The sequence below is a fragment of the Paracoccidioides lutzii genome, assembly GCF_000150705.2.
Source record: "Paracoccidioides lutzii Pb01 unplaced genomic scaffold supercont2.35, whole genome shotgun sequence".
NCBI classification, from domain to species: Eukaryota; Fungi; Ascomycota; class Eurotiomycetes; order Onygenales; family Ajellomycetaceae; genus Paracoccidioides; species Paracoccidioides lutzii.
Window position 1 is genome coordinate 94,037 of NW_015440981.1, and position 67,435 is coordinate 161,471.

Genomic DNA, 67,435 nt, shown 5'->3' on the forward strand with positions numbered 1-67,435 from the left:
CTCCCAGCGTTTGACTGATGAATTGCGGTCTCCTGTCATATCGAACTGCAGTCTGTGAGCATTCGTCCTATTCCATCAGTTACCTGGAAACTGTACCCGAATCACCTAAACTCCTCAATCCCGTTCGTCCATTGTTGATCCTCAAGAGGTCTCTCCACCCTCCCGCGGATACATTTCCGATATCACAATACTCCTTGTTGACCTCGTATTCAAGTATTTCCCATTGGCCCTAGTCGTAATCCATTGATATTTCTCCTCCCTTCCGTAAAACCCAGCTGCCTTCAGAGAATCATAAAGTCTTTCCTTTTTTATGTTGGCCATGACGTCGCCAGGTGTCTCTCGTAAGAGACCCGCACCCGGCACATCTCCCATTATCCGCCAGCAGATAGCCCCAGCTGCAGACACTCAACTTTCCAATGATCAATTCCTGCAATGGGGTCTGTCTGTCCCCGCTCATCCAGACTCCTCCTCCGCTCCCCTTGACGGCTCGCCGCAATACCCCGTAGCGCCGCATCCCGTCGATGTCGACCCCATGCAACATTCGAATCAACTCACGCGGAGGACCGGTCACCAACTCATCAGCAGAACCCGATTACAGGATCAAAACATGACCCCACTGATTGACCAGGGTAGATTAATATCGGACGACAGGGGTGACCCCACATTGGCGGAAACAGAGGCTGAGCTGGAGCAACGAGCTCTTATGGCAAAGAAGGACGCCCAAGCGAAGAGAAAACAGATTCCACCGTTTGTGCAAAAATTGAGCAGGTATGATTTCCCTCATTTGCCCTGTTGATTTACATACCTACCGAGATATATATTTCCGTACGTGTTTGAGTGAACTCAACATAAATTAACTCGTTTAATGTCCTAATATATCTAATGATACCTCCCCTTAAAATAGTTTTCTTGATGAGTCAAAGAATACCGATTTGATACGATGGTCTGATGACGGAAATTCATTCATCGTCTTGGACGAAGACGAATTTGCCAAAACTTTAATTCCAGAGCTTTTCAAGCATAACAACTATGCCTCGTTTGTCCGACAACTGAACATGTATGGTTTCCATAAGAAAGTTGGCCTATCCGATAACTCGATGCGGGCTAGCGAACGCAAGAATAAGAGTCCCAGTGAATATTCAAATCCTTACTTCAAACGCGGTCATCCAGACCTTCTCTGGCTCATTCAGAAACCCAAGAACGTGACCGGGCAAGGCCGAGGAGCCGCCAAAGGTGGATCACGTACAAAGATAGAAGTTGATGGAGAGGATGGAGAAAATGAGGATTTTGGAGATGAAGGAGGTGGCACCCTACATGAGAAATCAAAATTCCGTGGCCAACTCTCTATCGGAGCTGCAGAGGGAACGCTGGGAGGTGATCAGCTGGCGAATGTGTACCGCGAACTTCAGAACATTCGTCAACAGCAGCAAATAATTTCTTCAACTATTAGCAAATTGCGGCGAGAGCATGAACAGCTCTATGGACAAGCAGCGACCTTCCAGGAGCAACATACTCGTCACGAAAATTCTATCAATGCCATCCTCACATTCCTAGCCACGGTATACAACCGAAGCTTACAAGGCCACGAAGGGGCTCAGGGGATTGTCAATTCGTTTGCTGGAGCTATACCCCAAGATAATAGTCAGGGGAATATTGTCAACATGGACAATTATATCGGAAATATCAATTCAGATCATTCTGCTCAGCGTCCTTTCAAGAAGCAACCTTTGCTGCTGAAGGCTCCTCCTGTTATTGGTCCAGACGGACAGCCAATACAGCCAAACAAGTTGAGCCTATCTCCAGCGGGCAGCCACTATGATTTGTCCCAAGATCATAGACGGCTATCTGATCAAACTAGTGTAACATCCACGAATATTGAAGAACTCTATGAGAGCCCGCATAACTCTGTTTCCCAGCCACAAGTCTCACACCAACAACAGCAACATGCAGTGCAAAACCAACGGACACGGTCGCCTCAAGCTGTAGAGGACCAATCTACTTCCAATTTCCCCCAGAAAGACATCATGTCCGTTATACAGAATTCCAACGCGAGGAATAATCTACCCGCCAATCTTTCTGATTTCCCAAGAATTCTCTCCTCGTTTGAGACGTCGGATGGTAATTCTCCTCTTACGGCGTCCCAGCGAGCCGATATGCTACGCCTCATTGCGAACCAGAACCATGTGTCGGATCCGACCAGCTCGGCTTCAAACAGTGCTCTAATCTCCCCGACTCCGCCTCCCATGCCCGCTAGCTACCCCAACCGCCTTGCCAATACGCGAGCGGAGATCGACAATCTTGTAAAAATGCAAGCTGAACAAGACCGCTCCGTCCAGAACCTCACAAACCTACTACAGCCTTTAAGCCCCACCGGGTCAATCCCTGGGCTTGGCCCTAACAGCCTGACCTCTAGCGTCCCACCTCCTCTGGATCTGGACCAAATTTTCAACAGCGGGGACTATTTTTCAGACTTTACAGATATGGAGAAAGGCGGGGGGGATATTTCTGGATTCAATCATGATCTTCAAACCGGACCGGGAAAAGAACTTGACTTTAAAAGCGACAGCAGCAATCACAACGGCAACAGCACAGCAGCAAATGATATCCACGCCAGTGATCTCTTTGATTTCGATGGTCTCCCTTCCACTACGACTAGCGATCCATTTCGTTCTTTGAATGCTCCCGTTGACGCACACTCAGTTCCCGGTTATTTTGAGGGACATACAGGGTTAAACCGCGACAGCAGCAATCTTGAAAATACAAGGCCGGATGATAGATTAAGCTCTATCAATTTCGGGAGTGGAAGAAGAGAATCAGACGGAGCTCGCATCACAGAGGCGTTTTCGAGTAGTGAATGTCCTAGCCCAGCAACCACAAGTGTTGATGAGAATTTACAAGGGATTGATGATGGGAATTGTGCTAGTGCTGGAGCAAAGCCTTCGAACAAGAGGCGCAGAAGAAACAGGTAGACGTGTTGCAATATTGACGGTGCGAGCCGCAGATGTATTATCTACGAGAAATCATATTGACTTTCTTTTGACTTTTTGCATGTGGTGGCTTTCTTTTTGTTTACTCTTTCTTTTTTTAGAATTATCGTTTTCCTTTTCCCTTCCCGGACTTTGGGGAGGCTATGGCGTTGGCTGAAAGTGTACCAGCGGTTTGCTTTCGCGATCGTGTTCTTTACTTAAGCTCTGAACGAAAGCAAGAGCTTCTTCTGTATCATACTGGTTTGGGGTAAGAGATCGTGTGAAGCTGGATTTTTAGGAGATCAACTAATTGGCATTTCATGGACTCTGATCATGTACTGACAGAAAGTTTTCCTTGTCTGTCCGTGTGTATTTACCTTCTCGATTTCAATCCATACATCTATCTACAACTACGGTTCTTGGACTATCTGTCATCTGCTATTGCGCCTTTTTCTTACTTCGTTTTTGCGGTTCGTTTTGGGTATCTTGAATCCCTAAACCACTCAGCCCCCTTATTCTGTGTGGCTTTCATTCACCCGACTCCTTACGTGGTCTTTTCTTGCAATTAACACCATCACAACTTCAACCAACAACTCTCTGATCGTTATACAAAAACATCTTAATCAATCCTGATCACATCCCTATAAGCTCTCTCCCATCCCCTCAGGCAGCAAGCCTGATGGCGTGCCGACGCAGCGCCGCCAGCGCGCCCAGCCCCCCAACACCACCGAACGCGTCCCGAGCCTTGACGCGCATCTGCTCCCCCATACGCCGTCCACCCAAGAGACCCCATCTCCTCACCCCAATCGCCCGCCGCACATGTGAACTGAATGACATGGAGTCTCCAAGCTCCCCTACACCAGCAGGCAGCTCAAAGAGCAGAAATGTCGCACCAATTCACCTCAACCTACGTGGCCCGATGGCTAGCGATCTCCTAGCCGCCCACGAGGCTGAGGCACAGAAATCCCATGCAGAAGCACTAGCGGCTGCAAATATGCTTGATCGGATTGAAGAAGACCTAGATGTCATGAAGGCAAAAGGCCTATCAAGGGCACTGGCCCTTGGAGCCGCTGTGAAGGCGTTAGTCAAGGACTGGTACAATGGAAGTCTAGAAACAGCTAAGCAGTCCACCACAATCAAGCCTGCTGGCTCCACTGGTGCAAATGATGCAAGAGCTCCTACCTACGCAAAGACAGCTGCAGACAGCACCAATGTAACAAAAACACCAGCAACCATACTGCAGAAACCCCTGCTTAGGAATAACCCCAGAGAAGGAAAAACACCACAAATCCTCGCGCGCCTGCCTTCAGATCATCTAGCTCGCAAAGCAAGCCCAATTGCTACTCTTAGAAAGCTGAAGGCTGAACTCCCAGGGCCTTTGGCAGCAGCCATCACAGCAGTTCAAGCCATCCCCACAGGCATTGCCATCATTCCTAGAAGCTTGCAAGACATGGAGGCCCTGCTAGCCCAAAAGAATGTTTTAGCAGCCACCCTCACCAATACTCAGATAGAGAAGGAAGAACATTGGATCACCTGCCTGATTCCTGGGCTGCCCATGGAGATTAGTGACTATGGTGGTGGAACTCTGCGTCTCTCAGCAGAATCCATGACAGAAGAATTCACACTCCAAACCAGAATCAAGCCTGTCCAGAGTCGCTGGGCAAAAATACACCCTGGAAACCCAACAGCCACTCTTATATTACACTTTTCGCAAGAGACAGCAGTAAACCTGCCATCAAAAGTGGAACTATATGGATATCAAAGACCAGTGATCAGAAAGGCACCTAAGGTCAAAATACAACAATGCAGCAAATGCTGGGGATTTCATCAAGAGAGATACTGCCTCCGCGTCCCTCGCTGCAAAAAATGCAGTTCTAAGAATCATGTGAAAGGAAATCCATCCTGTCATAAGGAGAATGAAGCATGTGGATGCCCCAATCGCTGCACTAACTGTCTTGGACCACATGCCGCGGATGATCCATCCTGCCCCGCCAGACCAGGGATAAAGAATGGGACTGTTCAAAGACACTCAAGAAACCAGCTGAGGGATATCCGCAATGCACAGAGTAAGGCATACTTGGCCAAGGCAAGTAACAGCAAATGCGGTGGTTGAGAGCCATCAGCAGACCTGAGGTTGAATGATTCTACTGAGCGTAGATCTAACCTCACACCGACATCAAACACAGCACCAAGCACAGCATTGAGCACAGCATCAGGCACAGCATTAGGCATGGTGCCCAACCCAACATCTAATGCAACACCCAACACGTCATCTCACGCAACAACACCCTCCTTTCAGCTACTCAATGAAGAAGAACTCTAGATCTCCGCAATTCCTGCAGATTATGCAAGTCAACGTAGGAAAAGGGGGCCCAGCACACGAGACAGCCCTCAATCTAGCGTTTGAAAGAAAGACTGACATCCTTCTCATACAGGAACCCTGGATTCACAGGAACTTAAGCCAATGCATCTCCAAAAAGCATCCAGCATTCAACTGCTTTGCCCCAATTGAAAAGTGGGACAGGAAGCCACGGGTCCTCACCTATGTGCGTAAACACCCACAAATCCATGCTCATGCAGTCCCAGGCCCCTGGGCAGAAAACCAGGACATCCACATGCTGCACATACAGGCCTGGGGTCTACAGCTTCAGACAGTCAACATATACAATGCACCCCCAGGCGCAGAGGATCCTGGACAAGGTGTGGGCTGTCTTCTCTCCTGGTCTGTCCCAGCACTCCCATTGCTCCTTGCTGGCGACCTCAATATCAAGCACCCCGTGTGGCAACCAGGAGTGCCTCCAAGCATGTGGGCGGAACCATTCCTGCAATGGACCATGAATTTCAACTTTACTCTCACCATGGACCCAGACACTCCCACACGTGGGCATAACATGATAGACCTGGCCTGGGCCACCCCGGAATTAGTTATCAAAGGAGTGGACACACAGGTGGACAGATCCCTTTACACTTCCTCTGACCACCAGACTCTTCTCACCAAAATCAGCCTTCCACAGGGCGCAAGGCCTGACAGGCCAACCCATTTTTTCTGTCTTGACACCATGAATGAGAAGGTCTTTAACCAGACGCTGGAGGCCTATAAGCCAAAACTAGACAAACTATGTGATTTCCCAGAGTACCCCAATACAGATCAGCTGGATGCCCTGGCTAAAGGTATCACAGATGCACTAATAGCTTCCCTGGAAAGTTCCACCAAGAAGAGCACCGGGCAAGGCACAGGTCAGCCATGGTGGAATGAGGACTGCCAGAAAGCAGTGACAACACTACATTGTGCACAGCACCTAGGCTCTAGTTTTTTACAAGAAGCAAAAAGCAACGTAGCCAGGACCACCAGGAAAGCCAAGAGAGAATACTGGCGAGGCAAGATAGCAGAGGCCTCAGTGGGGAAAGATATCTTTAAGATGATCAAATGGGCCCATTCAACTGGCTCCTTTCATTCCCCCCCTCTTGTAGATGAAGAGACTGGGCGAACGCGAACAACCCCTAGAGAGAAAAGAGACCTTCTGCAACGGGTGCTCTTACAGAAGGCTGCAAGCAGAGAGGATATCCCAATTAGCTGGTCCAACCCACCATCTGTCAAATTACCTTTTCCTGTTGCCTCAGCACATGAGATACAAAGTTCTCTGCTGAACACGGGTAATACCACTCCAGGAACTGATGGAGTGCCAACAGAGGTGCTACAAAAGGCATGGCCACATATTAAGGTATCAGTGGAAAGGCTGTTCAGAGCCTGCCTTAGGGTTGGCTGGCACCCAACCTCCTTTCAAGATGCCACACTGGTTGTGCTGTCTAAGGTCAACAGAGATCCAACACTCCCGCGATCCTACAGGCTTATAGCCCTTCTCTCAACGTTGGGGAAGGGACTGGAACGCCTGTTAGCCCGTAGGCTGGCCTGGACAGCTATACAAGAGAAGATTGTCCACCCCCAGCATTTTGGAGCCCTCCCTGGGCAGGCTGCCTCAGACCTAGTGGCAGCGATGGTTCATGATATAGAGGAAGCCTGGGCCCATGGAAAAGTAGTCTCTCTTCTTACTCTGGACATCAAGGGTGCTTTTGATGCTGTACTCAGAGGAAGGATGCTGCGGAGATTGCAAGAACAAGGCTGGCCACCAAATTTAATTAGATGGGTGGAAAGCTTCATGACAGGACGCACAGGCAGGATCAGATTGGATGGACTCCTGGGAGAGCTCTTTGATATCCCAGCAGGGCTTCCACAAGGCTCGCCAGTCTCACCTATTCTATTCATGCTGTTTATTCAGCCTCTGTTCTTTCTAGGAACTATACAAAGAAGACGTGCACGCTTAGGCTACGCAGATGATCTAGGACTGCTTAGTGCTGGAACCACTCTTGAAGGGAATGTTGTTACTCTCCAGGAGGATTTCAAGTTGCTAAATGATTGGGCCAGCAAAGAAGGGCTGACATTTGATTTTGCCAAAACTGAGATAGCACACTTCACACGGCGCAGAACCCTTTCAAACCCCTCAATTGACCTTGAAACAACATCTGGCACTCACTCTATTACAGCAAAGGCAGTGAAAAGCTCCATAAGATATCTAGGAATCTGGCTAGATAGAAAACTGAGCTTCAAGAAACACATGGAGACCATGGCGGCTAAGGCACGACAGGTGTCTAATGGCATATGAGCACTAAGCAACACAGCAAGAGGCGCCCCAGTACAACTGCTTAGACAATCCATTCAGGCCTGTGTGCTCTCTGTGCTCTGCTATGGAGCAGAGGCCTGGTGGCCTGGAGCCACACAAATGGTGAAGGGAAAGGAAATCTCCAATCGAATGGATTGCCTAGTCAGAAAGCTAGATCTAGCCCTTAGAGATGCTTTGCGAGGGGCACTACCAGTCTACAAGACCACACCCATTTCAGCTCTACACCGTGAGCTAGGAATCATGCCAATGAAAGAGACACTAGACAACCGGCGTGCTGTATTTGCAGTAAGAATCAAAAAGCTTGACAAGAGGCACCCGCTAGTGAGACGCTCTAATAAAGTAGCTACCACCAAACCCTATACCACACGTCTGTCTAGAGCGTCCAGTCATGCTGGTGGGATAGAAGCATATGACCCTCTACTCACGCCCCCTTGGATGAGATTTCCCAGGAAAGAAGATCTGCAGATTGGGTATGAGGCAGGCCACACAAAGAAACAGGCAGCACAAGACTTTAAGAGCTGGCTACAACAACGCAATCCCCTGGATCTGGTGGTCTTTACTGATGGTTCACAGATAGAGCACCCTCAGCGTGTGACTGGTGCAGGATGGGCTATATGCTGGGGTAGCAAACACCGTCTAATCTCCACAGGAAACCTGCCAATGGATAAAGCAGAGGTCTTTGACGCAGAGGCAATGGCAGCCCTGCAGGGCCTAAAGGAAGCCACCACCTTGCCTCAGGCGAAGTTTGCCAGCAACGTCTACATTTGCCTAGACAATTTGGAGGTAGCATGAGCCCTTGGATCCGTGCCAAACACCTCTAGCCAGCAGGTCTTCGCGCAGTTTCTGAAAGCCATAAAGGCCTGGCAGAGCAGGGATAGGCTCCCATTGGCCACCCAGAGCAGGGTGGTCATTAGATGGGTCCCAGGCCACGCAGGCGTGGCTGGTAATGAAAAGGCAGATCTTGAAGTCAAAGCAGCCGCAGCGCAGGCAGCAAGTGCAAGCATGGTACCTCAACCTGACAGCATAGGCACTCTAGCTTATATAAAGTGACACACTATGGAACAAACCACACGGGCCTTTGAGAACTACTGGGCCAAAAATCAGCCCAAACACTATATGGAGCTGGAGATCCCACTAAAGAGAGCCTCAACAGAGGTAAAACTTTCACGCTTCACATTAGGAAAGCTCTATGCCGCCCGATCAGGTCATGGAGACTTTGCAGCCTACCACAGCCACCTTAAGCATGAAGATGCAGAGTGCTACTGCCGGTGCGGACATAGCAAAACTCCAGAACATTTCTACTATTGCACTCTTGCAAGAAAAGCAGCAAAGTGGCGCCGGCCTATCTACAATCTCCGCGAGACACTGGCAACCTCGCGTGGGGCCCTAGAATTCAATAACTGACTAAGAGAAACAGCCTTCTATCAGAATATCTGTCCAATGCGCTGTTGCGCACCTTCAGATCAGATCCCACAGACCATTCTCTCCTCTGTCTTGCCCCCATCTTCCTCACCACCTCCTCCTCCTTCCTCTCTTTCCTCTCCTTTCTCTCCTTCCTTGCCTTCCTTCCTATCCGCCTCCCCTACCTCCCTCCCACAAACCTAAAACCTCTCAAAACCTCTGCTCTATGGCAACCGACCCATGGGCTCTGCCGGTGCAGCAATACGCAACCCATTTTTGCCTCATTTGTAAGATAGCTACTAGATAGGTAGTCGCCTACGGGCGTAGCTCTACCCGCCCTATAGTTCGACGCGGACTCTACTAGATCACGTGCCCTTAAGGCACGTGGACTAACCGGGCGTTAAATAAAAACACACACACACACACCATCACAACTTTGCAACAGCATTCCGTTACCACCCCAACCACCTCATCACCTTACACCGTGCAAGCCAGCCTGACACTCCACCGCGGCACTTAGCCTTTCGTCCATTCACTCGTCTCGTTCATCTTGTTGAGGTTGCACTCTCGCTTAGTCAGTGTTAGGGATAAAAATTCCCCCTTTTCACCTTTTTTCCCCTTCGTCTCTCTTACAACCTTCTCACACATTTCACCAAGTTTGGATAGAATGAATACCTTGGATACTCCTTTCTCTGCCCACTCCTAAATCATCTTCTTTGGATCCCTCTTTCTCATCTCTATTTACCCTCATTTTGGTTTGCCACCTTGCTGGTATATCTCGTTTAATCTTTATATTAGCCAGCCCCTTTTCACCTCCTACAACAAAAACCTTTCGCATCAACAACACAGCAACCACAGCAACAGAAATCCAGCCAACAAAGATACCCCTTCAAGGTATAGTTTCTTTTTTACTCCAACTTCCCCCCGTTTTTCTCTTCTTGGGTGCCAGGCAACATTTCTCGTTTTATCCATCTTTTGCTCTAATTTTCCTTTCTCCAAATAACACCGCCCGCCGCCGCTTATATCTTGGAACTTCATCGTTTCGATCTTCTATATTCCCGAGCCACCTTTCCCCTATCGCACATACCAATCTATACACTCCTTCCGGAGGGAAAAAAAAAACTCTATCCTCCTGCGTAACCGCGGTAAGGATCAACCCAAATAGCAAAATGATGACGCCGCAGAAAACGGCTACCTGCTGATATCTAAGATACCCGGGGGTTCGCCTGTCCTGGCAAACTTCCTGCCATTACATAGGTAATGGGCAGTTGCGTCTAGATAAACCGTCTGAGGCTATATCCCATTGTTCCCCGTTTTCCTCGAGACAAAACAGACGTGCAGAATTTACTTTACCTGCTGTTCGTGCAGCTCATCTCCCTCAGCCAGCCAGACACGAAATGCCTCTTCCTCCCTTCCCTTCCCTTCCCTTATCCTTTTGGTCGAGGCAGTACATAGGGTATGCTTCTCAAGCACACATGCATCGGTTTTTGGCTTTATACTTTACTTCATTGCCAGTGCCCAAAAACACCCTCTCACTTCATCCTCTTCTACCGTTGAAGTCCGGAAGTCTGAGTGTGTTCTTACGACGAAACCATCAACCTCAGCAAAACTCGTAAGATTCGAATTCGTTAAACCGAGTTTCGATCTCTCGATGCATTGGACTGGTTACCTGCACTCAAGAATAGGCTTTCAGACTTCTAAGCGGAGTAATTGCTTTTGGCCTACTGTAATTTTTCAGAACCATCCTCTTCAGTTCTCCAGCATCCTACCCAGACACCCGCGGCAATTTTGGATTTAGTTTTATCGTTGGGAACCGAATAAGTTAATAAAAGCCCATTGACTCCAAAATAAATAAATAAATAAATAAAATAAAATAATTATAATTATAATAATAATAATAATAATAATAATAATAATAATAATAATAATAATAATAATAATAATAATAATAAAGAACTAAACACCCTCTTCCTGCGCTGAATCAATGTTTTTAATTTAATGTAATTTAATGCAATATATTATCTATCGTTTTATTTCGTAGATGGTCTCTTAACCCATCTGTTTCCGTCCAACTATCACACATCGTTGCATCAAATCAACCCCCGCCTAGATGACCTATATGGAGCATCATTAATATACTCACTTGCATCCCACGCCCATATTCTCCACAGCCAGTCCCACTCGTTCAATTTAAAATTGGAAACGAAAATCTTAGAAAAAAATTCACTCCTCAACACCTGCTCCTTCCACTCTATCCACTATGAACTTAAACACTTGCTCCTTATGCGCATTAAGCATCTCATTGAGCCCCCGGTTAGGTGAGCGGATCAGACGGCCATGCCGTTTCGAGAACTTGCGACTGTTTTCTGGCCCGGACCAGACACTGTGCAGGTGCGAGACGAAGACCATGGAGTTCTATTTATGTGTGAAATAAGTGGGTGGTTAGTGAGGTTGACAAAAGAAGTACCCGAGAAGTGGAAGGTCTAGGCGTAGATATAAAAGGTAGATGCAGACATACATCTTTATACCATTTCGACAACCAGGTGGTGGTGTTGCTCGAGACAGCGCGGACGGGGTTTTCAGCCACGAATGAGATGACACCATTAACGCGTTCGTGAACTCGTTCTGATCACGGTGAAAAGCTGCTGTTAGTACCTTTACGCTTGGTATGGCCCAGGGGTCCGTCCGACCCTGCCCTCTGGATGTAAGTGCATACCTGTATTCACTAAGAGGTTTGTTAGACCGTAATATGCATCACCTACCCCAAGGAAAAAAATGCTTGTTGCGTCGTTGGGTCTGTTTGATTGATTATAGATGGTCAATTTCCGTAAGAAGAGAGGCGCAATGAGAGGAGGGGGAAATAAATACGCACTCGATATAATTCTCCCAAAGATACGTGGCAAGTTGGTCACTCATCTGCATTCGTGTGCGGGTCTCATCTTGGTACGTGTTCGATTTCTATTGGGTCACAAAAACAAATGGAGTCAGAAAATGCCGTTTATTTGAACACGTTCAAAAAAAAAATAAGGGGGGGGGGGGGGGGGGGGGGGGGGGGGGTTTTTCTGTTCACCTTAGATAAAGTAATGTGTTTGGGAATGTTGACATCAATGACGCCAAAATTGTTCTGAATGGCCCATGAGACATAGTCCTTGATGACATCAGCCTTTCGTCCATGTTAGCCATTCCCATGACGTGGGGTAGGGTGTTGTTTAGTTAAAGGACGTACAATCCAGCAGTTATGTGGTTCCAATATGTTGGTGACAGGGTGTGGAATGCCCATGAGTTCAGGACTGAAGGAATAGAGGAAGATGCATGTTAGTTTGGATGGGAATTATATGGAAAGTTTAAGGAATAATAATAAACAATTGACGCACGGGTCGTGGAAGATCACTAGAAGTGGATTTTCTTTGTCGTAATTTTGGCTACAATAATAACTTCTCGTTAGTTGGAGGACGGAATGGTGCCTTTTACAGACGTAAACGTTATAGTTACCTCGCGAGCACTTGATTCTCAAATGATTTCGAGATTGTGTCTCGATATATGTAAAGATTTGTAAGTTTGCAATCATCGTAAAGCTGTTTCGCTTGGTATTGCCGTATGATATCTGCAGGAACGATAAGCACATGTTTCCTCTGAGCCAAGTTAGAATCCAAAAGTTGCCTTACCGTGCATCCGATTACCCTGGAATATCTCCGGAGGGCCTGCACAACAGCGGATGTAAGTAGCAGCTTCATATGGGAAATATAGTTGCCTCGGTAAATACCTTTCGGATACATGCTTTTCCAATACGCTGACTGAATCATTGCGACTCTCTTTACGGTGTGCACTGCAGGTCTCGATGCAGATGCCGAATAAAGACGGTCGGGCGGTTCACCCATCAATGTCCTCGTTACAGCAAGCGCAGACTTGGATATTGATCTAAAATTATACCCTCCCTGAAGTACGTATGGTTAACTAGGCGTCATTGGTATTTTCCAGTTATTCAAGTATAGAACCTACCTCTAGACAAACAGCCACTTTACCACCAGCCAAATTCATAAGCATACGGGTCATATGGGCATAGCAAGGAGGGGTTACAAAGCATCCTCCTAATTCGTCACCGGCAGCCGCATCGAAACCAGCAGATACTAGCATTATAGATTAGTGTGTAAGAATACAAACGCCCGTCGGGGAGGCAAAACGCACTGATAACTAGATCTGGATCGAATTCATAAGCTATGGGCATTATCACTTCCTGGAAGGCATACATGTAATCGCCATCACCCATCCCTTGTGTTGGCCAGGGAATATTGATATTCCTGGAAGATGTGAGCTAACAAAGACAAGAGCAGTGAAGTGTTGATTACCAAAATGGGGCAACTTACTTTCCAAATCCGTTCCCTTCACCACAGCGGTCCCAGTTACCTTCGTCACCACCGGGATAAAAGGAGCCATCCCTATACACATGAAGAGATATATAAAGGATGTTCGGATCATCATAGAAAGCTTTTTGGATGCCGTTTCCTGCATATATGTGAGATGGAGAAGACGGTAAAACTCTCGAAATACGGATTACTAATTACCATGATGTACGTCCCTGTTATCAATTGTCAGTCTGCATAAACTTCCACCACTTTTGCTTTTAGCCAACATGAAACAGATTGATACCAGAACAAGACAAACATAACATACCAATCCAGAATCAATATCTTCCGACACTTTTCTCCGAACTCTCTCTGGCATACCCTGGCCGCAACGCAAACATTATTAAACAAACAAAACCCCATAGTTTTGTTATGTTCAGCGTGATGGCCCGGCGGCCTGATTACCGCAATGGCATTCTTCACCTGGCGATCCACGACGGCCTTACACGTCTCAATGGCGCCACCACACGAGAGTATGGCAGATGTGAATGTGAGGGAATTGAAATAAATCGAATCCCGCGTGTGTTCAAGCGCGATCAAATCATCCTCGGACATATCTGTGGAAATTTCAAACATAGTTAGGGTTAGCCATTCGTTTTCAACGGTATCACATCTATACACTCGTTTTTGTTTCATGTGGCAAGAAAAGCTATATATATTAAAAAAAAATAAACATGCAGAAATAAAAATAGCAATAATAACTTCACCTTTCGTGCTTTTAACAAAAGCATAATGTTCCGGATCATGCACCAACGCTATCTCTTCCTCAGTAGCATCTCTTGCCAGTATTCGGTGTAGCGGCAGAGAGACGAGCGGCTTTGAAGACTCGGGATCCTCAACCAGCCCTGCCTTGCAAAGCTCCTTGTAAATGTAATAAATTCGCCGTGGATCTTCCGGATGGACGTCCAAAGTCGGCTTGACTTCGCAGTGATAACGCATGCGAATATCATAGCATAGACCTGTGGGAAGAGACGCAAGGGGCAAACCCTTGTTCTCTTCGGCCATGTCATTGGGCCAATCGGAATCTTCTTCGACCAGGCTGTCCTCGTCTGTGTTAGATTTGGATTCCTCTGGCGATATCCTTTCAGGGGTGGAAACTGTAGCATGGTCCTGTGGGGAGTCGGCGTCTTTGGCAATATTTATAGAAATAGGGAGCTTCTCTCGGAATGACTGGATTAATGGTGTTTCATCGGGAACTGGGGCTGTTGTTACTCCATTTAATTCCAGAGGGCTGGGAGGTTTCTCCGGAGTAGTACTCGAAGGACGACCGGGGCCAATGGGAATCATGGTAGGCGGAGCCATGCCGGCCATGACGACATCCTCATCTTCTTCCATGGTTGACATGGTATGTATAATATGAAAAGTAAAGCTTTCCGAATCCTGATTCCCGCGTTAAATGGTATGGCAGGATAGCAGAGACAGGGCTCAACAGAGCATAATTCAAATCTCGATTTGAAGCCCGCGGAATTAAACCATCAAAACACCGCAGATGATACTGAAGAACAGAAGGGATATCAATACAAGAAAGAAAACGAAACCCGCTAATGACGACCCCAAAAAATAAAACAGCAATTTAACAAAGGGGCAATAAAATTAAAAAGACAAAAAATTTAAAAATTTAAAAAATAACAAAAAAAAACCCCTTTCCCTCCTGATGTTGATGCTGTGTTAGATCCTAAACACAGGGCAATAGGCCTCAAACAAATCAGAAGAATAATTAGCAAATACAAAGATATTTTCTCAAAGAAAAGTACAAGGAAGGAATTGTGTCAAGCGTTACAAATCAGGGATATAAATCAATCACGTCTGCAGAGGCGCGGGTGGGATATACACCTGGGAAGGAGGTAAATAACTACCTAAAGTAAGTTACGCTGAGGGAGATGAGATGTTGATGAATGCAATGCAAGGAGGCAGCCGACTCTGTGGTTTTTCAATTGAATATGAATGGCCTTATTTCTCCAAAGGCAATTCTCAGCTGGTTGAATGAGTTGGCGGTTGAGAATATTGAAGACTTGGGGGTTTGTTGTCTGTAATCTGTTGTTCGCTGTGGCTGAGTTGCGAACCCACAAAAGTCGGAGAGGGAAAGACGAAGTGCTCCGGTGCTGGGAAAATATTGTTCCGTGAATGTACCACGTGACATGGAGTTGGCGGTTGGGGGAACTGGTAACGGTAAGAGTAGTTAATGGTAAGTTAATATAAGTTACCTAACTAACTAGAGGGAATAATAATATGATGATATCGGTTCAGGGCATGTACGGAATGGCTAATAAAAGAAATCATCTGATAAATGGAACATAGAGGGGTTTTTTAGTCGAGTCCCCGGTAACTTTCCACTCCTACACCCGGTCAAGAACAAGATCCGTGTTCATTCGCCGATAGTTATCTCGGCATCTAAACTATACTTCGAGAGTAGTAGCTAGTTTAGTTAATCTACGGCAACGGCAATGCAACTTACCATTGTTCAGGGGCACCAATGCATTCTAAAAACCAAGAGCATATAAGGTCAGATCAGATGAAGGGAATCTAGGGAACTTTTCTCCATACACTGGCACATTTTTAGCTCTTATCCGTGGGATCATCCCTTAACTAGTCCTACCTCCTCATTCCTTGTTATCTCCCGCGCTTTTATTTTTTAACCACTACTAATAATTGTTATGCTAATAACAAGTAAACAATCGAAAATAAGAAAGATGAAGCGTTCTTTTTCCCATTTCACACGAACCACCTTTTCTCTTTCTACTGCACAGACTTCCAGATGGAGAAGCGGATCTGAGGGAAGGAACGAATATTTGATTCTTTTTAAAAAAAATTTTTAATTTTTTTTTTTGGGGAGGGGGTGAACTGTGAGGCAGGCGATTACATATTTTATATAAAAGAGGCGCGGGAAGATATTAAGGAGAATTCAAAGAGTTCAAATGTTGATCTGTGTCTGAATCTGTTTTGAGAGTGATTTGATCCATTATCGTTCCTGGATCAAAGGGATGGCTTAGAGAACGCTTCTCTCCCCGCTGCTTGCTGCTGATTGCTATTTGCCAGCGTCGACCTTGGCGATGTAGGCTTGAATAGGAAAGGAGTTAGATTTCCCTTGTTAACCCTTTTGAAAGGGGTAGTTTGGAGTAGATTCTTTTTTTTTTAAAAAAAAAAAAAAAAAGAAAGAAAAGAAAAGAAAAGAAAAGAAAAGAAAGATCTTACCGATAAGGTCAAGAACACGGCGGGAGTAGCCCCATTCGTTGTCATACCACGAGATAAGCTTGACAAAACGGTCATTCAGGGCAATACCGGCAGAGGCATCGAAGATGGAAGAGCGAGGGTCACCGTTCAAGTCGGTGGAGACGAGAGCATCTTCAGAATAGCCGAGAATGCCTGGGAGATGGATTAGCTAGGTACACTTACACACAATTTACCGTGAAAAGATTATAATTTTGTGTCGACATACCCTTAAGCTCGCCTTCGGAGGCAGCTTTGACGGCAGCCTTGATTTGGTCGTATGTAACGGGCTTCTCAGTGCGGCAAGTGAGATCAACAACGGACACGTTGGCAGTGGGCACCCGCATGGCCATGCCAGTGAGCTTGCCGTTGAGAGCTGGGATGACCTTTCCTACAGCCTTGGCGGCGCCAGTGCTGCTGGGGATGATGTTCTGAGCCGCAGTGCGGCCACCACGCCAGTCCTTGTGGGAAGGGCCATCGACGGTCTTCTGGGTGGCAGTATAGGAATGGATGGTGGTCATGAGTCCTTCAGCAATACCGAAGTTGTCGTGGATGACCTTGGCGAGTGGAGCGAGGCAGTTGGTGGTGCAAGAGGCGTTGGAGAGGACGGAGATGTCGGGCCTGTAACTCTTCTCGTTGACGCCCATGACGAACATGGGGGCATCAGCGGATGGGGCGGAGATGATGACCTTTTTGGCGCCACCAGATAAATGGGCCTTGGCCTTTTCAGTGGTGGTGAAGACGCCTGTGGACTCGACGACATAGTCGACGCCGTGCTTGCCCCAGGGGATGTTGGCGGGGTCCCTTTCCTGATAGAAGTGGATGGTCTTATTGTTGACGGTCAGGTTGTTGCTGCTGCTGTGCTGGATATCGCCTTTGAATTGGCCGTGTGTGGAGTCATACTTGAGCATATACGCCTATGATTGATTTAATTTGAATCAGTTTCTGATCATAGAGATTGTGGCCATTTCTACTTTATCAATCGCCTGAAGGATTAGGTGTCACGTACAGCATATTTGGTTTCAATGAAGGGGTCGTTCACGGCAACGATCTCGACATCATCGTGCTCAACACTTGCGGATTTCATCAGCGAAAACAGAAACAACGTAATCTAGCAAGACCACGAATTGATAGAACTCACGCATTTCGAAAGACCTTGAATATACAGTTAGCAAACCAGGAAGATTGATCGAAGCTGGGTTGAGTTGAGGTGAGAGGTTAACACATACGATGCGACCGATGCGACCGAAGCCGTTGATTCCAACCTAGAGACAGAAGAATTAGATTTCAACTTCAGCACTGCAGGTGGACAGGTGCGCAGAAATAGCACATATACATACCTTGACGACCATTATAGCTGTTGCTTGTTTGGTTATATGGTTGGTTGTTGTTTATTTTGGGGTTGGATTGGCTACAAAAAAGATGAGGGGGGGGAGAAAATGTCAGTCAGCGAAACTGTTGGAAGAAACGACTAGCGGAATCGGCGGGGTGGTTTAGGTAGTTAGCTAGCTCAGGCAATGAGACGGATGCCCTGGGGGCAGCTCAAGAAGTAGCAAGTAGTAGCAACGGGTCAACAAAAGGAGAACGAGGATGGACTCACAAATACGAAAGGTGACAATGGTAAGAGATGTTGAGAGATTTTGGGAGAGAGGTTGAAGTGGATAAGAAAAAAGAGAAGAAAATCAAAGGGAAGGGGAAGGAAGGGAAAGAAAACAAGGTGGGATGGGCCCGAGTTTAATTATATATATACCACGGACTTGACTAGCAAATTGCTGCTAAGAACTGTTGAGGAGGCAAAGAGCAACCCGGGGGTGGACTTCGTCATAGGGAGGGGCCCCCTGGCTGTGCTTGACGCAATGACTCGGGAAGCAATGGGGAAATATGTGTGTAACTAAAACATTGCATGATGGCATACATATAACTTATTATCCTGGTATCTATCCCCTAATTCTGTCTCTATATGTAATGTCTCATCCATGTATCTATCTCATACTATGGGTCTATATCTTTTTACTTACGTATCTCAGTTAAAAATAGTTGTCATATATTTCAGACTCTCCCCTAACCAAACAGTGTCCATGTTCTTCTATCCCATTCCAGGGATTCCACAATATCCTTTCCCACCAACCCCCAGCCAATGAGAAGTGACAGAGCCGGAGATCATCTGGAGGTTGGCCCAGTTTCCCCGATCTTGCCGAGTCGCCGGCTTTGTCCCCCATTCTCCCCTACGACTTGGCTTGCCTTTGAAGTTCCCGCGCAACACCCGCCTTGCAGTATTTATTGGGACTTTGGTGTTATGTTATGTCCCTAAGATGAACAGCAGTGATATTTTAGTATATTCTTGGTGAGCTATGAGCTAGAATTAGGAGTGGGCTGGAGGATGTGAGGGGGAAATAGTTAGCTAACAACGGGAGCCACTAACTAATCAATTGACTGAATAATTGAAATTTATAATCTAGCATTTCCTATGCAATTATTTATTTACAATTACTCTTATTTAACGATCGGCCTAGTTGCTCGCCAGTTACCGCATCCCGTAGCTACACAGCAGACCCGGTGTGCTGTGTTGTCGAGAATGGATGTTGTGGGTTGTTAGGTGGATACTGCGGCCAGTTGCCCTAATCACGTGCCTCGCCATATAGATTTCGGCTCCTCTGTCCTCCCGTAGAGCTAGATCATAATCATGAAGTGGTAGCTTAACTAAATTAGCTTTATTAACTAGTTAACTAGTTAACTAACCTAACTAGTTAGTTACTGGATGACTTACGTAACCCTCACAAGAAGGGTCCCAAAGGTTCCCACTGCTCACGGTTGGCCTTCCCAACCTTACCCGTCCGGATAGTTCACCAGGGCTCGCAGAAACCATTTCTCCGTCTCCTGTGCCGTACCTTCCACTTAATCTTCTCGCCGAACATCTCAAAGAAGGGATTGATTGAGGCTGCAGGGCGCCTCATGTGAGATGGATCCAGTTTCTTGTAATTAGATATCTTGCCCCAACAAACTTCTCCTGCTGAGCAACCTTCTGGGAGAAAGGGAACAAAAAAAAAAAAAAGCTGGAAAATTCGACTGCGGGTCCAAGCTCTGGTTGCAGTCCGGAATGTTCTGTTTCAGTCTCGCATCTTTATTCCTATTGGACAGACGGAATGAAATATCGGGGTAATAATTTCATGAACCCCTCTATCTGATTTTCTGAAGTAATAATGTGGTGAACTAAGACATCCCATGAATAAAAAGAGGTTTAAAAAAAAAAAGAAGAAGAAAACGCATGCTGCCCGGTATACATGTCGCATCAGGGAGAAAGAGATATATACCCATGAATTGCCTTTTGGAAGAGGGGTTGCGGTCTGTGATCACTCCGGTCGGTAAGATTGTAAGTCCATCGTTTTAAGAACTTCAGTCGCCATGAAACACCCATCCCAACAAGACGACAAGACGGAAGAGAAAACGAGGCTACACTTTCTTATCCGTAAAGTATTCCGCACCCCCACGTTAGCGCGTTCACTTCATATTGGATTCTAATGGACACTTCTCCCCCTCCCTCCCAACCTTTTTTGTCCTCCACCAAGCAGTTCCTCCTACTCCTCCTTCGCGCCCCCTCTCCAGGACTTCTCCGCAGACTCTACACTGGCCTTGTCCTTCTTAACCTCGCCCTGAGCCATCCCCATAAACCCACCCCCAACCTTCCACGGCCTCTCCAGGTCGCCCTTAGCCTGTTGGCCAAACACATGTACCTTGACCAGGTTGCCCTCCAGCGCAGACTTGACGGGGATAATCGACTGGATCAGGAGCGGGTTTGTGTATTTGAAGTACAGGTGCATGACACACATCATGCCGACGCCCATCAGCTGGGACTTGAGTAGGCTGCGGAGTTGCTGCTTGTCATAGTCCTGGACCGTTGTGATGACCGGCCGCGGTTCTTCTTGCGATCCCATCGGAGCGGGCTCAACGTATTTGAGGGTTTTTAGGTCTGGAGGAAATAATTCGGTTAGATATTGAATTTATGACAGGACAGACGATGGGGGTGGGTGGCGCGGGAGATTAGGAACCTTTCTTCTTGTTTATTTGTGATCGCACGTATATGTACAGGCACAGGATGAAGATGTTGGACGCGATGTACATGGTGCGCACACTCAAGAGTACGTTGGGATCGTCAAAGGGAATTTTCTTCGACACCTGCATCATTACAAGGATGATCACCAGGTTTGTTCTATATGGAACGGAAACGTATTAGCCATGACATGTTGCTTGCATTTCTTTTCGTTTTCTTTTCCTTCTTCTTCTTCTTCTTCTTCTCCTCCTCCTCCTTCTTATCTCTCTTCTCCTTCTCCTCTCTTCCGTCTGCTTTCTCGTCTCCATGGGAGCAATAACGTTATCACCAAGCTGAAAGACTGGCTTACATTTGCGGACTGAGAGCCATGCTGACTGGACAGAGAGCAGCAAGTGTAGTTGATCCCGGAAGGGGATAAAGGAGAGATGTTGGGGATCTTGATAATCGCTGTTCGTCGTCGTTATCGTCGCGATATTCGAATATTTTTCTTTTCTCTTTGGCAGCTAGCTGCCTTCGGACTTTGAGGAAGCGACAGCTGGCCCCAAGAGAAAAACAGATCACGTGATATGACCCGAGGCTGCAGCTTTGGCCCGAGCTTTTCCGACAGCTTTTCCAACTACCAAAGAGTAATTGCACATGGAGTTATTCATTAAGGTGATGCGTGTGCAGTGTTGACGAGCAACAACAGGCCTGGTTGTGCATGCCTCAAGCTTCTCTCTGCCCAGATTAAACTACGTATCGATGCAGAGGTTATACTCCATGCCATATCCAGTTCCTGGCAAAATGTTAGCCATCACCAGATGTGCTTTCTTTGAATAGCAGCACAAATCTCCGAAGACGCAGGCATCCATTCCAAAACCCCAAAATCCCAAGAGTCTTTCGAAGATATAGCTGCCTAGATACCTCCCTTTCTGGAGATTGATTGGTAGCTCCTAGTTTTGGCGTCGGAAAACTGCGGATTACAAGGCCTGGATTCATCGGATGGTTGTTATTAGGATACATCGGGCAAGATACATCCGATCATTTAGCTTTATCTTACATTGGCATGGTATGTACGTCCTTCCTGGCGTGCAGAGATATCCAATGAATTACAATACACTCAGACCCTTGCAAAAGCTAGATTACATAGCAGCATCCGGAGACGTGGGCGTCGAAAAACTTCCAAGGATTAGGACCCTTCCACTGGGAGTGCCGCTGCATCTGAAAGACAAACCTAAGCATTTTAATGGGTTTCATAGCGGCAACAGTATGGGAACACCGTTCCCGGAAGCACTTACCTGCATGATCCCCTCATCAGTCCAAGACCCGCCCCAGGACGAATTGCTAGATACCCAGCAAGCTCATGCTGGAACGGATTTCTTTCTGCTAAGTGGCTCCCATCAATGACAGGTCTTCAATGCAAACTCCTTGATACCCCAAGCAAAATGATTTGATTCCAGACTCCAACGCCTTACTCTGTCTGCATATAATCAATTCAAATACCTAGCCGATAACAAATATCATAATTATTTCAAGGTATGTAACATGTAATGCAGTATTGGACTCTACCAGCATGCCGTATTTCCGAGAGTGCCCTTCCGTTTCCTTCCCAGTTCTCGCACCACACGATCGTTCTCTCACGGTCCATCTAACGATCATCTAACTATCACCTCTCTGACTTCAGCCCATCCACATTATTTCAGCAGCCATGGCCAGTGTCAACCCCAACATCGATATTACCAGTACGCCATCAAGAAACCCCATATTTGTGTCCCCGTGCAATCTCCACCACCTTCCTCATTTTGGTCATTGTCGACTGCCATTCCAAAACAACACGGGCAAAACGACATGATGATCACGTCCATCGAACTGAGTTCTTCGCAATCCACGCCATTTAAACATGGTCGGACATAGGATTCGCCCCGGTGTCTGCAGAAGTCGTAGATCTCAGTGATGTCTTCGCACATTTTGGTCTATTTTTGGTTGGTTCTCGTGTTTTCAGGATTGGCAGTTCTGCTTTCCTTGCGGACGGGCTGTTTAGGTGGGAATTGTGTAATATGGAATGGTATTGGTATATTTTAGTGTCGCTGGTTGATGTTGATGATATTGTCTCTGTTGAAAGGGAAATGCGGAGGAGGTTTCAGGCATGTGAGAGAGGTTATTTTGTGTATATAATTCCCCGCATCCAAAACGTAAAGGAGATATATATTATATTTATGTAGTCAATATCGCTACACTACATGGGTTGGTATGAGAGTGATAGAAGAGAATCTAGAAAGGATTTTGTCATTCTAAGTCGACAACGATAGTATACATAGTTCACTTGACACTGTCAGTGGTTGGTTATTGGCTTTGTCTCCTGACAATGTGTTATAAACCATGGAAAATTCCGTTTCGAGGGGAATGTGAGAGGTATAGGAATAAGAATTCCATTCACCTTCCATTCACCATGATTCAGTGTTATAATGAACAAGGTATAACTATGCCTTAAGGTATGTTCCCAGGGCACACTCTATTTCCTCCTAAGTTCAAGTTCATTGTTCCCCAGGCTGGGATGTGGTGTTCTTTTACGGTTGAATTTTGTCTTGCAGGTAAACTCACTAGACTTGAAATAAATAAGTTAATTATCATGTGGAGTAACTAGTGATGACATAATCACATATCTCAATTTCTTCAGCCAACTGCTTCAACTTCACCCTTGATATCCCCTGTGGATGAGAATGGAGCATTAAGCCATGACTTGTCAGTGGACTCGGGTATATGCCGGGTTGAAACCACTATATTGGCCCTTTCCTGAAGGCTACATCACTTTTGGCATTTTGTTTTGTGTTTCACTAACCACCAATATAGGTATTTAACAGGCACACTCCGCCTGTCATGTTTGGGCAGATATGCCCCAGTGAACCTGGCGCTGCCGCCGAGGAGATGTCTGGAAATTAACTAGATACGAAGACTAGGTTCTCATTTATATTTCACAGGCAGGGGAATTCCCCTCTGCCGCTGCATTGTGCTGTTATTCCCCACAGCATTTTGCCGCCTTACTTACTGCGCTGTTTGCTGTTTGAAGGGTTGAGGCTTTCCTCAATTAGGACTAGCGCAGTACAGCAACGCTATTTCTACCTTTCCTTTAAGCGACCCTCTTCTAGGTTCGCTGTTGGTTTCTCATCTCCATCTCATCAACAACGCGAACTTTGCCACCCATCCACTACGTCTCCTCGTCCACACTTACCGGCCATCGATTCTGCTCATCTCCCGACGCGACATACCCATTTCTGCGACTCGATATTCCCCATCTCTTCGATATGCCTGGCGGTAAGGGAAAGTCTGTTGGTGGCAAGGGTGCTCCAAAGGATGCTGCGGGGAAAACTCAGAAATCTCACAGCGCAAAGGCTGGCTTGCAGGTTCGTATTTTCATCCATTTAGGCTGCCCAATCTTTGCATCCCCCTCCGGTTGTTGGCTCCCCAGCGATCTTCATTCGCCTATCCAACTTCTTCCGCGATGACTCCATCACTTACGCGTGTCGAGCGACAAGAAACTGTGATGGAACTGTCTGTTGGACTTCATATCGCCATTTCCCCTCTTAGGGATCGTGGATTATCAATGTTTTGTTCCTTATATGTTTGCGAGATGGACATGTTTCAATATCTTTATTTCTGAGTTACACGCTGCCTACTGCAAACTTTAAAACTAACAGAAAATTCATGTATTTAGTTCCCATGCGGCCGTGTCAAGCGTTTTCTGAAGAACAACACCCAGAATAAGATGCGCGTTGGTGCCAAAGGTATACAGTCATTTGTTGACGCTTCGCCCACTGTTGCCTATTTGTTCCTCTCTATTTATCTCCCTGATCATCAACCTCATACCCGCACTCGATAAATGCGATTAAAACCCCTAGTTTGATTTGTCAAATTGTTCCTAACCTGTATTATAGCTGCCGTTTACGTTACTGCTGTTCTCGAATACCTTACCGCTGAAGTTCTCGAGCTGGCAGGTAACGCCGCCAAAGACCTCAAGGTCAAGCGTATCACACCTCGCCATCTTCAGCTGGCGATTCGAGGCGATGAAGAATTGGACACTCTCATCCGCGCTACCATCGCGTTTGGAGGTGTGTTACCACGTATTAACCGGGCGCTACTTCTCAAGGTGGAACAGAAGAAGAAGAACAAGAGTGAAGCATAAACAAAACATATGAACGACCAAATGGCAAACAGAAAAAGGCACCTCTACATGTTAAGTGAACACATTTTTAATCAATAGCACAAAAATTTGTTCCAAGGGTGTTCTTTGAAGTCGATACATTTTATCCTTCTCAGTCTTGTTTGTCATGGCTTGACTTTTATGATCTATGCGCTTGCCTTCTTTTTGGGATTTGCGTGTGCGGCTTGCACTGAACCACAACTGATTTACATGAGGCAACTGCATTTGAATGTGGGAAGTGATGGTGGCACAATTATTATATCTTCACTTTTTGAAGATATATAATGCCTGGAAGACTAGTACCTCTTTACCTTCATTCTCATTCATGTTAGGTGGTATATCGCAATGCCTACACATGCCCTTGTTTTTCATACCTTTACTTGTTCTCTTTGTTAATTTTCTTCCTCCTTGCTTCTTGTTACTTCTCTTTCATTCTAGGGCGCTATAATGGTAAAGGTGGCTGGGTTGGCGGGATGAAAATTCACGCAGGGTACGGGAAACGGGGAAAAGGCCGATTTTTCATCCCCACAAATTTTCTCTTTTCTTTCATTTCCCCCGGTTATTGTTTTTACCCTCTTAGCGGCTTATATTTCTGCTTCTATTTCTGTTCTCTTTCTTGTTATCCCCATCATTACGTTGTCTGTCCACACAGTGCTGTATAACTAGGTTGCTCTTAGGTGAATTATATTATACAAAACATGGAATTTGTGGTTTCTCTATCTCATTCACGATGATCTATGGGATGGATTTTTTTCTTGTACATGATAGATGGCCAGGGGTATTCCAGACTCTAATCCATGTTGTCGATAGGTCAACACCTTAGTAAAATTGTAAAAATTCCGAACGTCCAAACAGAACAGGGATAGATGTATTCCGTACAGTGACTGCAAGGAGTACATGTTGAGTCCAAACATTCTGGCCTTGGGGATTCAATTTGGTACTGGGTTAAGGTGATGAAATTGATACAATGTGGACCTGACCCGCAGAACCACACAACACAAACTCCACTCCAATCGTCCGCAACAATGTTTTCTCATAAAGGACTTGGGTTTCAATAACATGTTTCATTCAAGACATGCATGATTTTTATAGTTTCATCATAGAACACTCGGGAGTTTAGGTGTTGGATTGATGGCTCGGAAAGGAAAGAAAATGGAGATGATAACCAGTTACATGCAGCTAGGTATATCTACGTGCTTCGTGGATACATAATCAGTCTTTATCCTTCCAAGCTTCGAAACATTGTTGTTCAAATGATAACGAGAAGAATACTACGTCCACCTTCATTTGCAGTGAGAGACGATTTATGCTGTCGAATTTACGCTTGAGATACAACCAAGTCATGGAGGTCTGGGCATGATGCAGCCGCAGTTGAACTTGTTCGAGTTTGGGCTTGAAATTGATTTCATGACGGACTGCATGGAACTATGAGTGTGGAAAAATGCACAATAATAATAACACCAACAAAAAGTGTAGCACGAACTAGATTGCTGTTGCTCAGATCTGCATCTAGATCTACATGACACTCTCCATCCTGCCTCACTGACTTTCCATCTTCAACGTCTCAACAGCCAAATACAGGCATGTTAGTTATTACATGCGGAATAGAGAACCTCTCTTGACTCTCAACGGGCCACTCAATCAGGGGTATGTGTTACGCCTTGGCCAGCACATGTCCCTTTAACCCAGATTTTTTGTGAAAAAAAAAAAAAAAAAAAAAAACGCATATCCAGCATCAAAGTTGGTCGCGCGACCAATCGACCGGAAGGGGGAGGTAAAAATTGGGTTGCTGTTGGCGTTTAACAAGGAACACATGTGTCTTGAGCTATTTGATCAAGTGATAAGTTATTTCTTATAGCTAATTACCCCTCTTGTCATATGTCTAGAAATCCTTGGAGAAAGGCTGGAATCCTGGGGATTTAATCCTTGTGCTGTTCCACGATTTTGCTCAGTTCATGCTTGCTTAGCCAAGCACATCGATAAGGTGAGCTATGTATGCACGGATGATGCTGGCTCAATATAAGAAGGTCAGGCAGCGCCGTTCGATAAATTAGTTACAAGTGACCACTAATTCCTTCAAAGATAAATTACACGGGCCTGAGCAGGGATACATGGGAGAACCTTGGAGAGTGCTCAGACAAAGCTAAGCTCTTCGAGGCAGCGAATACCGAAAAATCTGTCTCTTTGAAGAATTTGCACTTAAGACCGGGGACTCTAGGAGCTGTCCACCCAGCCGTTGTGGCGTGCGTCAGCATGAGTTTAACTGGGAGTCAGCCAGAACTTTTTAGTGCTCGGCTGTTTTGACCTTGGTATGGCAGCAACTGATGGGGTAGAGGAGAACTAGAGCAAATAGAACTCTCGTACATACATCGATGCATCTGATGCCTGCATTATCGTATCGTTGGCTTATAGCGCGTTCACTAACAGCTTTCGCAGCACTGGTATCAAAAGCTCACCAAGAAACCAGAGGACACCAGATGAAAATATATACAAGCTTTGTAGCAATGAAAAAGTCTCAAAACATAGAGAGTAGGGATATGAACAAAACTAAGGACATCCAAGAGAAGAAAAGAAGGGAATTTCAGTGAGTTAATTAGAGCGGCAAACATGATGGAGTTAAAAGTAGCTGAGAAGTGTCATCGTCCCGCCTTTATAGCCAGCCATCCACTACACCTTCGCCTTGTCGAGGGTAAGATTAAGTTCCTGCACCACAGTGTCCTTCTCCGTGAAGCCCATATCAGCCGCGAAGGTAGAGTGAGGAACCCATTTAGAAGAGGTACGTGGGGTAGTCTCTTCCAGCATGCGGTCGACTTGTTCGAGAGTAAGTCCCTTGGTCTCAGGGATAAGTATGTAGGCGTAGACGAAGCAAGCGACGCAGAGGCCACCCCAAAGCCAGAAGACATGGGTGCCAAGGTTACCCTTATCGGTTCCAACGAGGTAGGGAGTAATGACGGCGATGATCTGGAAGATTATTTCGACTTAGGTTAGTAAAACGTACTGAGAAAGGGAAGCGTACGTAAAATACCCGGGTAAAGAGTTGGACATACGCAATTCCACAGCCAGTTGGATGCTGTCGAAAGACCAACACCACGGGAACGAATGGGGAGAGGGAATATTTCTCCAATGACGACCCATGCACCAGGACCCCAGGTACTGGCAAAGAAGAAAATATAAAGGCAGATAAAAGCAATCATTGCCTTAACCACCTGGGGATCTTTTCCAGCTGTAGCTCCCATAATTGCAACGATAAACTCGCATGTGAACATGCCAACTGCACCCCAGATGAGCAAGGGCCGTCGGCCGAACTTTTCAATGGCCCAGAAGGAGATTGGAGTGGAGCAAACGTTGACCAGGGTTGTAATAAGACCTATCAAGAATGGGTTGTCAATGGTACGGAGATCTTGGAAGAATGTCGTGCCAAAATAGAATATAAAGTTGATACCGGTCCACTGTTGCATCATTTGCAGTGAAGTCCCCAAGATGGTTCGGCGCAGGTTACTGGATGGGTTGGACAGCTCGCCACGGAAGCAGTTGATCCATGAGTTAAAGTAGCTACCCTGGGGAACCATCTGTAGTTCGTATTGATGATTTGCTATGATTTCAGCAAGCTCCTCCTGAATGAAATCCGAGTTGGTGGGATATCCTCGTAACTTAGAGAGCACCTCAAGGGCCCGCTTGTTGTTCCCTCTCTTCACAAAGTAACGTGGCGACTCGGGAAGCATAATGAGACCAGAAGCCAGAATTATGGCCCAGAGCATTTGAAGAGCAACCGGTATGCGATAGGAACCAGTATCTCGCCGGTTCTGGGTACCGTAGTTGACACAAGAAGCAAGCAGCAGACCGAGGGTGATACAGAACTGATATCCGGAAACTATTGCGCCGCGAACTTTCTTTGGGGCAATTTCAGACATGTAGAGAATGAGAATGGCAGAGACGAAACCAACACCAAATCCAGCAATCAGGCGACCAGCAACAAGCAAACCCAAGGCGCTTGAGGCTGTTTGAAGTACGACTCCGACGATGAAGACACCGCAGCCTGCAACAATGGTGGTGCGACGGCCGATGAAATCTGCGAGGTCACCAGCGATGATCGCACCAAAGAATGTTCCGGCAGATAGAATAGAGGTGATTAGAGATTTCTTCCATGAAGGGAGGGAGAATTTATTGGAGTTTGACAGGAAATCTGATTGCTTGAGGCCAGTAAACAACTCGATAAAGTACGGCATGCCCATCACTCCGCTGATGTACCCTGAGTCATAACCGAAGAAGATACCACCAAAGGCGGCAAAAGCACACATCAGGTACGCCCTCACGGTGACGGGCGCCTCCACGCGGGAGACGTCTGCAGTGCCCGTCATGGTGAAGATCCAAACAGTTCCCAACCTTCAAGCCCCCCTCGCGGTGTGTAGTCGTGTAGGAGAAGGAGAAAGAAAAGAATGGGGAAATTGGCGGGAGATTAAAAGAAAAAAATAAAAATAAAATAAAATCACCCAAAGAGAGAGCGGCACAATGCTCGATGGGGAAATGGAGGCGATCAAAAAACGAAGAAGAAATGGGGAAACAGGGCCTTTTTAAAAGCAATGTAACTACTCCGTACTCCTCTGGCAACAAGCATACAGCTCATACAATCCCGGAGCAGCCACCTCAGGCCCAGGCGTTAGATAGTTTGAAGTCAGACGATCGTCCATCCGGCTTGATGTTGCATTCAGTGCAGAATGTTTTCGAGCCATTGGATCCTCTCGATTGACCGCATACCCGATACCCAAGTGCATATGCCCAGTTATTTACCTTCCGGGGTGTCTAACAAGGGCCCCCAATTGTTATGAGCTGCAACATACATGTAATTTTCAACCCCATTGACTCCCAGACATGGCCCATCACGACGCGCTTGTCATGAAAACTTCGGAAAAGGGGAAGCGGGCTTTTAACGGGTTTGTAGGAGACTCTCCTTTTGTGCAGGCTGGCAGAAAAGCCCAAGGGGCCTTTGCTCAAAAACGGCTGAGCAGGGATGATGCCTTTTTGGGGGACTTCAGCCGACGATCCCCATCAAAGCGAACTGCCGAATGAAAGGTGGTTAGGTTTAGCGTAACTAGGTGAGTGACGGCAGCTCTACCCAAAGTTCTGTCGGATTCAATGTATACACCTTATTTCTTTCTTTTGTTTGTTTCTGGATATTTGCAAGAGCTGAAGTCGATGCAACCTTCATGTACGACTTGACTAACGTAAAACCCCACACCAGGCCGAAATTCTCTACATAGGAATAATGAGCTGGAATAGTTCCAAAAACAGCTATCCAGTCAGGGCAAAAGACCCCAATCTGACGAGCTGCGATTTGCTCCTAGCGCTGTCAACTCTAAGACAGGGCCCGATGCCGAAGTGGTCGGAGCTGGATTAATATATCGATGTCAACTGCTATAATTATCTCGCTGGTTCTGCTGCTGGTGTGTTTTTGCGCTGAGATGGATATATTTTACTATTATTAAAAAACCAGAAAGCTTGTTGATTGATAACTACTCCAAACTCCCCTGCCGCAAGAGATTGGTGGCGTATTAGGACTCAGGAAATGCTCTCCCGGTTTCGCGGTCTGAATCAGATATACAACAGAAGTAGTGAGATTAATATGGCGTTCCGAGTGTGGACCGTGGGGTACACGATGAGCGAAACCCTTGGTGAATGCCGATTGGTGAGCGCCATGAATATACAGGCGGACTTCGACTCAAACTCGGCTCCAACTTGTAACATGATTTTGGCTTGGGATGCTCGGGAGTTGGCAAGACAGCCAACCACAGACACGGCAATTTCAGCCGGTGAATCCCAGGGTAGCATCATCGCGCAGGATAGCGCTTGTGCACCAGGGACTTGACTCATTGTTCAGTCAATGTGGCATTGCGAGATACTTGGGGACCGGGGATCCACGACTCCACGGGGATGTCCGCGCTGCCTGACAGGGTAGTGAACTACTTCAACTACGTTAGCTACCGAGTAGTTAGTTATTGGTTAGCTATGTAATTAGTGGGGTTGAGCTTGGGGAGATAATTCCGAGGTCTGTCAGAACCGGACGGAGTCGTTATGCTGGCTTGTGACATCAATAGATGCTTCTGCACATACTTTTGCGCATACTTTTGCGCATAACTACCTGGAGACGTAACTACACTCCGCAACTAAATGACGCACGCCACTCCAGTCAACCTGATGTTGTCAGCATAAGTCCGAGGACGGGGGCAGAAGGACGGGACGCGTTCAATATGTATAGCTGGAGTGCTAGTTAACTCGTTATTGTTGAAGGAAAAGAGAGGGCTCTCCAAGTGTACAACAGGGTCTTTGATTTAGTTAACTAAAAGGGGGAGGCAGTTAACTACACTGACAAGGCAAAATATGTTGATTGAGATTTTAAATCTTCAATATATATATATATGCTTCAGTTTACTAACTACCCCTCGAAGAAATGAGTTATCAGATAAGTAAACTAACTGACCTTGAAGTGCGCTGAGATCACAGCTGTCTGGAAGTTAACTTAATTAATTAGTTGAGAAACCCAGCCTCATTCAGGATGAAACTGGCTATGGCTGGCTATTGCTCTGCTGTGTCTGGCATTCTATCAATCCATCAGATTTGCCTGCACAACATGACTACACCACATCGTACCTGGTAAGTTACATAGTTCATCAATTCACTCACCCCATAAGGACTGGTTTTTGTGCATCAACATTGATTGGTCCTTCATTCTTTACTAACTATTGGCTCATGCTGTCTGCCAGGTCTCCGCTGTCCCTGATGCAACTCTCCAATCGAACCGGTCTCACTCCAGTGTCATGGGCTTCCGTCTGCACCACACTCATTGTCAGTGCAAAGCCCAGATGATGATCCGACCTTGGGCCACGGGATGCTCGAAATATAAACATAAGAACTGGGCTCTATCGAACGTCCCCTGTTCTCTCCTTGCTGAAAGGGAGATTAAAATGAAATTGACATATTCTTCGGATGAACTCCTACTCTACGTGTCTCCCTAAAGTATTAGTTACTATTGCACTGGGGATCAGAAGACACATTGACCTACTTGCAGACCCGTCAGGGGCGTCCCTGCTCTCTGACCCCGAGATTCTTTAAATAATCTCGGGTCAACTCTATTCTCTTACCTCGTTGCGGTTATTGGATCTGCTGGCAGCGTACTCCGAATCGATGTAGAATATGGCTATGTGATCTCGAGCCATTCATAAATATTTAACTAAATTTGCCGGGTTAGCAAGGATCGGGTTTCGGATATTTCTGTGTGGATTTAGCTGTGCTATTAAATGAGCCCTTTGCGACAGAGTCACCAAGCCAGTTAAGCGATCCTCTAAACACTCGTTCGGTCTTTTTAAGGGTCTTTTTCGTTGCTAGATGTCGTGAGAATGTCTGTAATACGTACAGTCTAGAGGGCCGAAATTTGCTTGTTCATATCTCCGCTTTATTCACGCTTTCCACATGGTTGCCATCGATGTACTGGCTGAAATACTGGCTTTTATTTTGGCCTCATTGTTAATGTCGCTTGTTCCCTCTCTAGAACTACCTCACCCTCCCCTGAACCACCCTGAACCACTGAATTTTCATGTGCTCAGTTAGAATAAAGTTAAGATAACTTGTTGATAAAGGGGATATTAAAGTCATATTTCGACACCGGTTCATTCTAGCAACAACAATATTGTTTGTTTACTCCCTCCCAAATTTCACCGAAGAAATCCTTTCGAATCTCAATGGGATCTCTGGGACCTATAGATACGTTTCCTTTCTACCTTTTGAAAAAGTAAACGGCAAGAGTTCAACAACGAAAGATACAATATTGGTGCTGTAATCTCCGGAGACGAAGCGCGGGATGCGAAAACAAATCCAGAGTTGCTGTTCTAGATGAAGTCCACTGCTCGAGTGAAATGTACAGCCTAAATTAAAAATATGTAACAAAAGTGCAGGGTAAGAGGTTGATACTCGCTACCAGTAACGCGCATTATCGTTATTGGATGATCTATATTGTATAGCGGAAAGAAGGAGATCCCTCGATGACAAGTTCCCCGCGGTCCGCCTTTCTGTTGCACCGCCAGAAATAAAGGCTTAACATGCCAACGATGATCAGGAGGAGGACCTGACAACTAGGGTTTGCGGAAACACTAGTGTTAGCAAGCCAAGTTTCCACTCAAGGGCCTGTGGCGTTCTTAGTTGAAGCTTGTACGGGAATAGAAACTCACGTGATGGAAGCGTAAATTCCTGGGATATAAGCCGGCGCATCCTGCGACCTAAAAACCAGACTTCCTGCAATGCCCCCAATGCCTCCCATTGCTACGAGCGTGGTACTAGCCAATGCTCTTGTCCACTGACCGCGAATATTGTTGGCTTGGTAAGCAAGGGTGCATGGAATATTGGCATTCACGCCCGCAGTCGCCAGGAACACCCCGAAGTACCGAACAGCATTGATCCTTCCAAAGCCCATGATCGGCAGGCCAATTATAGAGATAAGGCTGTTGAAGACGAGGACAGGCGCGCGTGTCTGGTGCTTATCACCTAGGTAGGAGGTGACGAACATGAGAATTCCTGCCAGGACGAACGGTGGCGCGACGAGGCATTGTGAGGCACCGATGCTAAAGCCCAAATTGTTGTGGAGGATGATGGGTAGGAAATAGGCGATCGAGTAAGTTACGGTGGTCAAGCAGCTGTCGTAGAAATATGGTTAATGACGTGGGGAATTTTCAGAAATACCAGAGGAGAAAAAGGGAAGAAAAACGGAGCAAAGGAGAGGCAACATACAAAAATATCATTCCAAAGGCCCAGATCTTCAAGTCTAGAGCGGGGCGGAGGAATTTCCTTATGCTAAATGGTTCAGCATCGGCATCGCCTCGATCCTTGTTCAATCGTCGTATGACGAAGGCACATTCTTCTTTGGTGAGGAATCGCCAGGCTTTGTGAGCCTTGTCGGGAAAATCTACGAGAAATATGTAGATGATGATGCCAACGATGACGGTTAGCTGACGGACACTGTCAGCTTTTGTGGTCCATACTTTTAGAGACAGAACCAGTTGCCGCCACTCACCACGCCTTGCATAATAAAAATCCACCTCCAGCCTCTGTAACCGCGTAAGCCGGCCATTTGGCTGAAGCCGAACGCAAGGATGCCAGAAAGTGCGCTGGCCACACAACCGATCAGGTAGAAGATGGAATAGCGCTTTTGAACCTCATATCTAGAATACCATGTTGATAGAAGGTACACTGTTCCTGGGAAAAAACCTGCCTCCAAGAGTCCCAACAGAGCTCTGAGAATAGTAAGTTGATGCCAATTCCTACTTAGGCCAAACCCCTAATACAGATTGGATTAGTGCAGCCAAAAGGAGCAAATTTTTTAAAAGCAGGGGCGACAGTAATACTTACGATCAAACAGATTCCCCATGTTATCACGATGACGCCAAGGAAAATCCTTGGCCCAACCTTGCGGATGACTGCCGTCATAGGAGGTTGACAGACAATATATGTGATGAAGAAGACCAGAGCAACAAGCGACTGCAGAGAAACAAGCGCGGTTAGAAAACAACGAACTGGCTCAAAATAATGAATTCTTCCAGAGCGAATCACGAACATATCGATAGCCAATATCCAATCTTAACTCCTGGATCATGCCAGCGATTGCAGCCACTGACAAGTTCGTTCGGTCCATCAAGCTAATACAATAGCCCAGGCCGCACATAGACACGAGCCGCCGGTCGATACGATGGATGATTTTCCTCTGTTCTGCATAGCTGTAAACGCTGTCAACGTCAATGTCCTGGGAGACATTGTTGTTGACGTAGGTAGCGGAAGGGTCATAGGACGGTTTCTCGATGTCGGAACCCATCTTGTTGGGCCAATTGCGTAGGGATGAGCTGGAGATAGGGCCGTGCTTCAATAAGGATATAGTAGATCGAGATGATCAGCTTATGTCCAGGAACGTGCCTTCACGTGCCTTCATAAATATGTGTCTGGCTGGGGTATCTGAGGACTTTTATATACGAATGGAAGTTCATTTCGCCCCCCAATGAACATCTCTGTATCCAGAACCATTACTCGTAAATTTACCATATCCAAGTCTTATGGGGACTTGAGGAATTTTAACGCCAATTCGAGCCATAGCTACTTAATGTCGTCAGAATAGTTGAAATTGTGTTGAAAGAAGCTTACAAGAAAGTACCGGCCACAACTCTATTCCTGCAAGAGGAGAGACAAATGTGGAGCGGAATGGAGACGGGTCCACAGTCAATCACGAATGCTGATTCGCGTCCCAATTTTTGTCCTATGGGGTATGGGTTGGAGATCCGTACAGAGTCATTGGACAGTGGCATGGCAAAGCTGACACCGCATCATGTGAAAGACGTGTTAACTTTGCCACTATTTTTCAAACGCCGGGTGGAACCTCGGATTTAGGTTCTAGCGCTGTGGCGTTGGAAAAGATGTAGAGAGTTGTACTGGCCTGTGGATACATAGGAGTTGGATCTCGAACAAGATTCCTTCCAACACTACACTGGACGTGCATAGACAAAACCCCACGCTACCTTATTTTTGGAAATACGCTGCGAAGCCCTCTCTTCACTCCACTCCTCTTAGTTGGCAATCGTCGGGCAATTACTTCTATAATGTCCATATTCAGCTGTGTCAACCTCAGCGCTATCGAGATGCTGCATAGTGTAGAGCGTCTGGCACCTAGGTAATTACCCAAGGATAGAATTATCTCTAAAACAATAAACATTAAACCGTTATGCAAGTCAAGGCTCAGGTAACTCGTTACTGAAGATGATATTGGAAGAATTCATCAATGCACGGCGCCCGGTTAAGTCCGGCCGCCCCAGACTAACCACCCAAACGAACGAGTAAGTGGACATTTTCACCCCGCAAACGAGTCGGGGGGAATTGACTCTCTCCAAAATGCGGAGAGGTTGCAAAGAATAATGGGATCCGGGGGTCTCCCTTGGCCCCATTATCTATTGCTGTGGCAGCAGAATGACAGTTTGCGCCGTTTGTCCAGTATCAGACTATCAGAAGTAGTCTTTCTCAGTCCTCACCAGATGCCAGATAATAACCGGGGTATTTCCATAAACAAGATCCACTTTGGGTTTGTTTGCAGCAGCAATATCAACTGTCCTTAAAAGGAGTCATTTGCTACCCAACCTCCAGACCATGCACATCTTCTGGTTCAGTGTCTGGCCCCGTGGGGTTGTAGTGACGTTCAAAAGCAATACCAGAGCTAGAGCGGGGGTAAATATGTCTACATAACGTAGGCAACTTACCTACCAGGCGAAAGCGGCAAAATCCTCATCAATTGTGCGAAAATAAGATTGAAGAATTAGTCTGCCGACGGTGTCTATCTTATATGTTGCGGGTGCAAGGAATTGCCCCAGCTCTTGAAACTGACGTTCCCGCTCCGGATTAGTGCGAGAGGCTCGCCACTCCGTCCTTAACCCTTTCTTATCATCATCAACAATCTGCTTCACCAACCCCAATCACCCTGCCTCCCCACCAGTCGCCCGCCTATTTGAAAAACATCGTCAATTCAGTCAAGTTCACATCATGGTCCAGTTATTTCTGCCTTTGCCTCGCATATGTGGCCTGATGCTCAAATACATGGAGGGTTCCCCCTTCCCCTTCAGCCCACTTTTCCTCTTTGTCTTTTTGATGTTATTAGATATGTCGCTATATCTGTGCAGTTGCTGATATAATTTCATTCTCTATCTCTCATTTATCAAGTAGAGTTCTTGTGACTCTCTTTTCTTCTTCCTGAATTTCGCAGAATCAGTACCAATGCTTGAGAACATAAGCATTGAGGAAATGTAAGAGGCGTTGTATTCGTGCGCGTCAAAGACTTAGCAGATCAGCGTGGCAAGATTCGTAAGAGGAAGAATTCGATGAAAATCACTTTGATTGAACACTATTCGTGTACTCTTATGCTCCTGTTTGGAGGCGGATTCACGCCGCTAGCCAATTCTAATTTAGCGGCGAAGTCACTCAAGTGTGTTTGGGGGTGGGGGTTTGGAGGGTATTTACATACAAAAATCGCAGAAAGGAGTATTCTCCATACGATGAGCCAGCCCAAACCCATTTTTTGGTCGCAGAAGAACCACAAATGGGAGAATGCTAGGGAATACGTGGGCTGGGTGTTGGCGGCCATCGCAGGTTGTTGCCTGAGAACAAGGAGAAGAGCCGAATGCCTTGCACCTACAATTGCCCTTACCTGGAATCCCTCTCCATAGTCCCAAGCAATCATGTGCAATTCATGATGGGGCTGAAGTCATCAAGAGTGTGGTCTGGAATCTTTGGAGCCTGTTGAGCTTTCAGGCGATCTGTGATGAATCAAGAGTGAAGGCCTGGGAATGGCAGTGTGCATTTGGTACAGGAATATCAAGGATGGAGAAAATTATCACCTGGCTATCCGTTATGGATGTCAGGTGACCCCTAATGGGATTGTACTCGTCCTTAGTCCAGTATAGTGGACTACTGGCTATTGGGGGCCTTTTTGCCAGGTAACTATATAATAGTTTAGCAATGTTAGCCTGTGTGGGTTCCGGCACGTGACACTAGGCAGGCGGGACCTCGAAATTCTATGGGCTGCTCTGCAACCCGTATAATCCCTCCTTTGCATCATTGCATCTTCTCCGTATGCAACCACCAAGAATGGCGTGTGGTCCATCTGAAGAAAAGGTGGAGGAAGTGATCTAATGCTGGAAAACATACATGCCCAGCTGCTCCTTGATAGAGTCCTTCTGGGCCTCGTTAATTGTTTTCCAGACTCGTTCAAGCGGCTCGCCTTCAATTCTGGTCATTGAACATAAAAGCTACAGGGCCGAGCTTGACGGACTCCGTGTATATCTGGAGAATGAAGTTGGGGAAGTCGCTGCCTGATGGAGTTCATCGTCGGGATATGGTCGATGTTGATACCGTGCGCAGCTTTCACCGTCTATTTCTGGGCTGAGGCCGAGTACAACGGTGGATCAATCACTTTTCCTAGTTATTGCTCGATTAAGCCGCTGAATAATTGCAGCAAGGCTCCCCGCTGGGAGCCCTTCGCCCAGAAACACATTGACTTGAGAGGAATTGGCTAAGAGCAGGCTAATACCATAAAGAACTGTGGTATCAGAAGGAATTTGGGAAATCAAGCTGACATCTCGTGGCTCTCCATGTGGGAATAACCGATTGGCAGAAAAATATATTAGCTTAGGTTAAAACCTTGATAATTTGCAATTTTCGCTACTAGGATTCCTTACCAACGATAATTTAGCCAATCAAAAATGCGTATATGGCATTAGTAGATAATTCTCATTGGATATCTAAAATTTAACATTATTACTTAGTGTGCACTAGTATATGGCTTATGACAAACGCAATTGGCTGGCTGCTGCAAGGGCCATCAGGAAAATAGTTGGGAGCCTGAGAAGTTATTCTAATCTGTCATCCCAGCTCGTAAAGCAGCGCGCCTCCTGCGCTCCTCCAGGACTAGTGTTCAAAAGTATTTTGGTGGTATCCAGACTCTCTCTTGATTATTATGATATTAGGTGCTTGAAAGAAGAGAATGTCCCCTGCCAGCGATTCTTGCCATATATTTATATTTACCCTTGTTCTCTATTGAGGGTTATATTTTGTACCATCGCTGTTTACTCTAAAGGGTAACACATCAATGAGTCTCACGTACAGTCAGTCGAACTTGGGATGTTAAGCAACAGCTACACAACTAACAAGCAGCAAAGGCTTCATCAAAACCCAATCTTGTGATCCCCAAAATGTGGAAATAGCTCTGTCAAGTGCGTTTATTTCCGACACAGGTAACTGGTAATAGTAGTGTATCGATATGAGATGCATGACTCCAAGGAATTCGTGCGCCGTCCCGGGGAAAGATGGGACGACACTGAGCTTTGGGATATTCGGGGGATAAAAGGCGATAATCTACCTCTGATGTCGAACGACACAATTGAACGGACCGGGACATTTGTTCGGCGTGCAGCTCCATCTTCATAAAGCCCCGGCTTGTGTTGACCCCCCTTTTTTTTCTCTCTTTTTTTCTTTTTCCTTTTTTTTTTAGCATGACTAACAATATCCAGTTAACGTACTTCACCACTGAGCGGCGGACACCCTCTGAGCGGCGGATTCTCTCTGAAAATTATCAAATATTCAACAAATTCAACAACCAACACACTTAAATATTTAAAATATTAATAAATTAAGACCATCTAATAGTTGAATATATAGCTATTTATTAGGGCAACTGCATGTAGTATGTTCGATAGTCTCACAGCCACTGAAGTGCAGTGGAGCTCACTGGTGAGATATAGCTTCAATCTGAGCTTCAACCTGCATATCAAGCTGCTGAACACGCTCATGACCTTCCTGTATAGATAGGATAGTATTCTGACCTAGATTAGCATATCTCTATGTCTTTTTTTTTTTTTTTTGTTTTCCACTTATTCTCTGCTTATAGAATCTTGATTTCTTGATGAAGAAGATGATTTGTATTTATAGCCATCTGTATGATTTTCTCAAGATGTTAAAAATGAGATATTGAGCTGCTAGATAGCTGTCTCTTCTTATTAATATTTCTCTGCAAGTGATGAATCTTATGATCAAGTTGATAAATGATTTGATATATCTGAAATACTAAAGATATCAAGTCCTTATTATTAATTAATAATAATAATAATAGTGTTAATATATATATTTGAAAGATGATTTTAATAGAATTCTCTCTATATTTAATAATTTAACTTTGTTCTAGTAAAATCATCATAGATATTCTTTTTTGTAAAGATTTTCTATTATACAGATGAATAAAAAGAAAGAAAATTATTATTATTAATAATATTATTTTCTATAATTATTATCTCTTTAACTTTTTATATATACATTTTAATGACTTAAAAGTATCAATATATAATGATTAAAAAATGATAAGATATATAAGTAGATATGTAAATATAGATAATTATATTATTTTTATAAAAATTATTAAATTCTGCAGTTAAATAACTATAATAATATAAAATAGATTTTGTTCAGACTTTTTGATAACAAAGATCATTGAACTGAAATTAATTAATAATCATAATTATTTAGCAATAGTATAGCAATTAATCTTACAATTATTTTATAAATAAATAATTTATAAATGTAGATACTATTTAGCAATAATATTAAAAAAAGAAATAATAGTACTAAGAAAAGAGATAATTATACTTAGAAAAAAACTATATAAATAGAGTCTTCTTTAAATTTATTTTTTAAAAACTATATTAATATTTTATTCAAATAGTTTATGTAGTTGATAATTAAATATTTATTTTATTTATATCTAAATTAAAGCTATAATATAATACTAAAATTAATTACTTTTTTTACTTTTTTTAAAGTAAATTTTTAGATAAAAAATCTCTAAAAATCTTTATTTACTTTTATTTTAAATCTATGAAAAGATGTCACAGCTTCAGTTAGATGCAGGTGAACTGATGTTCAATTGCCAACTAGATAAGCTATCTGAGTAAATACTAAGATTATTTCTAAAAGATGGATTCAGGGAAGAGTCTGTTTATATAGTCCTTTTTCTCTAGCACTGTTTCCTTGTAATTGTCATATTTATATATTATTCATACATGAGGTAATTGTGGGGTTGTTTGCTGTTGTCTAGGCAATTGTTATTTACTGATCATCTTGACCCATATGATGACTGATCGCCTCAGCCTGTGGCGATTATGCTGTTGAGAAGGTTGAACATAATCCTGTTCTACACTATCACAAAAGACTGCTAAGATGTCAAAAGTAGTTAGAGAATTTGATAGTTCATAAAAATCAAACTGAGATATAATGGTTCTGACTGAAAGAAATATAAAATCAAAAGAATTTATATCAAAGAATATATTTTTTAGAACATTTAATAAAAACTCAGAGCAGATGTTTTAACAGATTATTAGTCTTACAATAATAATATAAGAAACTCTGAGCAGGGTTAAAAATGAATGAGATGAGAAGCAAAGACAAATGAATAAGCTTAATAAGCAGATGAGTAGTCTGATAGAAAAATGAAATATATTATAATAAGCTGTTGTGATAATATAAAACAGACTGAAATAATTAGTCATTGAACAGATTAAAGCAATCAGTCATTAAACAGATTAAGGTGATTGAGAATTACAACTGTTTAAACAATGATATAGTAGTCAACTTCATAATTACCTCATATATAAATAATATATAAATGTGAAAAATAGTTTTAAAAAAAAAGAGCTATATAAACAGAGTTTGTTTCAGACTCATCTCTTAGAAATTATCTTAATATTTACTCAGATTGCTTATCTAGCTGACAATTGAACATCTGTCTATCTGCATTTATATTGAAGTTGTAATATAATACTAAGATTAAATACTTTTTTTACTCTTTCTAAAATAGGTTTTTAGATGAAAAATCTCTGAGAATTATTATCTACTTTTATTTTTGAACCTCTAAAAAGACTGCTAAAGATGTTAGAAGTAGTTAAAGAGTTTGATAGTCTATGAAGATCAGACTAAAATATGATGACTCTGACTAAGAGAAATATAAAATTAATAAATTTTATATTAAAATAATAATTCCTTATGATAATTAAAAAGAATTCAGATTGAATTTATTTAGAGATTACTGATCTCATGAATAAGGTAAAAGGCATTTTAAAAAGAATTAGAGTAGAATGAGATGAGCAGAGAAAGTAAATAAATAAACTCAACTAGCAAATGAACAGTTTAATAAAGAAATAAAATATCTTAGAGCAGATTGTAAACTCTTTAACCTTTTAAATAAGACTGATAAATACTCAATAAATACAACAATCAGTTAAATATGATAACTCTAAGCGTCTCATCAATGAAAAAAAACTAATATTTGAAAATTGACTCTTCTGAATAAAATACAAACTAGCTGTTAATGCAGACTACTTTCTAACTGAAGAAAGCTGTATTATTTATATTGAAAACTGAACTAATGATGAAGCTATTAGATACTTAGTTTTAAGAATAAAGAAAGATTATTTTAAGAAGTTTAAAATAGCTGAGAAAGTATTTAAGTATTTACAAAGAATATATAAGAACATCAATTAATTTGAGAATGCAAAAATAAAATACTAATAATAAATAATATAAAATAAAGATGATTATTATATATTTATGATCAAGTTTATATATCTGACTGATGAAGCTCAAGTTTATAAGAAAAATTATAAAGTAGACTTTTTTTATAAGATTTTTTTTAATCTTTAATATATAATTGCAGTAGTTTACATCAATTATAGCATCTTTTATAAGTTTCTAGAGATCTGTATCAAGATAGCTTACTATTTTAAAGATATACTCAGTCAAAACAACTGATAACTGCTCAATTATAAAGGAACTTCTATAATTTAAATCAGCTGAAAAATAACTCTTTTAACTTAAAACTGCAAATTAATTTCAATCACATCAGCACAGATAACTGAGAATAAACTAAAGAATGAAAATTGAAAAAAGAATATAAAATGCTTTAATTGTTAAAGTAAAAATTATATAATATAAAATTACTCATATAAGTAAAAGATAGAACTGAATGAAGTAAATACTGAAACTGCTATCATCAAATCAGAAAAAGATTAAATCTGAGAGAAGCCTTCTTCTCAGATAAAATAGTTATATTAGAAACTTTAAATATAAATCAGTTGATAAGTGAAAATTCTTTTATTATATATATCAAAGTAGCTTTTAATAAATATACTATTTCTATAAAAGCATTAGTAAATTATGAAGTAAATTATTATATTCTTATCAGTATAAATTTTGCATATAGATGTGTTAAAGTCTTAGAGATAAACTTAGAGAAGCTGACTAAAAATTATGAGATTATAAGATTCAAAAATCAGAGAGAAACTTCAATTACAGAACTTATCTCTCTACATTTATGAGTAGATGAACAAAGATTTCTAAACATGTTAATATTAATAATAGATCTAAAAAGCACAGATATAATTTTAGAATAATTCTAACGAGCAAAGTAGAAATATGATTAAATATAAAAAATTAATATTTAATTTAATTAAATATACAGAAAACTGAGAATAAAATATCAAAAAAATATAATATAATAATTTCAAGAAAGATTCTGAAGAGATCAATAATGAAGTCAGAGTATTAACAAGATACAGATTATTGAAATAAACTTATTAATAAGAAATTTAAATAGAAAGTTGCTAAAAGATCTATGAAAGCTCAAATGAGAAATGAATTAAATAAGCAGAAAAGAATAATATATATTGAGAGTGTGATATTTTATTATCATAAGAAAAATAAGAAGTTAGAGATCTTTATTTCAAGTCTCTATGAAATAAATAGAATTATTGAAAAGAATAAAACTATTATCAGTGCAGAATTAAAAAATAAAAAGATAATTAATAAATAGCTATCAGAAAACTATAAAAAATTCTATAATATTTTTTTAAAGATAGTTTCTAATCAATTATCACTCTTTTGAAAATAAGTAAATTATAAAATTGAGTTTAAAAAGAGAGCTGATTCAAATAAAGCTATTAATCATATATTATTATATTAAATAAGCTTGAAAAAACTTGAGATAATCAAACAGTATTTTAAGATCAATATAAAGAAGAGCTTTATTTTATCAGTAACTTTTTTATTTGCATCTTTAATTCTTATAGCTTATATAATAAGTAAGTTGAAATTCTATATAAATTATCACTAACTTAATACAATCTCAAAGAAGAATTAATATCTCATTTCACTAGTTGATGAGCTCATAAAGCAGCTAAATAAGACTAAGTTCTTTATTAAATTGAACATTTGTTAAGATTTTTATTAAATACACATATACTGTAAGACTGAAAATCTGACTATTTTTATAATATATTATAAAATCTATAAGATCATACTTTTTGATTTAAATAATAACTCAGTAATCTTTCAATAATTTATAAATACTATTTTCTTTAATTATTTAAATTAGTTTATAACTGCTTTTATGAATAATTTACTTATCTACAGCAAAATCTTAAAAGAACACAAGAAGTATATCATAAAAATGTTGACTAGATTATGAGAAGTTGAATTATATATAAGTATCTCAAAATATAAGTTTCATATTCAATAAATAAAGTACTAAAAATTTATTATCACTGATCAAGAAATTAAAGTAAATTTAAAAAAAATTACAGTTATATTAAAATAAGTAGTATCTAGTTGTGAGAACACTAAAATGAATGAACTAAGTATTAAAAAAAAGTATAAAAAGTTCTATAACTAAAATTGTAAAAGGATAAATATATAGATACTGCAAATGCTATGAAGGGAAGAGAATAGTAATGAATAAAATATATATATAGAATTGAATAGTAGCTAATCACTAAATCTCTCTAAAAAATTTTAAGAATTTAGAATGTTTATATATATGAATAAGTAATAATAAATTTTATCTCTAATCTTTCATGAAATGAGAAATTAGTATTACAGTAATCTGAATCTTCATGAAGTATTGATTCTATTCTTCAGAAAGTGCTGATGCTAAAGAACTGATTTTTGAGAAATGCTGATCTGTGCTGATTCTAAATATTAAATTTTGAGATAATATTGATCTTTTAGTAGGTGCTGATTCTAAAGTGCTTTGATAAGCAATATAAAGATAAGTACTTTAGTAAGCAATATGGTAAGCAGTGTGAAATAAGCAGTGTGAGGGCAAGAAGCTAGTATAGAAAGTCTTAACATTACAGAATATATAATAGATATTATTTTTCAAGTCTAATTTAATAATTTTATAGATAAAATTTTATGATATATGAATTATAGTAAATATGATATCATTCAAAGCACTAATAAAAAAATATAATAGAATAATTGAAAATAGCTCAAATCTAAAGTCTTGATCTTCTAATATTATGAATAATAATATATTAATAATAAAATTTAAAATTTAGTAAATATTTTAAGTCATAATATTTTTCTCTTCTGATTATAGAAGATTATCTTTTATCTTTTCAATTTATCTCTAATTTTCATTAATTATATTTATTTTAAAAATTTTTTTGAATAACTTTGAATATATTATTAAATACTTTTTACTGCTTATATGAAAATTAACATCAATATCAATATATTATTGAGACTTTAGTAATATTTTATATAAAATAAATAAAGTAATTACAGAGTTAATATTAGATTGAGAGATAAAAAAATCTAATTTTTATCACTATAGTTATTTTTTATACTGTTTTTATTTTTATTTTATACTTTTAGAATTTTTTAATTTTTATATACTATTTTTATTATTTTTAATAATTTTATTCTTATTAATCTTTCTTTATCATTCAATTATTAATTCTAAGTATTAACACTAGTAGATATTATTTATTTACTATGAATAGTCATAGATATCATATTTTGATACAGAAAATAATATAATAGTGTTTATTTTAAAAACTTTTGAATGATCAGTCATCTTCATTTTAATTATATGATTAATTAATTATTTTATTAAATTATTAATATCTATATTAATGATTAAATCTTGATCTATCATATAGAAATTATTTATATAAATCTTCATAAAGACTTTTTTATCATTTTATAAAGTATTGAGAAACAGATTAGAATAGAAATTTTTTATATTTTTAACTAATTTCTTATAATATATAACTAAATAGTAAAATTTTCTTTAATAGATAAAATAATTATTATCTTTAACATAAAGAATAAAAGTTTATTTCTTATATTTATTTATTTTTCAGCTTAAAAAACAGTATACTTTTAATTAATTTTTTGTTATAAAGTAGTTATATTATTTGATTCAAAGATTTTAATCATTATATATACTGATTTTAATAAAATTAAAATATTTAATAATGTAAAATCTTTATATATATTATTTAATATTTTTTAATATATTAATATTCTAAGATAATTTATATTAATTTTTTATTAAGATATTTATATTATTAATAATTTTCATATTTAATAAAGGTTGTACTTTCTTATAATATTTATATATATTTTTTTAAAGTATTTGCAGAAATATTATTATTAATTTAAGTATTCTATTATATGATTATCATTTATTGATAAAATATAAGTAAATCAGCTGCAGCCATGATAATCATATTACTTGTATTAGAGATAGACATGAAAATAAAGTTAGAATTCATATTAAAACATTTGTTATTCTCTGATAATTCATTGTACATGAGTTTTTTTCTAAGATTATAATTAAAACTAACTTTTTCTATTACTTTTTTTATCAATATATATTCAGTTTCTTGTTAATCTACTGAGCTAAACTCTGATATTTAGTTGCGCTCTTCTTCATACATTGAGAGAAATAAGTCTTGAAGTTTTAATTAAAAATTTAAAAATCTTTTTTATTTTAATTTAAAGATAAAAGATAATATATTTATTATAATATAAGTATTGATTCTTCAAAAAATATAATTACTTCTTTCAATCAAATAATTTTCCTGTAAAATCTTTTGATTTTATTGTCAAAAAAAATCTCTTTTATAGAATTGATATTTTTATTTTGATTTTTTTATGAATGTAATTCCTTTCTTATAATAGATAGTATTTTTTAATATCTTTTGATTTTTAGTGTAAAAAAAGTATTTTTAAAGAAAATCTAGTTGAACTCATTCAATTGTCTTTAACACAATGAAATCTTGAATAAAAATGTGTTTTTATTGCAAAAACATGCCATCCAGGCTATAAATTGTAGGATGGTTGGTTTTCTATTTGTGGGAGGACTGGCCAGCTAACTGATATACGCGTTACATCACGTGAGGTGGTGCGGCTACCGGGCGGTCATGCCCGCTTAGCTAGCAACGAACACATAACAACGTACCGGGTCAAACTCTCTGATCGTTATACAAAAACATCTTAATCAATCCTGATCACATCCCTATAAGCTCTCTCCCATCCCCTCAGGCAGCAAGCCTGATGGCGTGCCGACGCAGCGCCGCCAGCGCGCCCAGCCCCCCAACACCACCGAACGCGTCCCGAGCCTTGACGCGCATCTGCTCCCCCATACGCCGTCCACCCAAGAGACCCCATCTCCTCACCCCAATCGCCCGCCGCACATGTGAACTGAATGACATGGAGTCTCCAAGCTCCCCTACACCAGCAGGCAGCTCAAAGAGCAGAAATGTCGCACCAATTCACCTCAACCTACGTGGCCCGATGGCTAGCGATCTCCTAGCCGCCCACGAGGCTGAGGCACAGAAATCCCATGCAGAAGCACTAGCGGCTGCAAATATGCTTGATCGGATTGAAGAAGACCTAGATGTCATGAAGGCAAAAGGCCTATCAAGGGCACTGGCCCTTGGAGCCGCTGTGAAGGCATTAGTCAAGGACTGGTACAATGGAAGTCTAGAAACAGCTAAGCAGTCCACCACAATCAAGCCTGCTGGCTCCACTGGTGCAAATGATGCAAGAGCTCCTACCTACGCAAAGACAGCTGCAGACAGCACCAATGTAACAAAAACACCAGCAACCATACTGCAGAAACCCCTGCTTAGGAATAACCCCAGAGAAGGAAAAACACCATGAATCCTCGCGCGCCTGCCTTCAGATCATCTAGCTTGCAAAGCAAGCCCAATTGCTACTCTTAGAAAGCTGAAGGCTGAACTCCCAGGGCCTTTGGCAGCAGCCATCACAGCAGTTCAAGCCATCCCCACAGGCATTGCCATCATTCCTAGAAGCTTGCAAGACATGAGGCCCTGCTAGCCCAAAAGAATGTTTTAGCAGCCACCCTCACCAATACTCAGATAGAGAAGGAAGAACATTGGATCACCTGCCTGATTCCTGGGCTGCCCATGGAGATTAGTGACTATGGTGGTGGAACTCTGCGTCTCTCAGCAGAATCCATGACAGAAGAATTCACACTCCAAACCAGAATCAAGCCTGTCCAGAGTCGCTGGGCAAAAATACACCCTGGAAACCCAACAGCCACTCTTATATTACACTTTTCGCAAGAGACAGCAGTAAACCTGCCATCAAAAGTGGAACTATATGGATATCAAAGACCAGTGATCAGAAAGGCACCTAAGGTCAAAATACAACAATGCAGCAAATGCTGGGGATTTCATCAAGAGAGATACTGCCTCCGCGTCCCTCGCTGCAAAAAATGCAGTTCTAAGAATCATGTGAAAGGAAATCCATCCTGTCATAAGGAGAATGAAGCATGTGGATGCCCCAATCGCTGCACTAACTGTCTTGGACCACATGCCGCGGATGATCCATCCTGCCCCGCCAGACCAGGGATAAAGAATGGGACTGTTCAAAGGCACTCAAGAAACCAGCTGAGGGATATCCGCAATGCACAGAGTAAGGCATACTTGGCCAAGGCAAGTAACAGCAAATGCGGTGGTCGAGGGCCATCAGCAGACCTGAGGTTGAATGATTCTACTGAGCGTAGATCTAACCTCACACCAACATCAAACACAGCACCAAGCACAGCATTGAGCACAGCATCAGGCACAGCATTAGGCATGGCACCCAACCCAACATCTAATGCAACACCCAACACGTCATCTCACGCAACAACACCCTCCTTTCAGCTACTCAATGAAGAAGAACTCTAGATCTCCGCAATTCCTGCAGATTATGCAAGTCAACATAGGAAAAGGGGGCCCAGCACACAAGACGGCCCTCAATCTAGCATTTGAAAGAAAGACTGACATCCTTCTCATACAGGAACCCTGGATTCACAGGAACTTAAGCCAACGCATCTCCAAAAAGCATCCAGCATTCAACTGCTTTGCCCCAATTGAAAAGTGGGACAGGAAGCCACGGGTCCTCACCTATGTGCGTAAACACCCACAAATCCATGCTCATGCAGTCCCAGGCCCCTGGGCAGAAAACCAGGACATCCACATGCTGCACATACAGGCCTGGGGTCTACAGCTTCAGACAGTCAACATATACAATGCACCCCCAGGCGCAGAGGATCCTGGACAAGGTGTGGGCTGTCTTCTCTCCTGGTCTGTCCCAGCACTCCCATTGCTCCTTGCTGGCGACCTCAATATCAAGCACCCCGTGTGGCAACCAGGAGTGCCTCCAAGCATGTGGGCGGAACCATTCCTGCAATGGACCATGAATTTCAACTTTACTCTCACCATGGACCCAGACACTCCCACACGTGGGCATAACATGATAGACCTGGCCTGGGCCACCCCGGAATTAGTTATCAAAGGAGTGGACACACAGGTGGACAGATCCCTTTACACTTCCTCTGACCACCAGACTCTTCTCACCAAAATCAGCCTTCCACAGGGCGCAAGGCCTGACAGGCCAACCCATTTTTTCTGTCTTGACACCATGAATGAGAAGGTCTTTAACCAGACGCTGGAGGCCTATAAGCCAAAACTAGACAAACTATGTGATTTCCCAGAGTACCCCAATACAGATCAGCTGGATGCCCTGGCTAAAGGTATCACAGATGCACTAATAGCTTCCCTGGAAAGTTCCACCAAGAAGAGCACCGGGCAAGGCACAGGTCAGCCATGGTGGAATGAGGACTGCCAGAAAGCAGTGACAACACTACATTGTGCACAGCACCTAGGCTCTAGTTTTTTACGAGAAGCAAAAAGCAACGTAGCCAGGACCACCAGGAAAGCCAAGAGAGAATACTGGCGAGGCAAGATAGCAGAGGCCTCAGTGGGGAAAGATATCTTTAAGATGATCAAATGGGCCCATTCAACTGGCTCCTTTCATTCCCCCCCTCTTGTAGATGAAGAGACTGGGCGAACGCGAACAACCCCTAGAGAGAAAAGAGACCTTCTGCAACGGGTGCTCTTACAGAAGGCTGCAAGCAGAGAGGATATCCCAATTAGCTGGTCCAACCCACCATCTGTCAAATTACCTTTTCCTGTTGCCTCAGCACATGAGATACAAAGTTCTCTGCTGAACACGGGTAATACCACTCCAGGAACTGATGGAGTGCCAACAGAGGTGCTACAAAAGGCATGGCCACATATTAAGGTATCAGTGGAAAGGCTGTTCAGAGCCTGCCTTAGGGTTGGCTGGCACCCAACCTCCTTTCAAGATGCCACACTGGTTGTGCTGTCTAAGGTCAACAGAGATCCAACACTCCCGCGATCCTACAGGCTTATAGCCCTTCTCTCAACGTTGGGGAAGGGACTGGAACGCCTGTTAGCCCGTAGGCTGGCCTGGACAGCTATACAAGAGAAGATTGTCCACCCCCAGCATTTTGGAGCCCTCCCTGGGCGGGCTGCCTCAGACCTAGTGGCAGCGATGGTTCATGATATAGAGGAAGCCTGGGCCCATGGAAAAGTAGTCTCTCTTCTTACTCTGGACATCAAGGGTGCTTTTGATGCTGTACTCAGAGGAAGGATGCTGCGGAGATTGCAAGAACAAGGCTGGCCACCAAATTTAATTAGATGGGTGGAAAGCTTCATGACAGGACGCACAGGCAGGATCAGATTGGATGGACTCCTGGGAGAGCTCTTTGATATCCCAGCAGGGCTTCCACAAGGCTCACCAGTCTCACCTATTCTATTCATGCTGTTTATTCAGCCTCTGTTCTTTCTAGGAACTATACAAAGAAGACGTGCACGCTTAGGCTACGCAGATGATCTAGGACTGCTTAGTGCTGGAACCACTCTTGAAGGGAATGTTGTTACTCTCCAGAAGGATTTCAAGTTGCTAAATGATTGGGCCAGCAAAGAAGGGCTGACATTTGATTTTGCCAAAACTGAGATAGCACACTTCACACGGCGCAGAACCCTTTCAAACCCCTCAATCAACCTTGAAACAACATCTGGCACTCACTCTATTACAGCAAAGGCAGTGAAAAGCTCCATAAGATATCTAGGAATCTGGCTAGATAGAAAACTGAGCTTCAAGAAACACGTGGAGACCATGGCGGCTAAGGCACAACAGGTGTCTAATGGCATACAAGCACTAAGCAACACAGCAAGAGGCGCCCCAGTACAACTGCTTAGACAATCCATTCAGGCCTGTGTGCTCTCTGTGCTCTGCTATGGAGCAGAGGCCTGGTGGCCTGGAGCCACACGAATGGAGAAGGGAAAGGAAATCTCCAATCAAATGGATTGCCTAGTCAGAAAGCTAGATCTAGCCCTTAGAGATGCTTTGCGAGGGGCACTGCCAGTCTACAAGACCACACCCATTTCAGCTCTACACCGTGAGCTAGGAATCATGCCAATGAAAGAGACACTAGACAACCGGCGTGCTGTATTTGCAGTAAGAATCAAAAAGCTTGACAAGAGGCACCCGCTAGTGAGACGCTCTAATAAAGTAGCTACCACCAAACCCTATACCACACGTCTGTCTAGAGCGTCCAGTCATGCTGGTGGGATAGAAGCATATGACCCTCTACTCATGCCCCCTTGGATGAGATTTCCCAGGAAAGAAGATCTGCAGATTGGGTATGTGGCAGGCCGCACAAAGGAACAGGCAGCACAAGACTTTAAGAGCTGGCTACAACAACGCAATCCCCTGGATCTGGTGGTCTTTACCGATGGTTCACAGATAGAGCACCCTCAGCGTGCGACTGGTGCAGGATGGGCTATATGCTGGGGTAGTGAACACTGTCTAATCTCCACAGGAAACCTGCCAATGGATAAAGCAGAGGTCTTTGACGCAGAGGCAATGGCAGCCCTGCAGGGCTTAAAGGAAGCCACCACCTCACCTCAGACGAAGTTTGCCAGCAACGTCTACATTTGCCTAGACAATTTGGAGGTAGCACGAGCCCTTGGATCTGTGCCAAACACCTCTAGCCAGCAGGTCTTCGCGCAGTTTCTGAAAGCCATAAAGGCCTGGCAGAGCAGGGATAGGCTCCCATTGGCCACCCAGAGCAGGGTGGTCATTAGATGGGTCCCAGGCCACGCAGGCGTGGCTGGTAATGAAAAGGCAGATCTTGAAGCCAAAGCAGCCGCAGCGCAGGCAGCAAGTGCAAGCATGGTACCTCAACCTGACAGCATAGGCACTCTAGCTTATATAAAGCAACACACTATGGAACAAACCACACGGGCCTTTGAGAACTACTGGGCCAAAAATCAGCCCAAACACTATATGGAGCTGGAGATCCCACTAAAGAGAGCCTCAACAGAGGTAAAACTTTCACGCTTCACATTAGGAAAGCTCTATGCCACCCGATCAGGTCATGGAGACTTTGCAGCCTACCACAGCCACCTTAAGCATGAAGATGCAGAGTGCTACTGCCGGTGTGGACATAGCAAAACTCCAGAACATTTCTACTATTGCACTCTTGCAAGAAAAGCAGCAAAGTGGTGCTGGCCTATCTACAATCTCTGCGAGACACTGGCAACCTCGCGTGGGGCCCTAGAATTCAATAACTGGCTAAGAGAAACAGCCTTCTATCAGAATATCTGTCCAATGCGCCGTCATGCACCTCCAGATCAGATCCCACAGACCATTCTCTCCTCTGTCTTGCCCCCATCTTCCTCACCACCTCCTCCTCCTTCCTCTCTTTCCTCTTCTTTCTTTCCTTCCTTGCCTTCCTTCCTATCCGCCTCCCCTACCTCCCTCCCACAAACCTAAAACCTCTCAAAACCTCTGCTCTATGGCAACCGACCCATGGGCTCTGCCGGTGCAGCAATACGCAACCCATTTTTGCCTCATTTGTAAGATAGCTACTAGATAGGTAGTCGCCTACGGGCGTAGCTCTACCCGCCCTATAGTTCGACGCGGACTCTACTAGATCACGTGCCCTTAAGGCACGTGGACTAACCGGGCGTTAAATAAAAACACACACACACACACACACACACACACACACACACACACATAACAACGTTATCCTACAACAGTATGAGCTATACCCATTTTAGATATTGAGATTTATACTGATCTTGACGCCAAGGTGCGGACCATCCTTTCTCCGTGCCCAAAACGGCTAGACCCCTTTCATGCCCGAGCCAAAGTGAAGTTCAGTCAAACGAGTTCAGAAGAACGACGGACCAACAGTCTGATCGACACTTCGGCAATCGCCAGTAGACAGCCTTAAGCTTATCCTCGTATCCAAGACATTCTGCTTCTGCTTCTGCTTTTCGAACGTCAAGCCACGGCTGCATATCTCCAACAGTCCATCCACTGCTCGGTTGGCCTGCCTTAATTCTATGTTACTATCATCACCCCTTGTTCGTGGACATATAAACAATTGACTTCCGGCAACGTTCCTAGTCCGTTGCACCAAACCACAAAGGAAAGGGTGTGCTGCAGTCAAGCGCTTGTATATTCCAGTCAGATCTGGAGCGATTACTTTGAATGGCCTGGCAGCCGTCATCTGCCATGGCTGGGAACGGAGGAATGGGTGGAGTGGTTGACGGCGCTGTCAACATGAGCCATCAGCAAGGGACCGAATACACACTTCAAGGTGACTCCTCTCCTCTCTTCATTTCCTTCCCCTCCCCAGTCACCCCTCACAGCTGCCTTTTCCTCCCCCATTAGGCCTTCCATATGAAACCATACCCTTTCATGTGAACTTTCATGTGAAATGCTTTCAGCGTTACTAACCGCGTGTATTTCTCTGCAGGTGTTATGCGATTCCTCCAAACTGAATGGCACAGACACGAACGAGATAGGAATGCGTGGGAGATTGAGCGTGCCGAAATGAAATCCAGAATTGGCAGATTAGAAGGTGACGCCCGTACGAGCAAGCGCATGCACGAAACCCTAGGAAAGCATGTTAAGATGCTTGAAGCCGCCTTGAAAAAGGAACGGGAAAAGGTCCGGAGTTTAACTGCAGGAGAGCCTGTCAACTTGGAAAAAGACCCCAAGGAGCTTGCTAAAGAAAATCTCAAAGTTTTACCAACACGTCTGAGAACCCCCCTTGTTCTTACACGACCCAGCTGACCTACTCTCTAGAACAACCAAAATCCCGCTCCACTCTTGTTGATGCCAAAAATGCCGTCAATCCAGATGTCCGCCAGGACTCCGAGCGTGAGAAGTCTCGAATGTACCTCGGGAAATGCTCCCAGGAAGTTGCCTATCATATAATTCCAGGTTCGCATCCTCCTCCTGACCTCCTCGATCAACAGGAGCTATCCGAACACGGCTACCAGAACCATCAAATGCAGAGATCGTCCCTTGAAGAAGCTTATGCACAGCAGCAATATCAACATCAGCAGAGACAAAAGCTTCAACAACAGCAGCGACAGCAGCAGCAGCAGCAGCAGCATAATCACGTAAATATGGGTCGCGAACCTTCCATGCATCAGACCCTTCCTTCTAATTATTCTGAAACCCCCAATCTTGGGCGGCCCCAATTAAACCATGCTTCGCAAGCACCGGTCGAGGGGCATTCATTCCCGCAGCAACGTTCTCATTCTATTTCCATGGATCACCGAAAACCTCCATTTGATTATTCCTCTATTGCAGACGAAGAGGTTGAATCAATAACCCATACCTTTAATTCGTATGGAAAGCAAATACCCATAACTGAATCACCTCATCCGGTCATGTCTAAGGAGCCGGTATCTGATGATGCAGATGGATGGAACTTTGATGAAAACCCTATAAATGAATTGACGCCAGCAGGTGGCCAACTCCATAGACCAGACACCAATGCGTTTCCCAATGCTAATTTCATTCCCCCAAAGTCTCCACCCAGAGGTGGTCCGGGCTCCCACAGAAGGAAAGGCTCAGGAAGACGTCGCAGCGAGGGTAATACTGATACTCGCGATCTTGCTGCCTTGAGCGGACTGAGTCCCGACGCGCTAAATTTCAAAGTTCGATTCGCATTGAGGGGTCATCTTGATGTTGTTCGATCTGTTATCTTCACGGGTGGAGGGAGCCCATCAGAGCCGGAAATATGCACCTGTGGTGACGATGGGACAATTAAGCGCTGGATTATCCCAGCATCCTATGGAAGCTTCAGTTCCTACAACACCAGCTCGAACAACGATCTAGATATTACCAGTTACTTTACTCACCGTGGGCATATAGGTCCTGTCACCTGTCTTGCATCATGCCCGCCCTCTCCAAATTTTTCGAGCGGCGGTAGGGTCCTGGGGGATGGCTGGATATTCTCAGGCGGCCAAGACGCAAGCGTTAAAGTCTGGGAACGGGGTAGGGTCGACCCGAAAGCCTCTCTGGATACCCATACGGATTCTGTGTGGGCCCTGTGCGTTCTTCCAGGTACCGTAGGATCTATCTTTGGTGATCAATGCAGTCATTATGGTGGTGTCGATCGAATACTCCTTGCATCCGGTGCTTCTGATGGCAGAATTCTGATTTGGGCTGTGAGTACGCCGCCCCAACTCGCGTCACCACAAGCTGGATCGAGAAGAGGAGGGGGTGGCAGCCGAAGGGCAAACTCCATATCCTCCGGCTCCAATTTCCCTTCCTCTCCTCAACCAAGTACGGCAACTGCAATTCCATTTCACTACACCCTAATTCATCATATCATTCGACCTGATTCTCCATCCCCTACATGCATCAGTCCCCTGTCGCTTTCTGGTGTAAGTTTTGTCGTTTCCTATGCCGATGCTTGTATTATCATCTATGACACTCGTTCAGGGGAAGAAATCGTTGGGATGGCTAGTCTGGAAACTTATGATGGAACTCGTTCCACTGGTGTTAACTCCGTAATTGCAAGCACCATGGGCTTTGACGGGACGGCCAACCTGGATCCAAATAGGGCTTTAGCGGAGGAGGAAGCCGTCGTCCACGGTGCCACTGGAACTAGTGGCGGAGTTGAAGGTGTCATTATCAGCGGTTATGAGGACCGCTATATTCGATTTTTTGATGCCAATAGCGGTAAGAATTATCTCCTAACTGCCTTTCTAATTTAGAAACAGAAGTTCGCTAATCGTATCTTAAAACAGGCCAGTGCACATATACAATGCTCGCCCATCCTGCTGCTATTTCCTCTCTCTCCCTATCACCAGATGGGCGTGAGCTCGTCTCTGCAGGACACGATGCAAGCTTACGCTTCTGGTCGCTAGAGAAACGAAATTGTACGCAAGAAATCACTAGTCACAGGCTAATGCGAGGCGAAGGTATTTGCTCTGTTGTTTGGAGTCAAGATGGGCGATGGGTTGTGAGTGGTGGTGGGGACGGAGTGGTAAAGGTCTTTTCAAGATAATGACATGGTTTGGATTTTCGGTCTGCTTTACCTTATTGCCCATTCTTCCCTTCCTCGGCCGCCCCCCCCACCCCCACAAAAACCTCCTTTCTTTCTTTTATCTTTTGAGATTTCATGGCCGGATTCAGAGGGACTGCGGACATGGTTTTCTAGTCTAAGTTACGTCTGACATTTTTGCCTCGCTCAATGAGGTTGGTTTTCTTTATTCTCAATCTGTTCTGTATGTTCATCATTATTCCTTATAAACCTCTTGTCTACTTTTCTCATTCATTTGTCTTCTTTTCTTTTCATTTCATTTTTCCTTTTGTAAGATGTGTTTTTCGCTCAGCATCTATAAATTTTCTTGGACACTATTTTAAATAATACAGATGGTCATCATCTGTAATAGCTGTGTTTACATCGTACCTCCTGACGATACCCCAATACCCTTCGTCAATAGCCGGTGGAGCATTGTGATAAAGAAATCCTATTAGAAGCATTTTTATTTTATTATAGTCTATCCTCCCTTGTTTTGGCACAGGTATGTCTGATAGCTGGAGATGCAAAGGGTGCATTTGCATTTGCTAACTCCCTGACCCTTTTCATGTTGTCTTCATCTCCATGGGCATTATTTCTCTTCCAAGTGTATTTACATGTATCTATTCATATTCCCATCACTACTTAAATCCGCTTGAATCTTATCGCAGTTTTCTCTCAGAATGAACTGAAATTATAATGCAACATGCTGCCAATGGAAAAGACAGTACTCAAACGTCCAATGCTCTTTGGAATTCGCATGTCATGTCACACATTATGTGATAACTGATTTTGAAGGCGGAGCAATGAATACACAGCGGACGAGATTTCTTCATTCAACCTCCAACCACGATCCCAAAAGGTTCAACAAGCATCTACTCCTGTTTGGACATCCATGCGTTTCTAAATATAGTTTTAACCTGAGATACCTGTTCCGGGTCTTTCAACTTTGTCGTTACAAAGGTATCTAAATCGTCCCAGAACTCCTCCGTGGAGAGTACGTTGTGCGCATAGGTTTGAGAGCTTTGAGCAGGATTCTGGTCATCAGGGGTTGGGGCTGGGGTTGGGGATGGCTCTGACAGTTCCTTCGAGGGAATCCGTTCGTCCGCCTTGGAAGCTACAGGAGCGAGCGCAGCTCCACCGAGGACCATGACACCAAACTCAATACCATGTCCGCCAGATGGTGCAGCATAATCATTCCCCAAAACATCAGTCAATGTCTGCCCCTGAACGGGTTTCTTATTCCAGAGTATCTTTATTTTATCTAGAGGCACGCTGGTAGACTGATTGTTTTCGGTCGTGGTGTGTATCCTTGTTTGAACGGCTTCTTTTAGTTCCTTCACTGTCGTAGACGAGATGGTACGATTATCCAACGTAACATGTAAAACCGGATTACGGGCAGACTTCAAATGTATAGCTATTGATTTGGAAGACCCTGGGATAGCCTCTCGTTTTATCTTCTTTGGCATGCAAGGATGGAGATCGGAAAGGGGGGGGAGAGTGAACTGGAAACGCCAGAAACGATTGTTAGGCTTTCATAATTCCATACAGAGTGATGATTGATATTTTCTTACGGGATGCGGAGCCGGGAAGCTCTGGGGATCAAACACGTAGTCGGCGGGAAGCTTCACAGGTCGTGAATCAAGAGCCGTGAGGAATGACTTGGTGAAGTTAAGCTCCGCCATTACGTATTGGCAAACTACACTTCTCCAGCGAGTCGTGAAATTGGGGTGATTTTTATGATGTCGGGGAGCAGCGCGGGTCCTTGGAGTAGAGGCAGCCTGAGAATATGATTGCGCAAATGAAGCCAGAAACAAGAAACACAGGAGAATGACAACAGTGAAAGTTAGTTATCACCAAGCTGCTCATAAGCAATGATCAGCTAATTGCCCGTGGGACCTTTAACTTCGGCGAATAGTCCTCACTATTATATGAAGTTAGCTGAAATGTCAGCTAGCTAAATCACCAACAAACTAATTAATTGTGCCGCCGTGCAACCCACACCTTGTGTGGGTGCACCACACCAAAATGATAAAAATCTTGAATCATATCCTCATTATTGCACTCTATATCAACAATCAGTAGCTAATCTATAATAAAAAGATTATCTACATCATTCTCAGTATGTGTGTCATCTCTAAATTGATTTAATTCCTCTTCTGTCAGTGATGTGAGTAAGTTATTATCAATTTTCATAAGATCAATTTCAAGTCTTTATCACTTCTTATTCTGCTCTTTTTCAGCTTCATTATTCTTACACTGTTTGATTTTTCTATTGATATTTTTAATAGTGAGAACTCTCTCTATTTGAATCTGATGATAAGTTGTTTTAGCTCTGCAGTATTTACTAATATTCAGAAAGTTCAATAATTCAATGATTTATTACTCATTAAGTTTCATATATATTAGACTTGTTTTGAATATCTTGTTCAAATAACATGTCAAGATAAGTGATTTCAATTTGAGAGTATCTCTAATACTTTGTATGATGTTTTTCATAATATTAATATGATATTTCAGTTTTTGAATTATCTTTGATGAGAATAGCTGAGAAGAAGAGATAAATATATGATCTGAATCATTCTCATATTCATAAATCTGCAGTAGAGGAGATAATGAGATTCGCTGCTTAAGAGTATCAAGAACTCAGTTAAAATTTTATAAATATATATCACATTAAGCTTATTTTATAGCTATTATATCAGATTTAAAGATCTGCTTTTGTATAGCTAAGAGGTTTTGTAGAAACTACTGTTTTTTATACTTAACAAGATTAATAAGATCATAACATGCAGTGTAGTTGACTGCTTTTAAATGATAATATTTATATTACTAAAATAATAAACTATTTAGAGATTGTTGTAAATAAGTAACATATGATGAAAATTTATATAGAATTATCTTATGAAAATCTATATATTGTATGAACTTCTTAGTAATATGAGAGTCATGATTACTCATTAAAAGTAATTGATGACTTCTCTTCTATAGTAGTATTAAAATATTTAAATTATTTAAATTTAATCTTATTATTTATAAATTCAATATTTGATATAGTATTTTTATAATTGTTGCATAAATCTGTCTGTGCATATCAATTCTTCAAATGTACTTTAAAGATTAAGATTATCAATGATAAAATGATATAATTATTTATAAATATATATTCAATGATTATAATCAAATTTTTTAAAAAAATAATAAAATAATAAAATTAACTTCTTTAAAGGAAGTAATAACTCATTCTTCATGTCCTTGTCCTTTTTGAAATTTAATCTCATCAAAGTTGTATATATTATAGATGTGAAATTAATATTACTCAAACAGAATATAAAGACATTCAAATCATATACTGATATATTCAATATCTTCAACTACTACTTTTTTTAAATTTATTGATTTCTGTTTTATTCTCTTATACTCAGATAGACATTCAATGAATTTATAAGTTCACATCTTACTGACTTTTAAAAAGAAAATAATAAAATCTAAGTGTTAATATTTGAGCATTAAAATTATAAAATCTTCAATATATTTAGCTATGAGAAAATAATTCTTTTTATCAAGTAGTTTGACTCATTGTTTAATCATGTTCTTCTGACTCTTATTTAATCTCTTGTTAACTGAAATCTTTGCAGTATTCAGATTCCTTCAATTAATATATACTAGAAGATATTGATAAAAATTTCAAATTCTTATAACATAGATAGTATTTTGAAATTTAAGTTTTTTTGATGATAAGTGACAGCATTTTGAATACAATCTTCAATATTTTTATCCTTATTTGACATTGTGGTGAGTTATTAATTGATGAAGATGATGATGATGATGAAATTGCAAGATTTTTATCATTTTGGTGTGGTGCACCCACATGAGGTGTGGGTTGCAGAGGCACGATTAGTTAGTTTGTAAATGTTGGAGCCTAGGCTTCCTATTATGGACTAGCGCACCGCACAGTAGTATAGAGCATCCCCGAGATAGCTACCAATACAACCACTTTAGACGTCCCACAGAAATTAAGTCTTATTACACACAACAACGTGATTCGGCCTTAACGCTATTCCTAATATGGCATATTCTGCCGAATTGTTTTTCCGTCCTCCAAGTCAAGTTTGCAACAAACAAGAAAAAATACAACTTGGTTAATTTTTTAGTTTAACAGTTAGTTGACTTAAAAACTTAGATAATTATTCAATACACAGAACTCCATGCGTAGGAACCTCCACCCAGTACTCGTCCGGTTAGCCCTCCTGCTGGACCAACAAGATCCAATTGTTTAGTTTCATTCAAATGGGCGTGGGACGCCGCATGAAAAAACAGGGTCCTCCCCCATCCATAGACGAGTCAAAGATTTCCTCCCTGAAACGACGCAAAGCGTCGGATGCCGATGATGCGCTTCATGAAGGGAAGAAGCGTTGCACAGAGAGCAATACACGTGAAAGGCATGGGAAACCAGCCGGTAGCCGTCGTGTCAGGCGGAAAAAATCAGGTGCAAAAGTGAATGAGGGACAAGCAGTGTCGAAGCTGCCCCCAAAGTCGAAACCCAGCTCGAAAAAATCTGTCCACTTGCAGGATACGGGGAACTCTGACGGTGATGCGGAAGATATTCTGGAAGATGAGTTTGAAAACCTGGAAAGTGTCAGTGACGATGGCGACGGTTTCGATTTCTCACCCGAAAACTCAGATAGAGATGGTGTTTTGGATTCAGCGTTTGACTCAGAAGAGGACCATCCCCGCGAGGCTATGTTTTCAGAAGACGAGAATATATCCGACGCAGAACAGCGGCTTACTGCTGCCAATATTGAGGGTCTGTCAAAGAAACTGGATTTGGAAGCGGATGCTACTGCTGAGAAGTCACGATTAGAACTCAAAGAGTCCGCCATCCAAACCAGCATTGCAGGTGATCGTTTAGATATCTTTGGGGAGAATGACGAGACCCTCAAACAGGTGGGACTCGCTCCTGACCTCCAACTCCTTCGGAGTCGCATAACGGAGTCAATTCGTATCCTCAGCGATTTATCGGCACTTGGACAAACTGGCAAGTCCCGTGCCGACTATACTAATCTCCTTCTGGCCGACATATGTACCTACTATGGCTACTCTCCATTCTTGGCCGAAAAGCTATTCAACCTGTTTACCCCCCGCGAAGCGTTTGCTTTTTTCGAAGCCAATGAATCGCCCCGCCCCGTTGTCATCAGGACAAACACACTACGAACAAATCGCCGCTCCCTAGCCCAGGCCCTGATCAACCGCGGCGTCGTCCTTGAACCCGTGGGAAAATGGTCCAAAGTGGGTCTACAAGTTTTTGAATCCTCCGTTCCGTTAGGTGCTACTCCAGAATACCTTGCTGGTCACTACATCCTCCAAGCCGCTTCGTCCTTCCTCCCAGTCATGGCGCTAGCTCCCCAGCCCAATGAGCGAATTCTCGATATGGCCGCTGCTCCTGGTGGTAAAACAACATACATATCTGCATTAATGCGCAATACAGGGTGTGTACTTGCAAATGACGCAAGCAAACTTCGTGCGAAAGGGTTGATCGGTAATATCCACCGACTTGGATGTAAAAACACCATTGTCTCACATCTAGATGCGCGGGAAGCCTTCCCAAAGATTCTAGGGGGTTTCGACCGTATCTTGCTTGATGCACCTTGCTCCGGTACGGGCGTCATCTCAAAAGATCCAAGCGTCAAAACTTCTAAGACGGAGCGTGATTTTCTCGCTCTACCCCATATGCAAAAGCAACTGCTCCTAGCCGCCATCGATTCCACCGACCATGCGTCTAAAACTGGCGGCTATATTGTCTACTCCACTTGCAGTGTAACAGTAGAGGAAAACGAAAGCGTGGTGCAGTACGCCCTCCGCAAGCGACCAAACGTGAAAATCGTGGATACCGGTTTGGGAAATTTCGGAACTCCGGGCTTTAAAAGCTATATGGGGAAGAAGTTTGATGAAAAAATGACCCTAACCCGACGCTATTTCCCGCACCGGGAGAATGTTGACGGCTTCTACGTTTGCAAGTTGAAGAAGACTGGCCTGAGTCCTTACGCAAGTAAGTCCGCAAGCGGTTCAAATGCAAACGGTGGCTTGATGGCTGCGGCAGACGACACTGAGGAAACGATTGACAGAACGCCTATCGTAGGCCAGGAGAAGGAGAAACAAATACAAGAACAAGTGTTCGGACCGTTTGACGAAGACGAGGACGCGACATATATCTCGAGGGCGGAGCGAAATAAGCTACGGAGGAGGGGATTAAACCCCAGGGCGGTGCTTAAAGGGAAGTCAAAGAGCACCAAGGTATCAAAGACCACAACTAAGAAAAGTTGATGTCATCTCCCGTTTGTCGAGGACCGAAGCAAGTTTTTGGGTCGAAAAGCTTCTAAGTTGACCTCAGAACGACGAAAAGATTGATAAGACAGAGAAGTGAGAAGGCATCGAGTTGATGATGTGAAGGAAACGCCAGAATTTAGTATGTAGATTAAAATATGAGAAAAAAAAAAAAGGTGAGGGCGGGGGGCTGCTTAGCAAGAGATATGCGGAAATGACGCCAGAGTTGATGTGGGTTAACGCTACGCAATAATAGCAAGTAATTTTAATGCAAGTTGTAGAACAGCTTCAGGCGGATACCCCGGGTATATCTGTTTAACACTTCTTAATTCTCCTCCATTGTTAATAGTTACTTCCATGCTGCTGTGACATTTCAGGTACCCTCGCGACGTATTAGTCAGGGACGACTTCATGGGTATCCATGGATTCGTGGTTATGACAGTCCACGTAGGGAGGAGTATTTTATCAGGATGGCTATTAAATCCGCCAATATCAGTATCAATGCAAGTCAACCTCGCAACTTCTGCGGAATAGAAACAGCACGACTCGGCATGAATAGTAATAAGCAAGCTCATTTATTCCTTTTTTTTGTGTTCAACTAACCAAGTGGACCGAACCAGTACGCACAAACCCCTATTCAGTATTCCCAAATAAAACACACGCCTCATCTAAAACCAAACCAACGTTGTCGCGGTTCACTAAATCTAGGTCTCTGTTTGTAACAGGAAATCCGAGGGAAAAGGGTAATATTTAAAAAACATGATGAAGAATATATGATGTCCTATAAATTAGCGGTGGACATCCGCCAATAACCAACCATCAATAAACTTGGGTGTAAGGAGCGACGTCGCAGATGGTATATGAAGGTCAAACCAAAAGGAGAGGCTTGGGAAAGATGAAAAAGGATCAACTTCAGGTCGAAACTGCTTCTTTGCAGTTAGGGCACAAATATCCCTCAAAAAGGGATAGGTAAACACACGCTAGAGCTAGATCATCATCTCTTTAAACATCTATCCGAACTTCGTCAGAAATCACAAGGGATAGTAAATCCAAGAACATGAGAGGCAAAACAACATATGAAGGATCCAAAACAAGCGATCAGCTACGGTAGATCTTGACCACACTAGTGACCTTCTTCCGACACATAGGGCATATGTCAACTTGTTTGGCACAGCTTACGCATGCACAAACATGCCCGCAACTGTAAAACAGCGCATCCTGATCTTCACTGTAGCAAATTTGACAAAGGTCCATCTCCTCATCTGCAACTTCCCAGTAACTGATACCCTTCCCATGTCGTTTGCCGGCCCGGTAACCGCCAACGTACTTGTTGCCAGTCTTGCGTTCGATAAATGTTCCTTGGCCGTGACGTTCATCTTCGCGCCAATCTCCATCATAGGTGTCGCCCGATGTGAACTCCATGATACCTTTACCATGCCGCTGTCCCAGGACGAAATCACCGGTATAGGTAGCACCAGTGTCTGATATGTGAGTACCTTTGCCATGGTAGTAGCCCTTCTTAAAATCTCCGGAATAGTACTCTCCATTAAAAGTAGCTTCTACCGTTTTTGTACCAGTGAGTGCTTGCGTCGGATGCCGACGGGAAAAAGCCCAGAGGTACTTTGCTAGTAGATCAGGGGTGGCCAAGGAACCCCCCTCCGAAATTGTGGTGCATCTACTAACAATGTGATATTAGCAGGCCCGACTCAGCTACAAAACAAAAGATGCACAAGGGCTACATACCGTGACTTCGGCAATACTTCACCGACGATGAAACATTGGCCATCCAGATCTATGGATATAATGTTGGAAAATTTGTGGGAGCCGGAAATGGACAGGATTGATGCACCGTCCACACGATGCCAAAGGTGAAACTGCTTATCATATGGCCATCCCAGAGCGGCACGAACTGAAGATTTGATGGTATCCTTTTTCCTCGCGAAGAAAACTCCTGTAACGCGGAGCTCTTGTTTTTCGGAGTCAAATATCTGGATGAAATAATATACTTGGCTAGAACCAGGCACAAGATCCCAATTTGCGTCAGCAAATGACCAATCAGCTTCATTACTACGATTCTCCTGCCTCTCTAACCCTGCAGCCGGTTCCCTGTTTTCGTTAGAGCTTGAATCAAAATGGGTGTTGGGCAGTGGCGGGTCTTGCATGACCGAGTCTTCTTGGGCAGCAGTGGGGGTAGCAACATCGATATTATCATTTGCGTGTTGGGGAGAACCATTTTCATTGCCTACTTGGATATCAACTGATTGTTCCAATGTCGTCTGGACTTGCAGTTCTATATCTGCAGTGACCGGGATAGATATCACTCCATTTCCTGGATCTATTGCGGGTTCGTGGTTACCAACAGCAGCTGTGTTGTGGTTGGCGCCAACCAGTTCAGACTGGGCAGGCTGTGAGGCATTCAAGTCTGGTTCCGCGCCCGACATTTGATCGTCAGTGACAGAGTTATTTAAGTCTTGTGGGCCATCAGTTGGAGAGTTGTGGTCGGGAGACGATGAAGCCTCATGCTGCTGCGTTCCTGGCTCGTGCCCTATTAGTACCGTCTCAGATGGTTGGTTAGAAGAAATCGTATCGGCAGTGTCACTATCTCCTTGCCGTGCTGGATGAACAGAAGGATTCCAATCAGTCATGCCGATGTCTTGGGTTTCAGGTACACTCGGTTCTTGGGCTGAATTTTGATCCGTGGTTGTTCTTGGGCCATTTGCAGGCTCTACAGCCTCCTCAGAAATGTCTACATAGTCGAAGGGTTTTGAAGATGGTGTAGAAGTTGGCATGGCAAAAAGCTTTGCATCATCTGTAACAGAGAGATGTCAATGATTAAAATACTCAGCTCAGGCCTTTAGCTCGGAATTTAACCCACCTTCAGACAAGATATGCACCCACAGGCGCAAAACATTCAGATTAAAATATGACAGCGGATAAGTCAAACCTGGGAGGTTCTTTAGGAGTAAGCTGGGAATGAATCCCAATTTTGGACGATCAATCTGCCACATGCGAATATGTTCAGGTTTCTTCTCCTGTTCATCTTTCCAATACCACAAGGCCAACTTTTTTCTTACGGCTTCAAACGTCGTATTAGCTGGCAGGGTTAGATGGCGGAATCCGCCTGCAGACCTGGCAGTGGCCATCAGATCATGAGCATCAAATAAGCTATTATTTACCACAGAGACATCTTTGAGGGAATATATCTCGATGGAAATTGGAGAAGAAGAGATGGATGGGAGCTCTCCGTGGTGAAAATAGTGCCTGAGAGGCTCTGCCATCTTCCATGGCTCAATTTTTCCAGTCAAGAATTGAGGTAAAACATCATTTCGAACATACATCACAACAACTGCAACGTCACGCCCAGATCTATCATAATGACTTCTGGCATCTTCAGAGAGGACACCTTCATGGGCGTCGATCGCAGCCTTCCTTGTAAGACACTCAATCTTGTTATCGCTCGCATCTTCGAAGGCCAGCCAGCGTGTTCCCGGCCCACCAGGACGGAGGATGCTGTAGAATTGCCCCGAAGTCCGTTTGCCTTTGTGAACCACAAAACCATACAGGCTATATCTCCCGACGCGAGATTTAGCGACAATACCAGACAGGTCTAGTTCTTCATCTAGGCCAACGCGACGAGAGATGAGATTCCAATGGTGACTAGCCCGGTCGAATATCTGGCGCGCCAGCTCAACGTGGAGAACCGCTGGAAGCGACCACTTTCCAGGTTTACCATTAAAATATCGTTTCAAGCCTGATTCAATGTTGTCTGAACTTTGTGCCGGAATTCTGATTCTAGAGTTGTTGAAATCTCCGTGGAAACAATTGGCGCTGGGTGCTGTTTCTTCAGCGGAAGTAGTGTCAGTAATCGTACGACTCACGTTCTGACCATCAAAAATTTTAGACAATTTTTCGAGAGCATCGGTGCCGACAAGTTCTAGTTCGAGGGAACGACGAAGCCTCTCCCAAAATTCCATCACGTCCCTAGAGAATTCTTCCAGATTTCGCAGAGTCTGAGTGACAAGGTCGGTATCAACATGAAGATGTGGATGATAGTCGCATCGCAAAGCCCATAAAAGCTTTTGCAGAGATTCACACAAAGGTCTCGGTTTGACGCCCGGGGTAGTGAAATGTTCTAGAACGTCAACACTCTGTATAGCTTCGCGGAAAGGGGCTAGCAAAAGCCATGACACCAAACCAGCAACCTCAAAGCTATACTTGACGACCGAATCCCCCATTGGGCGGTAGCCAGTCAGGCTTAGGCTGTCCCAGATTGGCTCACTATCACTCGAATGCCACCACAACGACTGCGTTGGGTCGTCAAAAACACGAATATACGCATCAAAGGCAAGAGTGTCATCCCGCAGAAGAGCTTGCCTCTGGCCCCGTTGTCGTTGATGAATCCGGTCCCAAGGGCCATGGAAAGTCGTCCAGCCCCAATCCACATTATGGGAATTAAATTGGTGGCACGAAGACTGCATCCAAGCAGTTCGGGGTTCATTGGGGTTGTATAGAATAACGCCGATTTGGGCAGACACCCTCCAATCTCGGGGCGCAACAGAAGATGACGGGGATTCAATTTTCCGTTCGCCTTCTCGCTCTTCTGTGGGAGCTGGTTCACTGTCACCTTCAATAGCAGGGTCTTGCTTCTCATTCCCTTGAGACGTGAAAGATTGGGCGCTTGACAACTTGCTCGAGTTTGCAGTAGCGGGGATAGTAATGTCAACCTCCGGTACCAAATCACTAAGTACGGCATTTGGTGGCCCTCTGAAAACCTTGAATTCGGTCTCCGGGACAACTCTGTCTGGTTGCGGAGGTGTCGATGAGGTCTCGAGATATATACTTAAGGAACCAGTGTTATTACCTCTAGGAAAAAACTTGATCGTCCAGTAAACACCCCCGATATATGCGGCTGGGGACCTCATTATGATAGCACGATTTGGGTTTTCCTTGGTGCCCCGTACACCTTTGAATATCCAGGTCAAGCGAGCTTTCTCTGCAGGTTTATATTCGGGGTCATCGAGTTCTCTGTAGAAAGTCTTTTCCCAGTAATCATCTATAATTGAAAAAGCAATTTGAACATGTCAGTCATCGAATGCGCGCATGT

At 43.4% G+C, this 67,435-nt stretch overlaps 15 protein-coding genes across 15 annotated transcripts in view; 7 read left to right on the top strand and 8 right to left on the bottom strand.

Moving 5' to 3' along the window:
* Positions 1-319: 319 nt before the first annotated feature.
* PAAG_08464 (heat shock transcription factor) lies at positions 320-2,969 on the top strand (the record flags this gene model as incomplete). Its single annotated transcript, XM_002789572.2, has 2 exons — positions 320-768; positions 905-2,969. The coding sequence occupies 2 exons, from the start codon at positions 320-322 to the stop codon at positions 2,967-2,969; spliced, it is 2,514 nt and encodes an 837-aa protein (XP_002789618.2).
* Positions 2,970-11,269: 8,300 nt separating this feature from the next.
* On the bottom strand, positions 11,270-14,793 carry PAAG_08467 (histone deacetylase hda1; the record flags this gene model as incomplete). The annotated part of the gene is made up of 15 exons (XM_015846518.1): positions 11,270-11,461; positions 11,565-11,671; positions 11,763-11,842; positions 11,919-12,004; positions 12,117-12,209; positions 12,273-12,336; positions 12,539-12,650; positions 12,712-12,747; positions 12,810-12,981; positions 13,046-13,173; positions 13,232-13,344; positions 13,411-13,549; positions 13,609-13,622; positions 13,718-14,006; positions 14,157-14,793. 15 exons carry the CDS (start codon positions 14,791-14,793, stop codon positions 11,270-11,272), a joined length of 2,262 nt encoding a protein of 753 aa, XP_015701182.1.
* A 1,681-nt stretch (positions 14,794-16,474) lies between these two features.
* Positions 16,475-18,008, bottom strand: PAAG_08468 (glyceraldehyde-3-phosphate dehydrogenase; the record flags this gene model as incomplete). The annotated part of the gene is made up of 6 exons (XM_015846519.1): positions 16,475-16,506; positions 16,642-16,812; positions 16,886-17,573; positions 17,666-17,767; positions 17,886-17,921; positions 17,997-18,008. The coding sequence occupies 6 exons, from the start codon at positions 18,006-18,008 to the stop codon at positions 16,475-16,477; spliced, it is 1,041 nt and encodes a 346-aa protein (XP_015701183.1).
* Positions 18,009-20,231: 2,223 nt separating this feature from the next.
* PAAG_08469 (inorganic phosphate transporter) lies at positions 20,232-20,835 on the bottom strand (the record flags this gene model as incomplete). Its single annotated transcript, XM_015846520.1, has 2 exons — positions 20,232-20,623; positions 20,703-20,835. 2 exons carry the CDS (start codon positions 20,833-20,835, stop codon positions 20,232-20,234), a joined length of 525 nt encoding a protein of 174 aa, XP_015701184.1.
* Positions 20,836-21,787: 952 nt separating this feature from the next.
* PAAG_12562 (hypothetical protein) lies at positions 21,788-22,090 on the top strand (the record flags this gene model as incomplete). Its single annotated transcript, XM_015848039.1, has 1 exon — positions 21,788-22,090. One exon carries the CDS (start codon positions 21,788-21,790, stop codon positions 22,088-22,090), a length of 303 nt encoding a protein of 100 aa, XP_015702345.1.
* A 1,895-nt stretch (positions 22,091-23,985) lies between these two features.
* PAAG_08471 (histone H2A.Z) lies at positions 23,986-24,863 on the top strand (the record flags this gene model as incomplete). Its single annotated transcript, XM_015846521.1, has 4 exons — positions 23,986-24,084; positions 24,150-24,302; positions 24,396-24,465; positions 24,616-24,863. The coding sequence occupies 4 exons, from the start codon at positions 23,986-23,988 to the stop codon at positions 24,861-24,863; spliced, it is 570 nt and encodes a 189-aa protein (XP_015701185.1).
* A 2,685-nt stretch (positions 24,864-27,548) lies between these two features.
* Positions 27,549-29,239, bottom strand: PAAG_08472 (hexose transporter 2; the record flags this gene model as incomplete). The annotated part of the gene is made up of 2 exons (XM_002789580.2): positions 27,549-27,842; positions 27,929-29,239. The coding sequence occupies 2 exons, from the start codon at positions 29,237-29,239 to the stop codon at positions 27,549-27,551; spliced, it is 1,605 nt and encodes a 534-aa protein (XP_002789626.1).
* A 357-nt stretch (positions 29,240-29,596) lies between these two features.
* PAAG_12563 (hypothetical protein) lies at positions 29,597-29,948 on the top strand (the record flags this gene model as incomplete). Its single annotated transcript, XM_015848040.1, has 2 exons — positions 29,597-29,660; positions 29,749-29,948. 2 exons carry the CDS (start codon positions 29,597-29,599, stop codon positions 29,946-29,948), a joined length of 264 nt encoding a protein of 87 aa, XP_015702346.1.
* Positions 29,949-30,501: 553 nt separating this feature from the next.
* On the top strand, positions 30,502-30,744 carry PAAG_12564 (hypothetical protein; the record flags this gene model as incomplete). The annotated part of the gene is made up of 1 exon (XM_015848041.1): positions 30,502-30,744. One exon carries the CDS (start codon positions 30,502-30,504, stop codon positions 30,742-30,744), a length of 243 nt encoding a protein of 80 aa, XP_015702347.1.
* A 2,136-nt stretch (positions 30,745-32,880) lies between these two features.
* PAAG_08473 (hypothetical protein) lies at positions 32,881-34,734 on the bottom strand (the record flags this gene model as incomplete). Its single annotated transcript, XM_002789581.2, has 6 exons — positions 32,881-33,004; positions 33,101-33,562; positions 33,657-33,874; positions 33,940-34,203; positions 34,275-34,403; positions 34,480-34,734. The coding sequence occupies 6 exons, from the start codon at positions 34,732-34,734 to the stop codon at positions 32,881-32,883; spliced, it is 1,452 nt and encodes a 483-aa protein (XP_002789627.1).
* Positions 34,735-37,201: 2,467 nt separating this feature from the next.
* Positions 37,202-37,690, bottom strand: PAAG_08474 (hypothetical protein; the record flags this gene model as incomplete). The annotated part of the gene is made up of 2 exons (XM_002789582.2): positions 37,202-37,394; positions 37,602-37,690. The coding sequence occupies 2 exons, from the start codon at positions 37,688-37,690 to the stop codon at positions 37,202-37,204; spliced, it is 282 nt and encodes a 93-aa protein (XP_002789628.2).
* A 15,505-nt stretch (positions 37,691-53,195) lies between these two features.
* On the top strand, positions 53,196-55,992 carry PAAG_08476 (striatin Pro11; the record flags this gene model as incomplete). Its single annotated transcript, XM_002789584.1, has 4 exons — positions 53,196-53,280; positions 53,440-53,721; positions 53,772-55,664; positions 55,733-55,992. 4 exons carry the CDS (start codon positions 53,196-53,198, stop codon positions 55,990-55,992), a joined length of 2,520 nt encoding a protein of 839 aa, XP_002789630.1.
* Positions 55,993-56,882: 890 nt separating this feature from the next.
* Positions 56,883-57,692, bottom strand: PAAG_08477 (hypothetical protein; the record flags this gene model as incomplete). Its single annotated transcript, XM_002789585.2, has 2 exons — positions 56,883-57,512; positions 57,582-57,692. The coding sequence occupies 2 exons, from the start codon at positions 57,690-57,692 to the stop codon at positions 56,883-56,885; spliced, it is 741 nt and encodes a 246-aa protein (XP_002789631.1).
* A 2,605-nt stretch (positions 57,693-60,297) lies between these two features.
* On the top strand, positions 60,298-62,331 carry PAAG_08478 (S-adenosylmethionine-dependent methyltransferase superfamily domain-containing protein; the record flags this gene model as incomplete). The annotated part of the gene is made up of 1 exon (XM_002789586.2): positions 60,298-62,331. One exon carries the CDS (start codon positions 60,298-60,300, stop codon positions 62,329-62,331), a length of 2,034 nt encoding a protein of 677 aa, XP_002789632.1.
* A 1,098-nt stretch (positions 62,332-63,429) lies between these two features.
* PAAG_12565 (hypothetical protein) overlaps positions 63,430-67,435 on the bottom strand; it is a gene marked incomplete at both ends in the record, with an annotated part of 5,051 nt that continues 1,045 nt past the window's right edge. The window contains 3 exons of the mRNA XM_015848042.1: positions 63,430-64,006; positions 64,075-65,140; positions 65,207-67,384. Of these exons, the coding sequence (XP_015702348.1) occupies positions 63,430-64,006; positions 64,075-65,140; positions 65,207-67,384 (3,821 nt within the window). The remainder of the gene's footprint in view (positions 64,007-64,074; positions 65,141-65,206; positions 67,385-67,435) is intronic.